This window comes from Pleurodeles waltl, chromosome 3_1 (assembly GCF_031143425.1).
Source record: "Pleurodeles waltl isolate 20211129_DDA chromosome 3_1, aPleWal1.hap1.20221129, whole genome shotgun sequence".
NCBI classification, from domain to species: domain Eukaryota; kingdom Metazoa; phylum Chordata; class Amphibia; order Caudata; family Salamandridae; genus Pleurodeles; species Pleurodeles waltl.
The window spans coordinates 1,662,267,561-1,662,339,649 of NC_090440.1; positions in this window are offsets into that span (position 1 = coordinate 1,662,267,561).

Below are 72,089 nucleotides of genomic sequence, written 5' to 3' on the forward strand. Positions count from 1 at the left end.
GAAGATATTGAAAATGGAGGTCACGTCCGCAGCGGTGCGTACTGTCACCAGCGGCGTACATTGCCATTGGCTCCTGGAACCCATAGGGCCCAATGACAACCAATGCGAAGTTGCGCGGTGGTCGTCGACCGCCTACCGCAAAGACGCACATCGCCAGCAGAATTACCTAATTTCCACTTGTCCCTCCGCAAAGGTCAGGCAGCCGCCATTTCAGGGGGGCACAGGTGATGGCACCTAAATGCGTCACAGCAGACATTGGCACATCAACTGACTCTCGGATTCACATACTGGTTCTGTAAATGAAGAGATGCATCATTATTGAAATTGATGTGTGAATATGACCCTCTTCTCACCGTTTTCCTCCCTAGGCTTCAACCGCTGAGGATGAATATGAGATGGAGACATCTTCCGGTGTACAGACCTCTGGTGGACCTTGCGACAATGGAGGACAGACACATTATCCTAACATACAGACTTGATCGGGCCACAATCCAAGAACTGTGTGCCCAATTGGAGCCAGACCTGATGTCAGCTATCTGCCAGCCCACAGGTATCCCCCCTCTAGCGCAGGTCCTGTCAGTGCTCCATTTCCTGTGAAGTGGTTCCTTCCAAACAACAGTGGCCATGGCATCAGGGATGTCTCAGCCAATGTTCTCCAACGTGTTGACCAGAGTGTTGTCTGCCCTGCTGAAACACATGTGCAGCTACATCGTATTCCCCCAGGTGGAGGATTTGGCCACAGTGAAAGCTGACTTTTATGCCCTGGGACATATCCCCAACATCATTGGTGCCATTGATGGTACACATGTACACATGTAGCACTTGCCTCCCCCCATCCCCCCGGGAAATGAACAGGTGTTCCGGAAAAGAAAAAGCTACCACTCTATGAATGTGCAGATGGTGTGTTTGGCTGACCAGTACATCTCCCATGTGAATGCCAAGTATTCTGGCTCTGTGCATGATGCCTTTATCTTGAGGAATAGCAGTATCCCATATCTGATTACTCAACTCCAGAGGCACCAGGTGTGGCTAATAGGTGAGCCCAAGGTCCCCACCCAGTATATGTTGGTGTCTGGGTATGGGGTTGTCCCTAAGGGTTAGTGTGTGTCTAACAGTTGTCCCTCGATATTTGCAGGTGACTGTGGTTACCCCAACCTCTCATGGCTACTGACCCCAGTGAGGAATTCCAGGACAAGGGCACAGGAACGTTACAATGAGGCACATGAGCGAACAAGGAGGATTATTGAGAGAACCTTCAGCCTCCTGAATGCCAGGTTCCGGTGCCTCCATCTGACAGGTGGATCCCTGTACTACTCACCCAAGAAGGTGTGCCAGATCATCGTTGCATGTTGCATGTTGCAGAACCTGACCTTGAGACGCCAGGTGCCTTTTCTGCAGGAGGATGAGCCTGGCGATCGTCTTGTGGCAGCGGTGGAGCCTGTGGACAGTGATGAAGAGGAGGCAGAGGAAGAAGATGTGGACAACAGAAGTAATATCATACAGCAGTGCTTCCAGTGACACACAGGTAAGACACTGTAACTTCACTTTACTTTTCAGTTTTCTGTACATGGCGGACTGATTTCCCTATGTCTATGGCCACTTACTGTACCCTTTGGCATCTCTATTTTCAGATCTCTGTGCCCCAATCTGGCTCCTGGTATGTTTACTGCTGCCCACTACAGGTCATGCCAATGTATAAATTACTGTACATGTGAATTGTAATGTTTTCAGAATGTTGTACTAAGACATATTTCAACCAATAGACAGACTCCAGAATTGTATTTGTTCCAAGGGTGTTTATTTAAGTGCTAATCAGTAGAGGGGGATGTGCAATGGGCTGCGGTGATGGTGGAGAAATGTCCAGTTAAAGTCCAGTCTCTTGGTATCACAGGTGCATTGTCCAATGGGGCATAAGAAGTGGAGCAATGGCAGTTCAAGGTGGACAGGGTGACAGAGTGGGAAGAAGGGTGACAATTAGGAGAGTCTTATTTCTTGGCGGGGGTCTTGGCAATGTTCTCTGGCTTCTGCCTGGATCGCAGGGACCATTTGTGGGGTGGTTCTCCTTCTGCAGGGGGTGGGGTGCTGGTGGCTTGTTGTTCCAGTGGCGGGGCCTCCTGTCCACTAGCGCCGGCAGAGGTGGAGGGCTGTTCATCGGTGTGGCTAGTGTCAGGGGCCCGGGGCCCATTGTTGTGCTACTGCCTCCCTCATGGTGTTGGCCATGTCAGCCAGCACCCCTGCAATGGTGACCAGGATGGTGTGGATGTGTTTGAGGTCCTCCCTGATTCCCAGGTACCCGCTGGGTCTCCTGCAACTTGGCCAGTATCTGTCCCAAGGTCTCCTGGGAATGTTGGTATGCTCCCAGGATCCCTGCAAGTGCCTTGTGGAGAGTGGGTTCCCTGGGCCTGTCCTCCCCCTGTCGCACAGCAGTCCTCCCAACTTCCCTGTTGTCCTGTGCCTCTGTCCCCTGAACCGTGTGCCCACTGCCACTGACCCCAGGTCCCTGATTTTTTTGGGTTTGTGGGATTGCCTGGGGTCCCTGTAGTGGTGGACACACTGCTGATTGACGTGTCCTGGGGACAGTGTTATGGGCCAGCTGGTTGGGTGCAGTGCTGGTGTTTCCTGAGGGGGGAGGCTCTGTGGTGGTATGGGACTGTGGCAGGGTAACCGGCTGTCTAGAGGTCCCTGATGGGCCAGGTTGGTCATTGTGATCCAGGCATGCAGAGCTGCTGTCATCACTATGGGCCTCTTCTGTGCGGGGACCGGATGTTGGTGGCACCTCCTCTCCGGTGACATTGAGTGGGGGTCCTGTGGGGATGAAAATGCAGTGTTATTGTATCTGTGTGTGCCATCTTGTGCATTGGTGTGTTTCGCTGTATGGTTGTGATTGCCCTGTCAGCTTTGCCTTGTGTGTGTGTTGATTTTGTGGGCTAGGTGATTCTCTCTAATGGGCATGCTTTAATGATGGGTGTCCATGCAGGTCTGTGATGGGTGTCCATGCATAGGTGTTGCATGCAGGGCTTGGTATTGGGATGGGTGGGTTGTGATAGTGGGGTATTTGTGAGGTGGTGGAGTGATGGGGGTAAGGGTAGGGGTAGGAGTTTGTGATGGCATGCAGGTAGGGTGGGGGATATAGTAGTAAAGATTTGACTTCCCAGAGTCCAGTCCTCCTGCTGCTCCTGCGAGGCCCTCAGTATGCATTATTGCCAAGACTTGCTCCTCCCATGTTGTTAGTTGTGGGAGAGGAGGTGGGGGTCCACCGCCAGTCCTCTGTACGGCTACCTGGTGTCTTGCAACCACAGAACGTACCTTCCCCTGTAGGTCGTTCCACCTCTTCCTGATGTCATCTCTTGTTCTGGGGTGCTGTCCCATGTCATTGACCCTGTCCATGACTCTCCGCCATAGCTCCATCTTCCTTGCAATGGATGTCTGCTGCACCTGTGATCCGAATAGCTGTGGCTCTACCCGGATGATCTCCTCCACCATGACCCTTCTGTCAGAGTCACCAGATCCTCGGGGTCGGTGCACGTTTCCAACACTTCCACCACAAGACAGCTCCAATACTCTGATTAGATTTATCACAGAGTCTAAGAGAGTCCAAGTGGGGAAAAGGGGATTAGGACGGGAACAGCTGGGAAGGAGACCTGTAGGAAGCAAAAGGTTAAAACACAACATCAAAATTACATCTCATGAATTCAGTACCATGCTACAACTCTAAGCTTCGTTTTTTCCGAAAAACATGAACAACCCTAGAATAGTCCTAAAACTGACTAGGCTTTAGATGACCGAATACCTGAGGAGGAAACAGGAAAAGTTAAATAGGACTTTCAGATTCGAGTACTTTCTTTAGCATGAGAATCAGGAAACACTCTGAGCAATTTCTAAACAACCATATGAATCTCCTTTTAAGAATACAGATCAGAAACACACAACATTACATCTAGAACTCTGGTATTGTTGTGTTCATCTCAGAAAAAACATTGGGAAGTGAATTGCGCACATTGCAGATTTGTATATGAGTATTAAATACCATAAAGGATTGTGCACCATGAAATCACACAACGTAGATTCAAGGAATAAATCACGCAATGTGTCAACTTGAAATGCTACCAAGAAAATGTCTTAGAATAGTAGCGCACAGTAATTTACATTATTTATACACGAGGAAAGAATTGCGCGTCTTGTCGATTCAAATGCCACCATGCAAATGCCAAGAAATGGTAGCGCACAATGAATAACATGAAAAAACACTCAAGGAAAGAATTGCGCGTGTTGCCGATTCGAATGCCACCATGTAAATGCCAGAAAATGGTAGCGCACAATGAACAGCATGAATTACACACGAGAAGTGAATCGCGCGTTTCGCCGATTCGAATGCCACCATGTAAATGTCAAGAAAAGGTAGCGCGCAATGAACAACAAAGTTAAATGCTCATGAAACGAGTTGCACGTCTTGCCAACTCGTAAAACATCATGTAAATGTCAAGAAATATCAGCGTGCAATGAACAACCATGTAATAACGAAGTCAAATCTTTATGGAATAAATTGCGCGTCCTCCCTATTTGCAAACCACCATACAAATGTCAAACAATGGCAGCGCACAAGTAATCTGTTATTCATTTAAGAATTAAAATCAAGAATATGAAAATTCGCAATTACGGTGTTGGGAAATGTCCAAACACTGTCTTACCGCCTGGAAACAGTGATCACCAATGAGAGATGAGTGCAGAAGACTGGAAAATCCAAATATGCCGCCGGGACAGGAGCTCAGGAAGAAGCTGCTGCTCTGCACCGGGACCTCTGAATAGTGAGCACTGGAAGTTGGGCTGACTCTCTTTTATAGAGTCTTGGCCCAGCCTAGAACCACGCCCAGGCATGTTGCAGGGAAAGTCTCTAGAAGGCCCTGGAAAGGGACCACACCCTAACACACTCTGAATGTCTGCAGCAATACATTGCAAATGTACAGTATTTATAAGCACCTTACATATGAATCTTTTGGATGGAATTCTGCAATGCAAAAGGTTAAACAATAACGTATCATTACAATACATAAATTACATTATCTTGCGAGTGTTGGGTTTTTGCATTCTAGATGCCCGTAGAGCGCGCACTGTCCTGGTGTTGACAGTACTCCCCTCTCCCAGGTGCGCTCTAGGGCCTGGTTTATCTTGATTGAGACGATGAAAGCGTCTCACAAGTACTGGAGCATGAACATCAGATGCGGAAACCCATGAATTACTTTCAGGCCATAACCTTTCCATGAGATTAAGTACCATAGGTTACGCCCTCTCAGTTTAGAGTCCAACACTTTCTTGACTTCATATTCTTCTTCCCCCTGTACTAGAACAGGAGTTGGATGAGGGTGGACCTTTTGGACTGCCTTTTTTAAGAGGTAAGTATGGAACACTGGATGAATCCGTAATGATTTTGGCAATTGTAGTTTATAGGTCACAGGATTGATTTGCTGAAAAACAGTGTAAGGACCTATACATTTGGGGTTGAACATGTGCTTCTTCTTGAAGTCTATATGTTTTGTGGAAAGCCACACTTTGTCACCAGGTTGATACTGCGGTCCCTCACAATGTTTCTTGTCATAATGTTTTTTGTATTTTTTTTTGCTTTTTCTAAATGTTGTTGAATCGATTTCTGAGTTTGATGCAAATGTTGAATGATTTCTGACACAGCTGGAGTGAGAGAACTTTCATGAGGAATTGTGATGGGCAAGGTGTCAGGATGATAGCCAAACAAACCAAAGAAGGGTGTAACACCAGTAGAAGTGTGGAAGGAGTTGTTGTAGGCTAACTCAGCTAACCAGAGCATTGATGTCCATGAATGAAGTGCTTTTTCAGCGAAAGCACGTAGGTATTGCTTCAAAGTCTGATTTAGTCTCTCCGTTTGACCATCTGATTGAGGATGGTGGCTAGTAGATAGGGTAGATGTCACTTGGATTGTTTTACACCATGTCTTCCAGAAGTTGGAGGCAAATTGCGATCCCCGATCGGAGAGGATCACTTTTGGCAGTCCATGATAACGAACCACTCTATTCAGTAAGATAGTTGCCAGTTCACTAGAGGTGGGTAATTTCTTACAGGCAATGAAATGTCCATATTTCGTGAGACTATCTACTACCACCAGAATTAATGAATGCTGTTGAACCACTGTCAGACCTGTAATAAAGTCTAAAGAGATGTGTTCCCACGGACGACTTGGGGTTGGGAGTGGGTGTAACAACCCTTTCGGTTTTGAATGACTTGTTTTAGTGCGAGCACAGACTTCGCAGTTGTTTACCATTGTTTTTACATCCTTTGTTAGGTAGGCCACCAAAAATAGCGTTGGATTAATTCAAGAGTTTTAGGAGTACCAGGGTGACCTGCTGTAGGTATAACATGCAACCAATGAAACACTATCTTGCGAAGTTTGGTAGTGGGCACGAACAAACGAGCATCGTGAAAGGGTAATCCTTGCTTGATTGATCTTTTCGGATCTGCTTGGGCCCACGCCTGCCATTTTTCAACAGTGAATGAATTATGGATGTCTTCAAAGAAATCTTCTGTTTTTATGATACATAGGACCTTGTCAGGAGCAATGATAGCTCTGGAGGTTTGAACTGCAGGCAATGTGGTAGACCCTTGGCGGGACAAGGCGTCAGCTTTGTGATTATCTTTACCAGGCCGGAAGGTTACCACAAAATCAAACTCGGCAAAAAACTGCATCCAGCGTAATTGCCGAGGAGTCAAAAGTCTCGCAGAACTCATGAATTGAAGATTGCGATGATCAGTATATACTGTGACAGTATATTTAGCTCCCAACAAATGATGTCTCCATTCTTTAAAGGCGTCACGAATCGGCAGAAGCTCTTTTTCAGCAATGACATAGCTCTGTTCGGCTTCGTTCAACTTCTGAGACATGTAAGCTACAGGATGAAGCTGACCAGTGTCTTTGTTTCGTTGTGACAAGACTGCTCCTATCGCCACATCTGAAGCATCAGCTTCCACTATGAAAGGTCGATCCGCAACTGGATAAGTCAAGACTGGGGCAGTGGAGAAAGCTTCTTTCAAAGTTGAAAAGGCTTGGTCTGCTTCTGGGGACCATACACATTTTTCTTTCTTTCTTAATAACTTAGTAATTGGAGCCACTGTCTGGGAGAAATGATTGATGAACCTCCGGTAAAAATTAGCAAAGCCCAGGAAACATTGTACATCACGAACAGTCTTTGGGATGGGCCATTCAGATACGGCTTTTACTTTCCTTTCTGCCATCACCATACCTTGAGGGGTAAGGATAACCCCTAAAAACTCAACTGTGGTAACATGAAACTCACACTTGGTTAGCTTGCAATATAAATAGTGTTTACGAAGGGCTGCCAAAATTTTCTTGACATGTTGAACATGTTCATTCTCATTGTCTGAGTAGATCAAAATGTCATCAATGTAAACTATGGCAAAGATATTGAGGTACTCTCTAAGAACGTCATTTAAGAAAAATTGAAATGCTGCTGGAGCATTGCACAGACCAAAAGGCATGACGGTGTATTAAAAAAGGCCATATCTTGTTTTGAATGCCGTTTTCCATTCGTCACCCTCTCCCATTCTGACCAAATGGTAAGCACCTCGAAGATCAAGCTTCGTGTAGATTTTTGCTTTCTTTACTTGTTCCAGTAAGACCGGAATTAGAGGCAAAGGATATTTGTTCTTGATGGTGATTTTATTCAAGCCCCTATAGTCGATACAAGGTTGAAGCTCTCCATTCGCTTTTGGAACAAAAAACAAAGGAGAAGCTGTGGGAGACTTAGAGGGCCGGATGAAACCATTCTCTAAGAATTGATCCAAGTATTTTCGTAAATGTTGATTTTCATGTTCTGACAGGGCATACACACGACAGTTGGGAAGTATCCCCCCTGGGACTAGATCAATTTGACAGTCATAAGATCTATGAGGAGGTAAGTACTGCTTCCTTCTCATCAAATACATCTTCATAAGACGAATACTGTTTGGGCAACTGAACTTCTTTCTCTGCGGCGGTAGCTATGTAAGAATGGCGAGCTTCCGATTCTTGAGTCCTTTGGAGACAATGTTCTTTCTTCTCAACCTTATTCTGTAACTGACTCACCCTCTCAGCTAGACTATTTGTCAAATCCTTTGATGATACCACTTCTGACTGGAGCTGGGTGATAGCCTTGACTAGCTCGTCCAGTGTGGCCATGCTGAGAACATACACAAACCAGGAGGATAATCATTTGTGGGCTCACTATTCTGTCAGAGTCACCAGATCCTCGGGGTCTGTGCACATTTCCAACACTTTCACCACAAGACAGCTCCAATACTCTGATTAGATTTATCACAGAGTCTAAGAGAGTCCAAGTGGGGACAAGGGGATTAGGACGGGAACAGCTGGGAAGGAGGCCTGTAGGAAGCAAAAGATTAAAACACAACATCAAAATTACATCTCATGAATTCATTACCAGGCTACAACTCTAAGCTTCGTCTTTTCCGAAAAACATGAACAACCCTAGAATAGTCCTAAAACTGACTAGGCTTTAGATGACCAGATACCTGAGGAGGAAACAGGAAAAGTTAAATAGGACTTTCAGATTCGAGTACTTTCTTTAGCATGAGAATCAGGAAACACTCTGAGCAATTTCTAAACAACCATATGAATCTCCTTTTAAGAATACATATCAGGAACACACAGCATTACATCTAGAACTCTGGTATTGTTGTGTTCATCTCAGAAAAAATATTGGGAAGTGAATTGCGCACATTGCAGATTTTTATATGAGTATTAAACACCATAAAGGATTGTGCACCATGAAATCACACAACGTAGATTCAAGGAATAAATCACGCAACGTGTCAACTTGAAATGCTACCAAGAAAATGTCTTAGAATAGTAGCGCACAGTAATTTACATTATTTATACACGAGGAAAGAATTGCGCGTCTTGTCGATTCAAATGCCACCATGCAAATGCCAAGAAATGGTAGCGCACAATGAATAACATGAAAAAACACTCAAGGAAAGAATCGCGCGTGTTGCCGTTTCGAATGCCACCATGTAAATGCCAGAAAATGGTAGCGCACAATGAACAGCATGAATTACACACGAGAAGTGAATCGCGTGTTTCGGCGATTCGAATGCCACCATGTAAATGTCAAGAAAAGGTAGCACGCAATGAACAGCAAATTTAAATGCTCATGAAACGAGTTGCACGTCTTACCAACCGGTTGAGGGTTGATTATATATGGAGTCACTATCTCCATGTAGTTTATATCTATAAACAATTTTTCAGATTTGTGTGTGGGAACTATTATCATTTATTTTGCCCAATATGTATAGCACACCTTTATTCACTTAGCCTCGAAACAGTTTTGCCATTTTTTGTCCTCCTTCTATTATTGATTTCACAAACAATTTCTCTATTTCTATTATATATTTTTGTGCGGGCACTATTAACATTTATATTGCCCGATATTTGCAACAAAACTTAATTGGCTTCTTTCTAGCCTTGAAGCTTTTTTGTCCTTTCTTTATTTCTATTGCTTACTCCTCTTGGAGCCGTATTTTGGTGTCCTTCCTTAATTTTGATCACTAGTATCTTGACGCGTACACCGGAAGACGTTTCACTTCCGTGTTCTTGTAACGTGTGTATACCGCGTCTCCGACAGCGTTTCCCTGTCATTTGACGGGAACGCACACCGGAGGGTAGGTCCAGCACTAAGGACCTCGGACTGAATTGTAAGTACACGCTGATGTTTTTACCGATTTTTCTAACCTTTTGTTCTCTTACCAATTTGTGAATGCACTTTCGGCATTCCTTTATCTGGGCATGTTTGGCCGTATGTATTACAATTAGCTTTTGATTTAATGACAACTTTCCTGCCATGATCTTTTTGTTGATGATACCTGTAGAAATCGTTCTCCGTTTTTTTTTTTGTGGTCATTATATCATTGTTGCAGTTTAACTGCATGCGTGTGGTGGAGCTCACTTTTCTGAGTTGATATTGGTTTATGACTACTATGTTTAGTGTCCGTTCTAGTCCTGGGTCTGCGCTTTCCATGGAGCTACATCTCTAACTTGGGGATGGTAAGCATATTTTTATATGGTTTCACTTGATTAATCACTTTATTAATTTGCACTATTGATTTTCACTTAAATTTGGTGCACTGTTTCTCTTATTAATGTCTTTTAGGGCGACCTTTTTTTTGTGACATTATCAGTTGACTAAATGTAAGTGACTGTTTTGATAATTATTAACTGGAGAAGCTTATTATTGGTCCTGATGAAGCGTTGATGGATCCTGATGGACCGCTAGACGCGAAACATGTCGACCTCGTATTAAGAGGTACCACAAAGTTTGTGGCCCTCTTGTTGTGCATTGAAAGTTGTTGAGCATTATACTCATTTCTCACTTTCATTTTTGTTTTTAACCTTGGTCTTCATTTCTTCTATACTTATTAAATGTATTATGTGATTGAGAGATGAATAACCAATTTTAACATTTTCTTGTGGCTCTCCCATTTGTACTGGCGGTCGGTATAGTCCTCATCTATTAGTCACCATAAGAACAATACGGCTTAGAGCCCCCATTTGGGGAGCCCGTCAGGTATTGCAGTGCCGGCCTGGCGTGGAGCATTTCCCAATGATGATGCCAGTCATCCATTGTGATGCATGAGGGCTTTTGCTCCTGAATTATCAGTTTCCCTAGACCTTTTTCTGCCTGTATTTGGAACAGTGTACCTTCGTTTTGTTCATCATGCGTAAATTAGTTCCACTTTTAAGAAAGGCTCTTGAGATTCTCCTATTAACTATTCAGCAAGGTGCTATTGGGAAGGCTGCAGGATTAGATGTACTCAGATAATGCTTTAACCACCGTACAGGCAGGGTTTAGGGAGTCCACAAGCACAATAGATCAGGTGTTCCATTTCCAAATGTTGTGTTGGAAATTTATCACACTGGGCTGAGGCCACTTATGTGTTGTTTTTGTAGATCTACGCTCCGCATTTTATCTAGTTCCTAGGCAGACCCTGTGGAAGGTCTTTACTTCTATGGGGGTTCTGAGGTATTGACTAGAAATATTAGTGAGGCTCCATACTGACAACTTCGCACAAGTGAGATGTGGCAGAGCAGGTGAACTGATGGATTCCTTCCCAGTAAACTGAGGGGTTAGGCAGGGGTGCGTCCTTGCTCCAACATTATTTTAACTTTACATTAATGGCCTTGTTGACCCCCTAGAACTGTGCGACAATGACGCATCGAAGTTGGCCAACCAGAGGGTTCCCGCACTAATCTTTGCAGATGATACTGTACTCACCAAATTACCAATGGATTTATAGAGACTTTTTACCTCCTTTGAGAGCTTCTGTAAACAAAGAGTTTAGAGATAAACGTAAGCAAAACAAAGCATATGTGTGGTATCTTCATGTACTGGGCATCTCATCTCTATCTGTAGAATGCTATTATGTAAAGGGTTGTTGGAGTCTTGTGGGGATTCTGGAAGGTGGGAGGAGAACTGGTTGAGAGGAGGAAGATAGTGGGAGGTGTTGTGAGCTGCTGGATCGTTTATTGTGGATGAGATAATTACTTTGGACTTAATAAAATCCCATTAAAACAACCTACTTTGGATTATAACTTCACATTGGCGACGAAGGTGGGATACGTTGGTGAAATTATCTCAACACAGATATTGGAACTTCTACTTTGAACACAGAACAGGAGCTCTTATATTGGATGACTTTATTTTGGATCCAACAATTGAAACAACAAGGTATGTGGCAAAAATAGGAGGACTTGTAAGGATTTATTTCCATAATTCGTTCTTTGGATTGTCTGACTTAAGCCCTGTCTCCTAAAAGAAATGACTTGGAATTAATAACTGTGATTTACAGTCTATGCAGAGGGCTTAATTGACTAAGGTCAGGTTTGCTGTACAATTTCATCAAGTTTAATAATACTCTATGGACTTGATGTGTTAGCCTTACCAACAGTTGCCGCACGACGCCGGTATATTTTTGAATATTTTGCTCACCGCGTGAAGCTGGCACGCGTCGTTTTCAATTGCCTGGTTCTGTGATTGATGCGAGCGCTCGCGCTTCCTCTGAAGCTGCGTTCCATCTCGTGCACTCACCGATTTCCTAAATAAACAAACAGGAACTGCCGCGTGTGTGTCTTGTAAAGTGGAGCACGAGCGCACGCGCTTCTTCTGAAGCTGCATTTTCATCGCCTGCGCTTGCCGATTTATAAACAAACAAAGACGAACTGCTACGATTCACTGCGCCTCCCGGATTTTCAGTGCAGATGTTTAAAATGTTCCTTGGGCATTTTCTCAGTGTATAAACACAAGAAATACATTTACGAGTATTTATTACAGCCTCATTTTCATAAAACAAGACGAACTCAACGTAGAAAATAGCCTCTTCGTTTTGTGTATCACATTGAGGGCTCAAAGGTACTAAATGTTTGCTTGTATTTTAGACTGAATTTGGGGAAGACTATAAAGTGAAGGAGCTGTACATTAGACTTTACATTTTACATTTTAGTTCAAACATGCAGAATATACCACCTCCTCCTTTTTTCTTAACTGTACCTGGAGATGCTCCTATAATTTGGTCGAAATGGAAAAAGTCATTTCTTCATTACACAAGAGTTTGTGGTTCATCTATATCTAATGAAAGGAAAGTCTCACTCCTCATGCATTGTTTGGGATGTGAAGGCTTGGAAGTCTTTGAAACGTTACCTGAGCCTGAGGATGAAGGGGCAGAATTAAATGAATTTGAACTTTGCATAAAGAAACTGGATCTTCATTATCTTCCAAAGATTAGTACAATTTTGGAACGCTACCATTTTGGTATGAGAGAACAAGGACAGAATGAGTCTATAGAGGAATATATAACAGCCTTGAGGAAATTGGCTGCAACTTGCAAATATGGGGTGACTTTTGAAGAACGCATAAGGGATCAGTTTATGTTGAAGTGCTCCAGTGACAAAATCAGACAAGAACTTTGGAGTAAGGATGATCCTACGCTTCATGAAGTGATAACTATTGCTAAAGGTGTTGAGCACACGTTGGCGTGTGTTGGTGAATTAGAGAAAAATAAGTATCCTTCTGTGAATAAAATTGGTCCGAAGAATGAATCACAAGAGAACAATGTTTTAGAGGTTGATGGAAAGAAGGATGAACTTAAGTTATCACAGATACAGAAATCTAAGTTTAAAGATACAAAATGTTTTCGATGTGGAAACCTGGGTCATTTTGCGTCTTATAAAAAATGTCCTGCAATTGCTGCTGTGTGCAAATTATGTGGAAAACGTGGACACTTTGCAAAATGCTGTAGATCGCCAAAGGAATTACCTTCTACTTCTATTAAGGTGGTGCAAGACCGTATCTTGATGGTGGAGGATCGTGTCACTGAGAAGAAATATCCTAAGGACATTGTAAACCTGGGGGGTGTTATGTGTGAAGTCCTTTTTGATTCAGGAGCTTGGTTAACTCTTATGTCTAATGAAACATTTGATAAATATTTGAGTCATTCAGTGAAACTAAAAAATCCCAATGTGGTTCCAGGGGGTTATGGTGGCCAAGCTATAGATCTGAGGGGATATTTCGAATCTAAAATAGAGTTTAAATCTAATTCTATTGTGGGTAAAATATATGTACCAGTAAAAGGTGACAGTGTTATTAGCTGGCCACATCAGAAGGATCTTGAAGTTATTTTGGATCCTAATAATCCTACGCCTGTGATGTTGAAAAAAGATTTTAAAAATGATGTTAACAGAATATGTAAGATATCTGATGTGGTTAGTGACAGTGTTTTTCCAGATTTTGTGAACGAATTCAAGAGCGTGTTCACTGATACATTGGGATGCCTTACTAAGTATGTACACCGTATAAAGCTTAAAGAAAATGCAGTACCAATCGTGTGCAAGGTGCGACCCATACCAATTTCTGTTAGGGAGGATGTTCAGAAAGAACTACACAGGTTGTGTCAGTGTGGTATCATAGAACCTGTTGAAGCCTCGGAATGGGTTTCACCGGTAGTGGTGGCACGTAAACCATCTGGTGAGATTCGTCTCTGTGTGGATTTGAGGAATCTCAATAAAGCTGTTGTTAGTGATGTATTTCCTCTTCCCAATATCTCTGAGATGGTAACTTTGTTGCATGGAGCTAAATATTTTAGTACATTAGATTTAGCTTCGGCATACCATCAGATTATGCTCCATGTGGATATTAGGGATCTCACGACCTTTATTACACCTTTTGGCACTTTCAGGTTTGTGAGGATGCCTTTTGGGTTGGTTTCAGCTTCCTCTGTATTTCAACGTGTGATGCATGATTTGTTTGGCTCAGTGGAAGGAGTGAAGTATTTTCAGGATGATATTTTGGTTTTTGGTCGGACAAAAGAGGAACATGATGTGAGGGTTAAGGGAGTTCTTAGAGTGTTGGGTGATCATGGTCTTACGTTGAAACTGAACAAATGCCATTTTGCGAAGGAAGAGATAGAATATTTGGGACATAGAATTACTTCTTTGGGGTTGTATCCCAAAAGAGAGCTGGTAGAGAGTATTTTGAATCTGCGACCGCCTGAGAGCAAAGAAGAGCTTCAGGCTTTCTTTGGTATGGTGGAATTTCATGGGAAATTTCTTCCAGATCTTGCTGCCATTTCTCAGGGTCAGGGATTGTCCTGACTGTTGTAACAGTGACAAGATCTATAGAATGAGAGTACCATCGATGTGTATCAGAAGTCCGGCTAAAAGACCGTGGGATATTGTTGGCATGGATATCGTGGGTCCTATTTATGGTAGAGGTGGGATTAGCTATATTTTGGTTTTGGTCGATCATTTCTCCAGGTGGGTGGAGATCGGTATTGTGCATAGTGTTGAAACCAAGAGGATTATAGTTCTTCTGGAGGAAATCTTTGCTCGGGAGGGTTTTCCCAATGCTATTCTCACGGACAACGGACCACAATTTGTTTCCAAAGAAATGGAAGAGTATCTCATGAAGTTGGGAATTAAACACAAGTTGTGTTCCCTCTATCATCCTGAGGGAAATGGAATTGTTGAAAGATTTAACAAATGTGTCAAAGAGTGTGTTCAATTAGAAATGGCAGCAAGAAGATGTTGGAAGGAAGGATTGAAGAGATTTTTGATGGCTTATCGTTTTACTCCACATACTTCCACAGGGGTTGTTCCGTTTGAGTTGTTTAGGGGAAGGAAGGCTAATACAATGCTGGTCCCTGGTTGGGTTGGTGGAGGCAAGAATGATGCCGTGTCTTGGTCTGGTAGAATACATGAGGAGAAGGCGGCGGATAGGAGGAAGGATTATTTTGATATGACGAAACGTACTTGTGATGTGAATGTGGAAGTTGGGGACAAGGTTCTGATTAAGAGACCAACCTTTGGTAAAAGTGGGAGCAGGTTTTGGGGACCATTTACTGTTATAAAGTTGTTTCGAAATGCTGTAAAAGTGTGTGATGGAAGAATTTGGAATTTCAATCGCATTGTTGTGTCTAAAAAAAAAAACGTGTGTGTAAAGATTCCATGTTGAATCTTTTCCTTGTTTATTATTCTACTTCTCTATATGCGTTTTTTTTGATCTTAGTATTATGATATTGTACAAAGTTTCTGCTGTTACATGTTTTTGTTTATTCTGTTTGTTTTGGGGGGAAAGATGTGTGGTATCTTCATGTACTGGGCATCTCATCTCTATCTGTAGAATGCTATTATGTAAAGGGTTGTTGGAGTCTTGTGGGGATTCTGGAAGGTGGGAGGAGAACTGGTTGAGAGGAGGAAGATAGTGGGAGGTGTTGTGAGCTGCTGGATCGTTTATTGTGGATGAGATAATTACTTTGGACTTAATAAAATCCCATTAAAACAACCTACTTTGGATTATAACTTCACAATATGACCTTGAAGCCTGGGTGTTCATCTAGGAAAAATTAAAGGTTAGCTGTAACCCTACTAGAACGCTTACGGACATTTAATTATTTGGGTATAACGTTAACAGTCTTTGGGATGGCAAACTCTTATTTTGCAGCACAGGTAAAAGCTGGAACAGGAAGTGGGTGGCATTATTAAAATGCTATTAAGTTCACTGTATCACCCTATTCAGCCAGCCCTACAAATGTATAACATACAGGCTCTGGGGAGTGCTTGCTATGATGCTGAATGGTGGGGTCATCTTAGAGTCAACACCCTTACTGCAGTGGAAAATCGCTTTATGTGACAGTTGTCTGGGCTCCCCATAAGTACTCCCTTGCGCCCCTAAACTATTGGAGAAGAATCTGGCATACTCCTGAGGTCTCTTCATATCGCAAGGGCATAGAGGAATTTCGTTACTAGTTGGCTCCAGTAATATCATGTGTATAAGGTACATTAAGACCACTTTGTCAGGAATCGGGCTGGAGAGTCTGTGGAGCTCTCTAGGTCGACCCAGGACCATAACTAAGTCAGTGATCAAGTATGCATATTAGCAATTTAAAGCTTCTGCCCCTTTCTCAAAGACAGGACATGGGTCCTAGACAGGAGCCTTTTTTATTATTAAGGATTCATTTAGGTGGGATGATTTTCTGGATGAACTAGAACCGCCTCTCGCCAGATAGCTGTATTTGAAGTTACAATTTGGAAGGCTTCAATTGGCTCATTTACTGAAAATTGGGCATATTCCAAGGAGGCCTCAGAGCAGCAGTGTTCAATGTGCGCCTACCGCAAAAAAACAGTCAAGCTTGTTTTTTTTTGCCCAGCGTTCAAACACTATTGGAGAAAAAGGAAAATTCTGTTGTGTCGGAATCTGGGGGTTAGTGATCACAAATAGGCTGCTAGGATTTTAAAATTTGATATTAGCCACAATATTAGCTTCTCTGTAAGTAGATTGTTACTAGGAATGTGGAGATGACAACAAAGGATGCAGGTCAGCCCTGAAGGTAGGGCCAGGTCCATAGGATTCTAAATATGATCCCCCCCCTTATGCTAACATTGATTTTGTATTCTGACTCCTCTAGTGCCCTTGTCTCCTTATTAATTTGATGGGATGTTTTATTGTGACACCCCTTTATGAAGTATCACAGGGTAACTAATGTTTATTTATGTGTCACTTTGTTATACTATGGCTGATTTATTTATGACTATGATTTTGATGTTTTATGTTATGATTTCTTACACCGATTGACTGGGAGCTTGTATTATATCCCTGATATTGAGGACTTGGGCTCTATCACCTTGTTACATTTTTATAATTTGTTCAAATGTTGGAACTGCTGATTTCAATATTTTTTTCGTGATTTATCTTGTAGTCATGTGCTTTTATGGCTTTGTGCCGAAATATAAATAAAGCTGATATCGACCTGACTTCAATCTAACCTCCATTCAAAGTATTAATGAAACCCAGACTGACCAGGGAAGCAGTCATAACATCTTCCTTGACTCTTGTATCACAAACGAATGTCATCCACATCGCAGTGAATTAAATCTAATCATGCATTGGCCATTCATTTAATCTTAAAGTGCCTACCAGACCAAGTTCAGATCGCAAAAAGCCGCTTAATTATTGAACTTTACCTTAAATCCTCCTGAATATATGAATGGGCACGTCTCAGAAAAACAAAACAGAGGAAATGTATCTTTTGGGAAGTAATTATATCATAAAGGGACTTAGATCTTCAAAAAAACTTTGGATTTGATTATAACATCGCTAGGTATATATTGAGCAAGCTCTTCCCAGTAAAAAGAAAAGGGAATAACATCTCCAAGTTACTCTTAAAGAACACCAAATCAGTGACATTGTCACTTCCTTTGAACCTGGAGCCAGAAACTACACCTAGATGCTCCCTCCCCGCTAAAACATCAATACTTGCAGAATCAAACCCAAATAGGAGTACTCCAAAGGAAGTAGAGATGACAAATCCCCTAGAACCTAAAACAACTGGAAATTGAGAAATTATGCTCTGTCATATGAAAACACCTTAAATATCTTAAATAAAGTAGCGTTCCTGTCTCTAATTGCACTTATCCCAATGCTCAAGCGCACCTTCTTCTCTGACATAGATCCGGTAATCTTTACACAATCATAGGATGACACACACCAAGAGAGTTGACAGTTATCCAGTTCTTCTGGATTGCAGTTCTAAAAGTAAACAAGATGATGAGTTCATTGAAAGATGATTTGATCTTGAATATGCAATTGAGCCCGCGATTAGGAAAGTATTCACATATAGCAACATTGAGCCTAGCAACTCTCTTTAATTATCCAAACCCGCAGTGGAATGATCCCTCAACAATATTTAACTATGCCAAATATGATACACAATAACGAACCCATTCTTGTGATTTTATGTACACCTTCATATGAACAATTATATAGACCCACCACTTTAGGAAAAATGTTTCACTTTGACCACATTTCCTTCTCTTTCACCAGCTCATTTAAATATTCTTATGGCTTCAGTAACTTCACAAAAACCACAGGAGCTTATAAAAACTGCCTCAAAGGGCAAGGCTTTTTGATTAATGACTTTTTTGATTCATTTGATTTATTACATTTTTGAGTGATAAATTGTCCCTTTCTTTTTGCAGGTAATCAGTACATTCTTCGAAGGTGCTATGGTGGCTGCCTCCTTGAATATTGCTTGAATAAGGGTATTCCACAAAAAGTCATACAATTACATGTATATTGTCTTATTGTACTGGTATGCACAGATTTTAAAATGTATACATATCTTTTGTCCTTGAGCATTAGTAAAGTCACCACTCTGTTCGTAACCACTTTGCAACATAGACTATCCCAGGCAGATATGCAACCAGATATACCATCCAGCCCTTTGACCTGTCAGCCTTTTGGTGCTCTTCCCCCAAACGTTTTGCCTGTTTACCTCCTCCTTTTGTTGAATCTTTACATTGGCCTTAGGACTCTGGGAACTTTACCACTGTTGACTAGTGCTAAAGTGCATGTGGTTCTCCCCTGAAACATGGTAACATTGGTTGATGCATGCTTGGGATATTTAATTTATCTGTACATTCCTAGTAGAGAGCACTACCTGTGTCCAGTGCCTCTAAATTAAAAGCAACTAGTGGGCCCATTGATTGTGCCACTCAGACAAGTAGCCCTTTAAACATGTCTCAGGTCTGCCACTGCAGTGCCTGGTTGTGCAGTTTTTCTCCTAAGTCGACTTGTCATTTAAATTCTCTTTCCATATCTTAAACTCCCCTTTTATTTCATACAAAACATCACCCCTAAGGTAGGCCCTAGGTGGCCCATAGTGCTCGGAGCTGTGTAAGTGAAAGGTAGGACATGTACTTTTAAGTTTTGCATGTCCTGATAGTGAAAAACTCCCAAATTATTTTTCACTACTGTAAGGCCTACTCCTTTCATAGATTAACATTGGGAATTCCTTATTACACTTTAAAGCTGATCGAGAAACAGTAGCTTTGTCAGGTTTCATACAATCGGTACGGTAATGATAAATTCTCTTTGCTGGCAAAGTTGAAAATAGCATTACTATTTTACAAAGATGGTATTTCTCTGCTCTTAAAGCTCTGTGTGCCTGTAGCCTGTGTCCAATACACAGCTTGACTTTGTACATTCCCACTAGACAGCCACACACAAAGGAATGGTAGGTGTGTCTGAATGGCCATCTGCATCCTGATGGCTCATCCTGGGCAGGATGGGAGGGAGGAGCTGACACACCTGAAATTGCAGTGTCCTGTCCCAACACAAAGGGCTAATTACCCCCTGTAGTGAGCCAGGAGGAAGGGCTAGGAAGAAAGGACCTATCTGCTCTTCAAATACCCTTCTTAGAAGTCACATCCACTTCAAAGACACAACTGGGTATAAGTACTTGGTCTCTGACCCCACTAAATCAGACAGTTCCAGACCTGTAAAGAACCTCTGTCAGAAGAACTGCAGTGGTGCTACACGGACTTTCCCACTGCTGGGCTGCTCCTCTGGAAGAACTGTTTTTCTGCTGTTCTGGCCTGCTGCTCTCTGACCCTGCTGAGGGAGAGCTGGACTCTGCCTGGAACCCAAAGTGACCTCCACGGGCTTGTCAGCTTGCCTCCTGTTTCCTGAGACTCAAGAATATCAAAGTCTCATCACCTGCTTCTGTGCCTGGTCCACTGGAAGTTGACCCAGGGTCTTGCTTTAGTCAAAGCAACACACCTTCTGTCTGCTGGAAGCAGAACTGATGTGCTGTTGCTGAAGCCGAATCAGCGCCTGGCACATGGAACCAGCACTTCACCTAAAGAACAGACACATCAGAACCACTGCACTGCTGCCACAGTGTGGGAAAATCAATGCATCCCCTCGACTGAGTGTAGAAACACGACGCATCGTCTATGGAACCAATGCTTCTTGGCTCAGTGCTTTGTCTTCAAAACATCTGCATCGCTGCCACTACATAAAGAAAATTGAAGCATCACCTCAATTGCAAGATAGACACCGACACATCACTTGGCTGCACTCCACATCTCGTTGTAGCAACCAGGAACAGGGTACTGTGTTCAGGGGTCCCACACTCCATAGTGGTTGACCTGAACTCTTTACTTGGCCCTGTCCAGCATAATCAGATAGCCCCCATTGGGGCTTATTGCTGCTAAGTGCTACCTACACTTTTAGGGCCAGAAGTACGAAAGGATTTTACCCATTCTGTGTCTATGGGAAAAAGCTTTCGTACATATGGCCCTTAGTCTTTAAAAAATAGCATCTGGAATTCTACTTATTGGATTTTTGTTGTTTTGGTCTTGATTGATTTATAACATTATACTGTATTTGTCTAACCTGATGTGGAGTCTTTTTGTGGTGTTTTCACTGTGTTACCATTGTGTGTTGTGTTGCAAAGATACTTTGCACATTGTCTCTTAAGTGAAGCATGACTGCTATGTGCTAAGCTACCAGAGTGTGAGCTCAGGTTAATTTATGGTGTGCATCTGACTTACCCTAACTGGGATAGTGGTTCCTGCTTGGACCTCTGCCAACCAGAAACACAGTGTCTATCACTCTTATTGACCTGGCAAAGGCAAAACATTGCATCTCTTTCATATATTTTGTTGGTGAAAAAACATTAGACCAAGTTGAATGGCTATTTCTATGGGATGCCCTGATGAGCTATACATTTCAATTTGCCATGATTGAATATATACACACTTCCTATTCCACTCTACATTAAATATTTATCAATGAGGATCTGTAACCATCTTTTGAAATCTCTTGAGTACTTGACAAGGTTGTCCTGTGCTCTTTACACAATATATGAAGCCCTTCTTACAATTACTGGTGAGCAATGAAGATATTCCCCTGTGCTTTGCTCTACAATCAAAATTAAAGTGAAGGCCTATGCTGATGATATTTTCAGTGTTATAACCAATCCTACTAGCACTCCCCTCTGCCCCAAATGAAAGAGGCCTAAGCTGTCTCTTTGTGTGGGGATTTAGGATGTTAGCTAAATAATGACAAAAACAGATTCTTTATATTAGTCCTTCATTATCACAAGACAAATACTTTGTCACAAAATTAACATATTTGGCGATATAGCTGACTGCTCATTATGATAAATCAATATGTACAAATTACTCATTCATTCTGAAGGAGACTATAACTCCCTTATAAATGGTAATCACTTCCTCTCCCAATAATCTGCTGAGGCAATTTTATTTTTATGATTTTGTTATCCAAGGTATGATATTTAATGTGTGCACTTCCAATACATTTCCCAGCATCTTTCATCGGTGAGCAAGCGATTGGTACTACTGTTTTTTTTTGGTGTCACAAGAGACCTAGTTGAGTCCTACATCTTCTCTAATTCCTTTTCTGCGAGGAGGTGTGGATCTGCACAACTTGCTATTTTGGTACTGTGCCATCTGGGTGCTTGCTGTTCGAACACCTAAATTAGTGCAAGATGTTTGTGCTAGCGACACGTGATTTGATATCTATTTCTCTGCCCAACCACAATTATTTTTCCACTTTTCAAATCCTAAATGACTTTTCAAACATGTCAGGTTCAATTTAATTAAGGCACTGACATTAAAGATTCGGAGGCTACATGGAATTCAATCATTATGGCATAATCCTGCACTGCACAGAGGTATTCAAGACACATCACTTCCATTCTGGCTAACCCCCAGTCTACAATTACTGCACCAATTACATGACCATGACATAATTAAATCATTGTATGGTATCATGTTTGAATTTTAGATTCTGCATAAAGAGTTTCTATACATAATTGCAGATACAAACCACCCTTAGATCTGCTCCGATCAAGCCTGAACCCAAATCACTGCCGAAAATATGCTCAATGTTAATTACCTACAACAGTATTTCCATCAGATCCTTTTTTTATGAACTTGTAACAGCACTTGATGACTGACTGCCACATAGGGCTTCCAAATGGTGCCAGGTGCCTAGGAACAGATATATCTTCAGGAATATTAAGAAAAACTCTGAATATTGGGTGCACCTTCAATTTAACTGTCAAATGTAAGCTGCAGTACTATCATAATTTGTCTGAATTTTACATTACTTCATCCACAATTAGTAAATGGAGGCCTGACCAACCAATCCAGTGACCCAGATGCCATTGAGTATCCATAGATCATATACATATATTTGCTAGCTACCCGGAACTTAGTTCATATTGGAATTCTGTCATGGAAAGAGTCACAATTGCAGACAGTCAGTCAGTGTAGTTTGATGTCCAGGTAATTAGGATGGAATTTATGCTGAAAGTTAAAACTAACTTTGGATTTTTATCAGCATTAACTGCATTCCCACAGATTTCCCAACTTTGGAATGGTTCTGCATACCAGATGTAGGGCAATGGATACATAGAGTTCTAGATACTAATACTTTTCAAATATGGATGAATGAGATTAAAAACACTAAGAAATTCAGACGGACTTCACCAAGATTCAACCCAACTGATTTTTTGGGGAGGCATAGACTTAGAAAAACATTATGTATAATGCTTAATATTATATTAATGGTAGCTCCAGCGGACTGATCTTCATTAAAAGTTCAAACTTTACTATTCCCTACTCAGCTTCTTTTTTCTTATTCATGGCTTCAATATTAGTTGTACATGTTGCTCCTGCCATAGTGAAACAAGTAGTCTAACTTTAAGGGTTTCCCCCGTCTAAAAAAGATTTTAAATCCTCTATCTACAGTAAACTTAGTTAACTTCCCCTGGCCAAAGCAGATCACAATGATTGCATAGTGTAGAAAATCAAAAATACCACCACTACCTATGGACCATATGATTTGTTTTCTAATCAATATGTATTTCTCTCAAGCTGTGGACAACACATGTATTCTAGAAAGACTAAATAGTATAATGAATCTACACAAGAATGAAACAAACAACCACTTGAACAAGAGTAGGGACTTCAATGCTAAAATGATGGTCTGCCCTCTGTTGATCGCAGTGTGATTACCATCAATGCCCTGTTTCAAGGTTGGCCTTCAAAACACCTATTCCTGGATTTAGTTGGAAAACCTAAACAACGAAAGAAGATAAGAAACCTACTAAACTGCTTGCACCATTTCAACCTAAAGATACAGAATGATGGAGTTCAAACTAGAGCTACCAGTCCACTCAGTAAGGGCAAAATTACTTTAGATTGCAAATTTTTTAAGGCTGATGACTTTTGGTTTTGCTGTGGTTCACATAGGATTAAGATGCAACTTAATGTGACCAGATCAACTGTGATCTGTGGACGGGCCTTATTATCATGCTAGAGCTGCAAAGTCTCTGCAATGATTTGTGCAACACCCACTGTGGGTGTCCATGGCAGGTGATACCCATTCAAAAACATAGGCTTTGTAAGAACTTTGACAACTAGGGGCTGATATGACATCTCATATTGGTTCTAGTGGCAATGAAGAGGAGATTCAAGGCCTGTGTCAGAGTTTGTCCAAAGGGTACTCTGTGACAAGTCTGACAGAGTACCCTGTCTGCAAAGTCATCAGTCTTCCCCCTCAATTATGTCAGGTGGATCGTCGTTTTTCTAGAGTGGAGCTCCTGCTGTCTCAGCTGTCAAGGTAGGAGCAATCAGAGTAAGAGCATCAGACCTATTGAGAGCAGGTGGTTTAATGTCTTTAAATCTGGCTTTCATCTCCAATCACGAACCGAAAACAAAATAAAATAACAAAAATAAATAATGGGTTATCATCTAGGGTGTCTACCCCACTGTTTTTGTTACTTTTCAAAGACGAATTCCCGCACTGAATGTTTATTTCTATAAACAACAAAAAATAGTACTTGGCTGTCAGAAACATTTTGTGCCTTCACTGGAGCTTCCCTGGCAGAGGCTTCTGTGAAGGCACAGAAATGACCGCAGGGCCTGTGGTGATCTTCTAACTTGGCAGGTGGCGGTTTTTCCAGGATGGAGGAGGAGATAACCTAAATCAGGCCTTTAATTACTAAGAGGAATCTGTTATTAAGGGTTGCAGTGTTCTTCCGATTCACAGACAAATACGGAAATCAGAAGCATTATAGAAAGAAAGTAGACATGGCTGGTGCTCAGATTAGCAGCCTTGAAAATCAACACACACTTGGTAGCTGGCTGGAATTCTGCACCGTACTGTGCTAAATGGGTGTTTAAAATGAGCCATGAAGAGGAGCATTATGGTATGATGGGCAAAGAGAGGCTACCAAAGCACAGGGCCAAATGCTGGTAGTTAATGAAGTGCTTGACAAAGACAAAAGACCTGATTTTTCAATTGTAAATTCAGAACTAGCACTGCAAGTGATAAAAACTATGAGAGGTTAATGATATGGTGTAGTTATGTTCAGCTGACAGCCTTTTCGGAAAGCTAAAGGGGAATGTAACCTATTTCTGAGATTTTAAACATTAGCCATTTCAGGCACTTTGAGACTTAAGTGGCTGGCAATGAAAAGGTGGGATTCACCCAGACTACTTCCTGTCTGTTGCAAATAGATTACTTGTTAATTGTAGCACTGACAAAACAATGTGTACTAAATGCACGTATGAGATAAAAAAAAAATTAAATGTGACAAAAGTGTGATGATTCAGCATACGCCCCAGGTGTAAAATAGTCCATCAATGAAAACAAAAGGTTATAGCAATTTGCTATTAGAAAGACAACAATACTAAACTACTCCTGTGAGCTGATCCAAGAAGTGATTGCAAATATCTCAAGCCAATTGCTGAGGTGTCTTTAGCAAAAAGGCAAAAACTGAATGAGGCTCATTCAAAGCCCTTTTTCATATGTATGGAGTACATAGAGAATGCAATACACTCACTATAAATGGTGTATATAAATCTGCATTGTGTCTAGTGAGAGATTATTGGCCTGATTTAGATCGTAATATAACAACAAACAATGGTCCCTATGGGGAAAGAGTACTCACCAACTTCCACGGCCGTGGTTGTACCACAAAAAACCTCCTAAATCAATGAGGTTCATTTAGTATTATATCACATTTATTTGAAAAACTTAAATTCAACAACTTAAAGCAGAGTAATATAGGTGCTCGCTCCTGTATGGTAACAGTGCAGTGTAAGTGAATTATGTGTTAGTTATGTAAAATGCTATTTACATTAAAAAATAAAAATAAAAACAAAATGTGGTTTTAAAAATCCTGAGGTCTCCTATGAGCACCCCAGATATAGGTGTTCCGAGCCTACTGACACTTTTCAAAGTCCAGTCCACATTCAAATTTAATGTTGACGTTTTCACCCCAAAACAACAAAATTAATTCAAACGGGTCCTCATCAGCATAGAGTATGAATGTAGGAAGCATCTAAAATACAAAAATCATGTGTTAGTTCTCCACTCATCATATAAATATTCATCATCACAACATATTGCATCATGTATTAGACACATAGGAAAAGTATTTAGCTTGTGATCAAATCATCCTTCATACACCTAGTGTTTGGTTGGATGAATCCTCATTAAAATATGACCAAAATCCACCTGGTCAATTTTGAAATGGAAACTATGCCATATTAAAGAGGTACTCATCCCTCATTGATATCAATATCATACAGCCTGTGTCAAAAAATAATGTAGTGCCAATCAACAATCCGTTTTCACGTGGCATTGGTGTGCTACCTATTGTGTAACTCTGTAGCACAGATATCTAAAGAAAAAATATGAAAAATTGATAACAAATAATAAAAAAAACATATTGTTTCTGTTTCTATAAACAGGGCCCCGTATTTGATATCAAAGAGAGCTAATATGAAGAAATAAATTATTCCTTATTTACCTAAAGGCTTCCAAAGAGCCATCAACCATTTAATGCAAAGAAGACACTTGCTTTGGGTCCTTATAAGTTGTAACAGCAAAATCCTCTCCTTTGTGTCGAGACGGGGCCACTCACCTGAAAAGCAGGTTGTCTGCTGGGGTGATGGTATGCCCCGACCTCCTGGAGCACCTCTCGGCACTTCCTGGTGGACACAGAAACCCCAGCAGGTGTCCCAAAAGGAGTGGAAGAGAAAGAGACAAAACACTGCCACGTCTTGCCGGTCCAGCCAGGCACCCTGTATCTTCGGGGGGCAGGTCGTTGTTGACAGAGTGATAGTAGAGTTAGTGCACTAAACTTCCTTGAAACTTAATCTCTGTTTCTGATATGGGCACAGGAGCAGTAGAAGAACACCGGGATGCTCCAGCACTTTTCTTGGATAATAATAACTGTTGGCATAATTACTAACACTGAATTACCAAAAACCCAAACTGAGTACCATAACAATAAGTACTGCGACACTAGGACTGGCTTCACAGAGTTTCACTGTTACACACTACAATTAGAACTGTGGTTGCACTTATCATGCACAAGAAAGACAAATAAGGGCATTAATTATATCACATATAACTTTCCTGCATGCATAGAGTTAAACTAAAAGGAACAAAAACTATCTAAGAAATACTAGTGTCCACTCTGGGTTTAAACAGGGTGGCACAGTTTGGTTTGATTTCACTGTGTGTGTGAACAACTCTTCAAAAGCAAATTCCTCAAACCTGAAACACAGGCATGAATGACACAATATAAATTCAAGAGTTATGCTATTAGAGAAAGAAAAGTTGGGTAAATGCTCTTTTAAACTTGTACTGTCACTCTTTGTAGTACTTGAGCTCAAGCAGATTTCCTGAAACACATTTAGGCAAGTAACAACAATAGTAATAATGTAGAATGTTCAGAAATGCATTTGTCTCTTTAAGATAAGCACTCTGCCAAAATACGACATCTGAAATACATCAGCTGTTCTAGGAAAGCACAGCGTTCAAAGAACAAACTCCCTGGAGAATAATAGTCACTTAGTTGCAGTCTTTTCAGGAGTGCTGGAGGAATGCCTGGTGTCAGCTGGTACAGGAGTGAAGAAAAGAATTGCCTCACTAGTCCTGAATATGAGGATGACAGCAGGGGCAGGACTGACAAATCAGATGCTGAGATCAGGAAGCAAAACAAAGCCAAGAAGGGAGGCATGCTTCACTCTGCTATTTATAGCCAATCAGGAAAGCAGTTGAGTTTCCACATGTGGATGAGTCACCACACCCAAATAGAAGCACATGTCTACACCTGCTCACATTAGCAAACAAGCATTGATAAAACCAATTGTGTAACACAGCACATTATGTTTACTTAGAAACATGAAGGTTTAACCAAGAACAGAGATATGATATAACCCTAATCCCTGGGGATGCTGACAGATAATGCAAGAGGCACCTTGGGGATTCCTGACACTTTGAAACACTCATCTATTCAGGAGCATAAATTATTAGGAACAAACTGACTGTTGAGTTCTAAGGATGTAGTGAATCCTAGTTTGTTTTAATGGGATAACAGGAGTTAGCTTAGCCTTTGGCTTGCTGACTCGTGCCCCGTCACCTAGTGACTTTTAACCTACTTAGCTTGCTCTGTCTTAGCCCATTTAATTATTTAATTCATCTAAGATGGCTGCCTCGTTTATAGTTAGGCTACTTGTTATGCTTTGCATCATCAGTGCCACCGCACTAAGGCGTCAAGATCAAGCGACAAAGACCAACAAACAGTAGGTGTTCACACTTAGGGACTTTCCCTCTCTATACTTTCGAGGGATTTGTTTATAATAATTGCCGCCCCAAGCATGTCTGTTATCTATTGTTTGGGAACAGACCTACGTCAGGAGTCCTGGTAGATCTGTATAAATACATCACACTTTAGACAGATAATCAGAGGGAATCCGACTAGAGGGCATCGCCACCATCGCTGATATCGATGCTGCACGTCGTCTTGACGCTGACCCAGTCTTCGTGTCCCTGCGGAGTCTGAGATAGAGACCTCATTGCAAGGTAACAAGGGTTGGGGGCTCCTCTCATGGACATGGCATTGGCAGATTAGGTTTAGCAAACCCAGCTCTCCTATAGGCAGGAGATTAGGCCTATAACATTAGGGTATTAGGACATATTGCACATCTTATGTCTTTTATATGTTATTGCAAGATGGTGGGGGTCTTTGTAATAATGACTCTTGTCTTCACAATTCTGTTTCTTGCACTGTTCATTACCCTAATGATTGCAGCCCATGCAACATATTGTAGATTGCAGTTGTGTTAAATAAAAACTATTGAAACTTGACTGCATCTTCGTTATTGCCTGTGTTTGGTTGAGACATGATGTATCTGTGAGAAAGGGGTAATCTCCTTTTAACCACGACACTCCCTGAGATGTCTTACTCTTGAGTCCATGCGTAAAGGCTGCCACAAATGACCTTTTACTGTTTGTGTTTTAGGTGAGGTGCTGCTAGTGAGCTGGAAGGGTTGGGACGACAGCTGCGCCTTGTTGTAGGATAGGCATAGTCGCCTACAAACATAAGTACTGTCATCCTTAAACCAGCAGTCTTGCCTAGAGCAAGAGTTCAAACTACGACAAGGAGGAGATAAAAATAAAAATGCAGAATAAATAGTCACTTCAGGCAATAATCTACTGCATCCCCGTTGTGTACATATACTTACTCTCTGAGTCTGTGGTGGGGCAGTGTGTCCAGGAGGCGCCCGCCACCTAACTCATTGACTTATAACAGAGGACGCCAATTGCATGTAACGTGCACGAGGATAAACATTTCCACCATCTAGGGGCCAAAAAGTATATCGCTTTTTTGTTAAATCTGAAGGAAGCGATACGCTTACGTAATGACATGAGGTAGACCACAATGAAAAAATCCTTATTGCAGTTCCATAATAACTGACCAAGGAAATATGTGTATTCTTATTAGATATAATTTAGTAAAAATGAAAATAACACCCTTGACTCCATAATCGATGCCCAAGGGAATAAGCCTCCACAAAAAACAATGGTTTAAAATTAAAGTTTGTGGATAATAACTCTGTAAGGATATATAGCAAGATTACATGTTTGAATTCTTAACGTTATGTTCCTCCCTTGTAAGGCCTCATTTTGTAGTGCTTTGTCTTACAACCATTAATGTTACCTCAGGGATAAAAGTTAAAAACTGGTGTTCCTATATCTTGATCTCTATTGGGTTGTTTTAAACAGACAATCGCTTTTGGTGACAATATCGGCCATGGGTAAGGATATATGGCAAGGTTACTTGTTAGAATTCTAAGCATGGTTTTTCTCTCTCGCAATGCCCCATTATGTTATGCAGTGTTTCACACCAGCTAAGGTTATCTTTGGTATTCCCATATCTTAATCCCTATTAAGTTGTTTTAGACAGACAACCGCTTATTGCTGACAATACTGGCCCTGAGTAAAGATATTTTTATGTTCATATTGTATAAATCCATATTAAATCTTCCTTCTGCTCAAGTCAAAAACATTGATAACAGTGACCATATTTCAATAACCCCCCTTCATGTAGAGAAAGGCAATGTAGTCCATGTTGCTATTACATAGCAGAATCTTGTCTCCAATCCTCTAATGTATTCAGGCCTTGTGAAATTGTGTTACATTTATCCATCCAAAAGAGTTCCCTCTTGGATAAAAGAGTGTCTATGTCATCTCCTCATGGTCCCGTTTTGACATGATCAATCACTTGCCATTTTATTTCATTGTTGTTGTGCTGTAATATCTGATAGTGCTCAAAGAAGGGTGCCCCAAAGATACCACATTTAATCCTGCTTCTGTGTTGAAGAATTCTGCATTTCACTTTTTGTGTAGTTTTTCCTACATACATTAGTTGGCAAGGACACCATATCACATAAACAACATCCTTTGTATTACAATTGGTGAACTTGGTCAAATTACTCACAACATTATCATGAATAAAGTCATTTGTGTTATAGCTAAACTTGCAAGCTAAACAAAACCCACACTTGTAATGTCCAACCAATGCAGGGAGTCCCCACAAAATTTGGTGGGTAGTTCTACGTGGTTCTAATATTTTAGCTCTCACTAAAGCATCCCTCAAATTCCTTCCTCTCTTAAAAGACAATAGTGGTAGCCCTTTATTGGTTAGATGATCTTCCAGTAATCCCCAATGTTGTTCACTGATCTTTCTTAACTCATTACTGGCAGGGCTAAATGTAGTCACATAAACCAATCTGCTCATAACGTCTTTTCTTTGATTCGGTTCCAATAAGAATTCCCTATGATTATACCATGCTCTTCTTCCAGCTATTTTCACCAGTTTCTTGGGATACTCTCTCTCTACAAGCCTCTTGATGAGTATTTATCCTTATTTAAAGATTTAGATTGTGGCGTTAACGATCCTGCAGTCAGTTTTGTGACTGAAAACCCACCCGCCCACTTGGCGGTCTACTCGCCAGATTTAGAGGTTGGCAGTCCCATAGGATAAAGCCTGCCTGAGTCCCGCTGACTCCGCCAATGGCTGCCCGATAAGAAATAGTGGCTGATGGCGGGACTAATTTCGATCTGCCTTTCAGCCAATGAAAAAGTGGTGGTCTGGCCTCCAAATCTGTGTTGGTCGAAGGGGGGAGAAGGGGTGAAAACCCCCCTTTTTTCACATTCCACTCCCATTTTTGACTGGACATGAGTGTACTACACCCTGCCATGGGACCACAAAGAAAACTTGACCCCCCTCTGGCTGGACACAAAGGTAGGGAAACCACATTGGCTGTTTACATTGGGGGGGGGGGGTCACTGCACATGAGCATGGGACCAGTGAAGACGTATACATTTCACAGTAATCTTTTTAAGCTTCTATGATGTGCATATGTCGGGAACACAAGAGGGTCAGACACAGCTGGGACACACTGGTACACAACACATATCGCACACATACACAACTATCATTATGGTGCCAGTATTCATTAGCAATTAAATGCTGGCACCACAATGTTGGTATAGTCACACCTGTCAATTGTGTCCATGTGTGCACATTGCCAAGGAACCTGTACCTGTTGTGTTGTGCTGTGAGTTGTGTGTGTTAGTCAGTACATGTATGTGTGTGCACAATGCAATTGGCTGAGTGAGGTGGATGGAAGTGGAGTGGGTGATGTATGTGTGCCACTTGCATATAAGATTGATGTTGTTGTGTGTTGTGTTCCTGCGTCCAACATTTAGGTGAGTGGTGTTGTATGGCGGTTACTGTCACGATGTGTGTAGTTGTGTTTGTGTGTGCATGAGTTTGTGTAGTTGAGTGTGTAATTGTTTGGTTGTTATGTTTCTGTTGTGTGTGGGTGCAGTGTCATGGATGTTTGTCAATGTATGTTTGAGGCATGTCCATATTGTGTTGTGATGGAATGGCAATGGATACAGGTGTGTATGTGGAGTGTTGTGTTGTGTGTGATACAGGGGGACACAGTGGGACACATGTGGCAAAGGTAGTGTGTGTGTGTGTCCTGCCTCTCTTCCATAGCCACTGCCATTGTCCGCTGTCCATTGGGTCCCGAAATGTCCTTCATCTGTCAGCGAACCACCGCCAGTACACCACATGTAGGTCTGTGACATCTAAATATGGCGGGAGGAAGACCGTTGACTTGGCAGTCTTCTCGGGGCTGCCGCCAGCACGGCTTGACAGTGTAACCAGCAAGATCTAAATCAGACTCTATATCTGTTTAAACATGCTCACTTGCAATATCCCTTGAAAGTGGCCATTACAAGGCCAATCAGCTGAGGAAGCTGTTGTGGTTTTCAGTGGGCTAAAGCTCAAAGAAAAATGAAGAGCTACTCTAGAATTACATGTTATACATAGATACACTCCAAAGGATCATAATATAACAATATTTATCTTATAATGTATGTCAACAATTGTTTAGTGATATATGTCCAATCCAGGGCTACATCAGTATCATAGCCTTCACTTCAGCAAATATCATTTCATGGAAAAATAAAATAATTTAGCAATGTTTTATTACATATTATCAAGTATATTGTAAAACAGACAATACCTAAAATCAATCATACCACATTCACTCAACACTAGTATATACAACAATATACAAAAATGAATTCAAAGATTATATATATATATATATATATATATATATATATATATATATATATATATATATATATATATAGTAATAGTGTGATATATTATCAATATAAATACACATATACAGGGAGCTGTAAGCTCCAATATCACAATATTCTTGTATAATACTCCAAGAGCATAGTTGGAACCAAAGGCCAATATCACAATATTCTTGTATAATACTCCAAGAGCATAGTAGGAACCAAAGGCCTACCCGCGTTTCAGAGATCCTCTCATAGGGAGGCCACCATCAACAGGGCCATTCCCAAACTTGTGTTCAAAAAGTGGATACAAGCGCCATAAGGAGGACATATACGTTGAACGAAGTGCTGATATTTTGATATATGCCACATTAGATGAAGATATCTAATACATAAAACACATATAGAAACAGACAACCTTGAAATTGCGGAGTCCAATGTCCTAAATGTTAGATATATACAGAACATAAGCTACCCATAAACAAAAATAGCGACCACGAAACGATATAGACTAAAGTTAGAAGAGTACAAGGTGCAAATACACTTATTAGGAAGACCCATTGGTGTAGTGTACACTAAGGAAGCGAAAAGAATAGATAAAACCTTCTAACCATTTAAACATGTCACATCATGCACTAGGGCCTTAATAGTCACCCGTGATATCTATTAATCAATACATGCCGTGTGTTACCACAGATTTATTTCACCCAAAAGATGTTACAGAACCTGAGTTCAACTACTCCCAACAAGAGATTTTAGTCATGCGTTTACCTGTAGAGGTCTCTAAATAGACATTATAATGGAGAATGTACGTTTTCCAAGAGCAGAAAAAGAAACCGCTTGATGAACGCCATATCGTCCACGCTAATATTTCAAATTTTGGGTTACCTATAAGGTAAAACCAAATGGTGTCTACAAAGATAGATACCAAAATAATAGTAATTATAGTGCCTTATGGGGCCAGAATCCCCTTGTATCCAATTTACCTCCATTGCTAGATGGCTCATTGTGGACAGAACAACTTCCATGACCCACTGTTGTTATGGTTTAAAGCCGTCGCTCCGGCATATGCGTCGGCTGTATTGTTCTAAGAGGGGAAGGATAAAAATAGCATTTTCTAACTTACTTAAAACAAACTTTCGTTTGCTACAACTATGGACTTGGTGGTATATTGTGCCAACAAATTAAATGCTCTCGCCAAACAACTTACCGTAAAAGAGGATAAACAAACACACATCTTCCTGGTAGGAGCATCTCCCTCATAAACACGGCAGTTGCAGTCACTTCCTTTTGGCCTCCTAGTCACGTGACTTTACACGATCTAAGGATTACAAAGGCCGTGCTCCGATCCGATGTTCGTATGTAACGTCCATTCTACAAGCAGTCGCCATAGTGACACAGAGTAGCTCATTTTTTAACGCATAAAGCCTTCAGATGTATGATACCTGAATAAAGAACATGATATAAGGCCTAAGCCACAAAAACTAAACCCAAACCAAAGTAAAAGAATACAAAAATATGTAATAAGATATGGAACACCCAGACTCCTTCAAAAGTATATAAATATATTAACAAAAAATCTATAGTCTATACAGATTTTTGCTGATTCTCACAAAACAATATCATTGAGAAACTTAAAACAACAAGATTACAGACAGATATAATGTCTCATATACAAAGGTTGAACCGAACTTAGGGGTCCTCACATTTGGTTCACCAATGAAGCGATACCATTAATTGTAAAAGACCTAGAATGGAAATAAATGTCTATGGGACCAAAAATTGACAGAACTGGGGAATATAGACCCACGGGCTAATGACAGATCGTACAGGGAGAGTTTAGAAGCTCACTAGAGTCTTATATGTATTCCTAACATATATTGTTACCATTTCAAGTATGTTTAATAGAAGGAGCTCTCTAGCTTGTAGGGAAATTTAGCCAATTAGATTTTCCCACAGAATATATTCGTTAACCCCATTTTCACAGGTATCCAGGGTAAAGATCCAATATATTTCTTGTTTTTTCCTAACTTTATTGTCTTCAACTCCTCCTGGTTTTCTTATCTTTTCTAGGATTGTCCATGTCAGATCCTCTATTTTATGTCCCAAATTTTTCCAATGTTGGACCAAGGGAGCTCCCTCCCTACTGTTGCGTATATTGGACATATGCTCCAAAATCCTCACTCTTACCTCTCGTCCCGTCTCGCCAACATATCCTAAGGCACAGGGACAACGGATCAAGTATACACAGTTAGCTGTTCTGCAATTTGTCATATCAATAAGTCTAATTTTTGTGTGATTCCACTGCAGTATAGCACCGTGGTGTTCAGTGGGCATCAAGTTGCCAGAAAGCGTGAGTAAGGTATCAAGACAAAATACATTGGCATCATCCTGCACAATGGAATGTGTTCAAGTAGCGCTCAAACACCATCAGGCTGTGGTACACACATGGTATAGGAGGTGTGCTCCATTACTTTTTCATGGGAAGATGATCAAATCAAATCAAATCAAATCAAATCATAAATATTTATAAAGCGCGCTACTCACCCGTGCGGGTCTCAAGGCGCTAGGGGGAAGGGGTTACTGCTGCTCGAAGAGCCAGGTCTTGAGTAATCTCCGGAAAGCGGAGTGGTCCTGGGTGGTCCTGAGGATGGTGGGGAGGGAGTTCCATGTCTTGGCCGCCAGGTAGGAGAAGGACCTCCCACCCGCCGTGGTGCGGCGGATGCGAGGGATGGCGGCGAGAGCGAGGTTGGCGGAGCGAAGAGGACGGGTGGGAGTGTGGAAGCTGAGGCGGCGGTTGAGGAGTTCGGGTCCCTTGTTGTGGAGGGCTTTGTGTGCGTGGGTGAGGAGTCGGAAGGTGATCCTTTTGTTGACGGGAAGCCAGTGCAGGTGTCTCAGGTGGGCGGAGATGTGGCTGTTGCAGGGTATGTTGAGGATGAGGCGGGCGGAGGCGTTTTGAATTCGTTGCAGACGTTTCTGGAGTTTAGCAGTGGTTCCTGCATATAGTGTGCTGCCGTAGTCCAGGCGGCTCGTGACGAGGGCGTGGGTCACGGTCTTTCTGGTGTCGGCGGGGATCCACCAGAAGATCTTTAGGAGCATGCGGAGGGTGAGGAAGCAGGAGGATGATACGGCGTTGACTTGTTTGGTCATGGTGAGAAGTGGGTCCAAGATGAAACCGAGGTTGCGTGCGTGGTCTGAGGGGGTCGGTGCGGTGCCAAGGGCCGTGGGCCACCATGAGTCGTCCCAGGCGGTCGGGGTGTTTCCGAGGATGAGGACTTCTGTTTTGTCTGAGTTCAGTTTCAGACGGCTGAGTTTCATCCAATCTGCGACGTCTTTCATTCCATCTTGCAGGTTGGTCTTGGCGCTGGTGGAGTTCTTGGTGAGGGAAAGTATCAGTTGAGTGTCGTCGGCGTAGGAGGTGATGATGATGCTGTGTTTGCGTACGATGTCGGCGAGGGGGCTCATGTAGACATTGAAGAGTGTTGGGCTGAGCGAGGAGCCTTGTGGGACGCCGCAGATGATCTCGGTGGGGTCTGAGCGAAAAGGTGGGAGGTAGACTCTTTGGGAGCGGTTGGAGAGGAAGGAGGTGATCCAGTCCAGGGCCTGTCCTTGGATCCCGGTGGAGCGGAGGCAGGATATTAGGGTTCGGTGGCAGACGGTGTTGAAGGCAGCCGAGAGGTCGAGGAGGATGAGGGCGACTGTTTCTCCGTTGTCCATCAGGGTTCTGATGTCGTCTGTGACTGAGATGAGGGCGGTTTCTGTGCTGTGATTGGCTCGGAATCCGGACTGAGAGGGGTCGAGTAGGCTGTTGTCTTCAAGGAAGTTGGTAAGTTGCTTGTTGACGGTCTTCTCTATGACTTTGGCGGGGAATCGGAGGAGCGAGATGGGGCGGAAGTTCTTCAGGTCTCTTGGGTCCGCCGTAGGTTTTTTAAGTAGGGCGATGACTTCAGCGTGTTTCCAGTTCTCGGGGAAGGTAGCAGACGAAAACGAACTGTTGATGATGGTCTGGAGGTGCGGGGCGATGATGTCGTCGGCTTTGTTGAAGATGAAGTGTGGGCAGGGGTCCGAGGGGGCACCGGAGTGGATGGAGTTCATGGTGGCTTTGGTCTCTTCCGTGTTGATGTGAGTCCAGGCGTTGAGGGTGATGGCTGGGATGTGGGTGGGGGTGTTCACCAGTTGCTTGAGGCCGAGGTTGGCGAGGTTGTCGAGAAGGGCAGTGGTGTTGGGGTCGTTGTTCTGTTCCAGGTGGAAGTTGAGGTCACCGAGGAGGATATAGTCCGGCGAGGCAAGGGCGTGCGGGGAGATGAAGTCAGTGATGGAGTCGCTGAAGAGGGCGCGTGGTCCAGGGGGTCAGTAGATGAGAGTTCCTCTGAGTGTGGTCCTGGGGTCGGTGTGGATCTGGAAGTGCAGGTGTTCGGCGGCGAGGGGGGTGTCTTCGGTGGAGGTGGTGACGTTGATGGAGTCCTTGAAGACGATGGCGATTCCTCCACCTACTTGGTTGGTGCGGTCTCTCCTGGAGATCTTGTAGCCGTCGGGGATGGCTATGGCGATGTCGGGGGCCGAGGAGGCGTTCATACAGGTCTCAGTGATGAAGGCGACGTCAGGTGCGGTGTGCCATTGATTCCCGTAGTCGCAAAACTCAAAATAGATATCTCCACTGGTAAATGCACTCACTTCTGACTCTTGTAACTCTCCTTTCAATTTTGAATGCCCAAAGGCCACACCATTTTTTCTGCTCTCTTTTGTCTCTTTAATCCCTCCAGGGGCATTCCTAGTAATGAAAGGTGCAGCCCAAAGTTTTTGAGCAAGTTAATTTGGCTATTAGAGAAACAAGGAAAAGGATATCACATGAGGGCTGCAGACATTGTCTAAGGGTCACAGTGCTCAAAAAGAAGAAAATGTGCTGCCGGGGGTAGAATGTGAGTCTACCGCTATTTAATTAGCATTGAAAGACCCTTACACTTCTAAATTGCATTCATCTGCCAGTCAAGATGGAGACATATTGGGCACAGGAGCCAACTGCCTACTGCTGACTGCTGAAGCTGCCTTTAAGCCAATTGGATCGGAATCAGAAAAAACACTCTCTTTTGCAGGAACAAGTAAGCAACTGCCCTTCTTCATTCAGCAGGTTTAGCAATTAATGTAATGCAGACCATTTTGACACACGGCTGAACACAAAAGATCTCAAGGAGAGAAGCCCTCCTCTTTTACCCGGAAGCATGAGTGTCGGTGCCTCATTATTAGATGAATAGATGAGATTGGGCACACCTCCTTGGCAACAAACAGCAGAATTGTGAGAGTAACTGTGCGCTAAACTTGCTCAAACAAATTGTGCTGAATAAGACAACCACTCAATTCTTCTTAGAGCATCATATTTGTGATGGCTCAGTCAGTTTTTGCCATTATGAGCTTTATTGTTTTGAAATTCTTGCAAATGAAATCTCTCCTCATATGATCGTTACTTATGTTGTATTCTCAATTTGACAATTTGTCTTTTCATCTGATTAGTCTCCTTTATATGTGCAATTGCTTATCTATGGGCTATCTTTGATTATTTGGCTTGCTATTATTTTAAACTTTCTCTTTCCTCTCATCCCATCCTCTTTAGATTTTGTTTTCTCTGTATTGATAAAAACGGTATTCAAGTTCTTGACCCTATCCATTTTTCTGCTTTGGTTCATATTAGAAGACCAGATGTACAGATGCCTTTAATAGCCACAAACCCTGTGATTTGCTAAACCACAGGTTTGCGACTGCTAGACAACTTGTTGGAATGTACTAAACCCATTTTGTAATTTAGTAACAGGTTACATAATTTCAAAACAGGTTTGGAAATGCATGACATATTTCTACTTGGAAGAGGTGTGTTTATGTCATCTCTTCTACATAGTAATTTTTTGAATTTTTTGTGGTATGTGTCAACCTATTCCAAACAAAATCTATTTGCAAAACATTGAAAAATTACTGACTCCGGAGTTGAGATGGTAGTACATTTGAAAAAGAGAAGGTGTTATTTTGGAACCCTTCTGCTTTCTAAATGTATAAAAAAATATTTCCTTTTATGAAAATGGGTAGCATTTTAAAATCAAAATATTTAAAAAGGCAATAACAGATATAATCGTCTGCTGACCTAAGCAAGCATCAATCCTTCTGACGGCCACCAGTCAGTCGCAATTTGAGACCTAAATCATGAATGACGTAGGTCGCACTGCAACCTACGATTCAGAATCTAAGAACTGACCTTTCAGTACTTAGGTAAGTGTCCTACATTCCACCTTGGTCACAAAAATACTGGTAGGAAATTGCAACCAGTGTTTTGCGACTAGTGTTTCATACATCTAGCCCTATTACCCCATTCGCCTTCTGTGACACAAGCTCACAAAACGTCCTTTGGTACCCTCCATCTTTCTGCCGCAAAATGCTTTCACTTTAACTGAAAGTCCATCTTTTTTACTTAGAATCTTTGTTCATTTCCTTCCTCAAGTTAGCTACTTAAATATAAGGAGTTTAACACTATACTCAGCCTTGCAAACAATGGCACTGCACATTCCAATCATGTGCAAATCTTTGACAAAATGTGCCCTGTAAATAAAAATAAATAACAAAATCTGAAAACAAATACACTTGAACAGAAGCAATTGATTAACAATTATGGGAAATATATATTGAACATATTGAACATGCACACTAAAACAAGAGGCAGATAGAACAAGCACTGGCATAGGAAGTATGTCTGTAGTTATTGGCCAGACTATGATATTTGCCAATGCTTGTTTTTTAAGATTTTTGTTACAAAAATTAAAAGATAGCCGCTCACAACATTTTATAGAAACATTCAAAGATGGACACCCTTACCTGGCTGGAGGCTCTTGCACAGTTAGCCATATTTTAATGGATTGAAAGATGGCTTTCCGGTAAGCTTTCTTTAAACGACCTGCTGATGAAGAAGACCATGAACTCTCAACTCTAAACCCACCTCAAGCTTCACTACTTCCTGGATAACACCCAATAAGGTTTCATAAAGAAAAACATCCCCAAAACAGCACTCATTGCAGGCACCGATAACATCAGGACCATCCTGGACCACGGAGAAACAGCAATCCTCATCATACTCAATCTGTCCGCAGCCTTCAACACCATCTTCCACTACACACTGATCAGAAGGCTTCATGACATAGGCATCCAAGGACCTGCACTCCTCTGGATCTTCTCCTTCCTCATTGGAAGAATCCAAAGGGTTAGATTGCCACCAGCCACATCAGTGAGCAAGAAATTGATCTGTAGAGTCCACCAGGGATCATCCCTCAGCCTTACCCTCTTCAATGTCATCGAATCCCAAGCCATCTCCATCATCTCATATGCCGCTGACACCCAACTTATCCTCTCCCTGACGGGCAAGACAACCACCTCCAGAACCAGCTTCACAAACTGCATTACCATTGTAGCAGACTGGATGAGAATAAACTGCTTAAAGCTCAATTCCAACAAGACAGAAGTTCTTCAGAAACAAGACATCTGCATGGAGTCCACCTGGTGGCCATCAGACCTAGGAGCAGCACCAACCTCCACCTACCACGCAAGAAACCCAAGGATCATCCTAGGTGGCAAACTCACCAAGACTGCACTAGTCAACACAGCGAGTGCCTCCTGCTTCCACATCCTACCCATGTTATGAAAGATCTTCAAGTGGCTGCCACAGAGCATTATACAGACCATCACCTAAGCACTCATCAAAAGTAGGCTTAACTATGGCAATGCGCTCCATGCCAAAATCTTTAAGCAACACCTACAGAGGCTCCAGATCATCCAGAACCCTACCACAAGACTCATACTGGACCTCTGGCACTGCACCCACACCAAACCGCACCTCAAGGAGCTCCACTGGCTCCCCATTTACAAACCAGCTAATTCAAACTACTAACGCACAAATACAAATCACTACACAGCATGGTGCCAGCACACATTAACAATCTCAAACACTTCCATGAGCCGACCGGACACCTATGCTCTACCTCAATATCGCTTGCACACAACCCACGGATTAACAAAAACAGGACAGGTGGATGTTCATTCTCTTACATTGCACCCAAAAAATTGAATAACCTTCCTCAGCACATCAGGGTTGAGTTCTGCAAGAAGCTGAAGACCTGGCTCTTCAAATAACTGAGCGGGGACCACACGCATACTCACCTGCTCAACTGCCTGGATATTCTCATGCGTGATCAGTGCCCTATACAAATCTACATCAATAACATACCATAACATAACGTAACATAACATAACAACATAACATAACATTGGTAATCAGTAAAAAAAAAAATTATGCCTATGGTAGTTGCACTCCAAAAGGCATTGGGGGCCAGTAGCCATGTAGAGAGCCGCAGAGCTCTCACAGAAAAAAATATGTAGTTAAATCATTTTTAGTAAAATCAGAAGGTCTTGACTAATGCCAGATCTATGAAGCACCACTAAGTTACACTGAATGACTTGACTTCACTAAGTCTCTATGGAATCTTTTGCCCATTGTCCATCTGTGTAGAGAAAACAGTATAGCCTCACAAAATCATAAACATAAAATTAACACCTACAAGGCTGAACTACATGGCACTTGATGATGTCCACATGCAAACAGAAAACTGCAATAAAAAAATCCACACACAAACGCGTTGAAAAGTATAATTAAGTGATGAGAAGCACCATTCCTATTTGAAAAGGGATGAGAGGCCTCTGCTAGGAGTAGTGGACAGGCTTCCCCTCCCCAAGTCCGGTATTTGTTAAAAAAGACTGCACTTACACAGTCAAAAGCAGTAACACATCAACATGGGTTTGTCTACAGAGGTTTGAACAAATGACATAGCAAGAGTCAACCCATCAATACTGACAGATCAATGTAAAGTAGTTGCCTCAGTTCTGAAAATATGACCCACTAAAAAATCAGGAAGCAAGTAGGCAATGAATATGATGAAAAATATTGGAATAAATGCACTGCGAAGCATCACTCGTAAAGCGTCAATGCCTCTTTATATATGGTTTAAACAACAACTGATATCACCTGAAAAGACTTAACTCCATCTTGAGTTGAGAACTTCAAGTGGTAATCTGTGGACACACCACCATCGTAGAAAGTGTCATTCATAAGACTTACATGCGTATTTTGTTTCAACACATGGCATCAACTAGCCATAGAAAGAAGAACCTTAATATTGACATTCCTCTTCTGATGAAAATCTCTGCCATTCAACCTACTCTCCTCCCTACAGACCACTCCTTTACATGACTACAACTGTTGGAACATTGTTGTTGCCTAGAAAACAAGGACACCCAGCTGACAGCTGAACACCGAGTCCAGGGACACGCTACCTGATTGTGTTCTAAGGGAGCCATCTTCTTCCTAACACCTGTCATCTAAGGCAAATTTCCTATGTGGATGTAACAGTGTTTAGGTGTGGCAACATGCCCTTTTCTGTTCTGACCAAGGACATATTAAAATCAGCATAGCTACTTAAAATCATGTCTGTATTTCTTCAACATATGTACAGCAATCACAGATTTTATGGTAGATTACCGATTTGTCTGTGAATTGTGTGCCTCCTATGTTGGACATCGTCACGTTCCCACTTGTCAGGATTAGATTTGGAGAAAGTCTGTAAAGAAAGACATTTGAGGAATTGGGAGCCAGGAATAATGTTATTTTGAAAAAATACCATCACATAGGAAGAGAAAGTGGCTTACGTTCTTGGAAGTGGCTTGTGGAAACGGGGTTTAAAAACTAGATCGCTAACCTTAGTGCTTGTTTGGCAGTGAGAATTTAAGGTCGGAGTTAGGGATCAAATATGCCTGGCTATTTCATGTATAATTTTATGGCATCTCATTTCAATAGGTCATCACTATATTAACTCTCTGCACTTTTGTTGTTTTGTCACCCTTTGCTTCCATTGTTTAGTGGGATTATGCAGGATTGTTTGCTTGCTCTCTACCTCTTTAGTATTCCAAGGTCCAAGGCATCCAGGGGTTCGACACCTGTATTCTGGTTGGTGTTGTGTTCATCACAGCATCTTCTGCCATGGACTTCTGTAAGCTACATTCCCTTCTGATTTCCTTAACCTTTGTATCACTTTGTCCTAGTTCCTTGTTACTCCCATGTTTGTGTGTGTGCTCAGTCCCAAGTATCATCACCCTGGTTGTAGCTGCCGCTTCTTTACTGAAGTTGCATCTGTGTCTCTCTATCTGCTTGATTTTTGAATGACCTACTTATTTGTATGGATGAGAATGTGTTTGGCGGGGTAGGCTGATACAGTAAATTACCCTTATTATGAGGATGTCCCTTACTAGATGAAAGGCTCTCCCTAATCCTCTTCATACTTCTTTACCTAGCGCTAATATTATTAACCATAACAAATGCTCCATGTTGAAGAAATCAAAAGCCTCTGAATTTATTACACTGACTCCGTTTTTCAGGCTAGGAATAAAATAAAATCTCTCATTTGATCCGGTAGCTTAACATGAAATGTAATAATAACATCAGACCCTATCTAATTATTCATGATATAAGAATCAGTAATTAGGCACTGCTGTCCCCTAAAAGGGGCTACTGTACCATTCTACTGGACCCCTCAAATGTAACATTTATCAATACATTCCAGGTCCTCCGAACCTCAAAAGCTGGCCATCAAGTCCAGGAGAAATACATTTGCATATCCTAGCATTAGCTCTCTTTAAAAGGGTGAGGCCAATTTAAGGCTTTAAGTTTCATCTGCAAAGTCCTCCTCAATCGAGATCCTCTGTAGCTATTAGGTGACCTATGTACTCTGCCCATTCAACTATGAGGTTACTCAATCAACTACCTTTCAGAAATCAGTTAACATGGTTCTCCAGGAAAATATTTGTCTATTTTGTTTGTTTCTTTGCTGTTTCCTCCACTTTACAACCTCTCCCAAATAAAATAATAAACATAAACCTGTAAGTACATGCAAATTTGCCAGCCTACAAAGGGGTACCCATTCACAGCAATTAATCATGTCAGATTTCATAAACCACTGTCTTTTTCCTCATGTTTCTATTTCAGAAGTTATAATATTTTTAATATTAGCGATTATCATGTAAAACACCATACTATATGGTATTCTCCACTCATTAAGAGGATTAACATTTCACAGTGGTCTTATGCTAACATCATTAACGCATTGAGGATTGAAACAGGCATTGAGCACCACTCCACCTTTGGGAACAATTTACTCTCTCAAGTTGCCTTTAACAGCTCCTCTCTGGAGTAGTGCTGGCTGAGGAGCTTGTAGTCCATTGAAAGAGATGACGGCTGCAGCTAACATAGTGCAAACCAAACAGTTGAAATGAAAAACATGGTAAATTGGAAGTGAAAAAGGCTGACTGTTAAAGGGAAATTACATTTAAAAAAAGTTTGAGAATATAGCAGATTTTCTTTTTATTTGTGTGTAAATGTACTAGTAATTCAGACCTTTTCTCTCCACTGTAAATAGTAAGAAGAAAATAGGAATGTAGAACAAGTTAAACAAAATTAATAAACAAGGAAGATCTATTCAAAAATACAGTTCATAAGCCATATATTGTAAACCAATCTTTGCATTTTGTTTGCTGATCATGTGTGTCTGCTGTTCTAAACAATTTGGATATCTGTCGTAAGGAAGCAAGGTTGGAGTTGAACTGAGGGAAAAGTGATTTTACTTTGAGGAGTAACATTAGCTCATGTTGTTTTAAAATGTTCTCCTTGGAAATTCTGGTTGGCTTAAACCGGGCCCGACCTTGGTTTCTACTGTTTCTGCAAATCTTTGATGATGCTGTTAGTGTTGCAGAATATTAAATGTTTCTTTAGTTTTGCTTCATAAATCCTCACACAAGGACCACACAAGGTAGAGCATACTCTCCTTGACTGGTCCAGCTCCTAAAAAACTCAGATACAAAGGACTAAGGGCCATATGTACCAACACATTTTCCCATAGACATAGAATGGGTAAAACCCTTTGATACATCTGGCCCTAAATCCCTAATCATTAATTATATTTAGCATACAGAATCAGTTCTGCCTGTTGTGAATCCATAGGATTATTGGAGGCAGCAGATCCCTACTCCCCACTGCAAAGCCACTGCACTTCAAGTGTCTACTCAGATTTCAAAGGACCCTGCTACTGCTTTCTAGTATTCCAGTATTGTATCACTGTTATGAAACAATATTTAAGGCATTTAGCACACCAATGAATCAGATCAAGGTTTCTCCAACACACCTTTTCGACCCCCTGCCCCACCCTAGATACAGCCTCCGGTCCAATGCAGGCTTACATATTAAAGTGCCACACTTCAGCAAAACATAACCTGAAGATCATTCCTTCTCAGTTCAAGCCAGCGAACTTTAGAAGTTCCTCTCCTTGCCCCAGAGAAAAAAATTCTAACAATGAAATTGCTTTCTGGAAGACCACAACAACATGACACTTCATCCTTAGGATTCCTGAGTGATTTTTAAATGCTGTTTAAGACAACAGGTATCAAGATTTCACCGAACATCTGTACAATAAGCCAGTCCAAAACAGCTACAGCCAGATACATCCAGAAAGCCTTAGCAAAGTCTAATGGACAACCAAGCTATCTTAACCGCCAAAAGATACAACAGCCTAGCACACCTAATAAAATTATTCAGCAATCATGTAAGTTGAATAAAATGCCACATGATACGTGCTTGATTTAATGATGTACACCAAAGAAACATGGGCATGCGAACCAGAAGCAACCATTTGGCTGCCCCGGGGGGAAACCAAATGTCTGGGAGCAGCATCACACCCACCTCTTCCCGAATAGGACATCCCTCTCTCTGCAGTCTAATATAAGCTTTTAATTGGACTGGACAGTTTGAGTGTTACAATGACTCATTACTGACAGTTGCTTGCTACACAGATGGTAGATAGCATTACGCATTATGGCCCATATTTATACTTTTTTAGCACCGCATTTGCGTCATTTTTTGACGCAAAAGCAGTGCAAACTTACAAAATACAAATGTGGCTCTAAAAAAGTATAAATATGGGCCTATATCTTTCTGCTCCCTAAATGTAAAGCAAATCATCTGTGTAGGCCATCCTGTGCATTGCCTAGAGATCTTCTAAAAATTACATGGTGCTGGGATTCTTGAACATTATGTTGCAGCCCCCAAAATTGCATTTGTACGTATAGTAATTGTGGATTCCCCCTCAGGTACAAGAAAACTGTCAGCCTCCCTAATTGGATTTGTACCTTGCTATCTTGACAATGAGATTGTACTGCAATGTGTCTAGAAATAGATACAACATTTTACGGAATCAGCAACTAAAGGATACAGCAGCTATGCTGGTGGATTGCTAATAATGATTTAGTTGTCAAAGGACAGACAAATGTTAAATCTGTAGTTATTACACTTCCTCTAATTTAGGACTAGATGCACGAAGAACTGGTTCCAAACTACTGTTCACAATTTTTGACCAGCATTTTTTCAACCAGTGTGAAATTTTCCAAACTGGCTTATGAACAAAAAGGGTGTATCAAACTTTTTTGAATCATAATGGACACAATTTGACCTACCTCATCAACATTCATGAAGTAGGTCGCAAATTGTGACTCACAATGATTGGTGTCCATCAAGGGCAATTAAATAATGAACATTTTTTTTAATTCAGCATTTTCTTTATAGGAAACACATTTTAATTTAACAAAAAATACTTATTAAAAATGTTCAAGTGTTGACACTGAAATTGTGGAAACAAGCAATTGATCCTCAGGACTGTGAATCAGAGTTTTGAAGGGATCCCCTAAACATTCCTTTTCCAAATTGCGATTCGTAACGCATTTATAAATTTTGAGATTTAGTAAGCAGTTAACAAACCAAACATTTGGTATTAGCGCATTTGTAAAAGCCATTCAGCAGTCGCAACACCTGAGTTTTAGCAAATCGAAATGTTTGTAACAGCTAAATGGCTTTGTACATCTGGCTCTTAGGTATGTGTCAGAAAAAAACTATGTACAGGAGATAGGAGGAACAAGCCATGCCAACAAAGACAAAAAGCTTCCTTACACAAGTTGGATTTTTCCAGAAGGAGAAAGGAGAAGAAAGGATTGTGCCAATTTTACACCGATAACCATTATTAACAATAGTTGGCATCATACCACATTGAGAAAGGCTGCACCTCCGCATTCAATGCCACAAAATACACATTAAAAAATAAAAAACCGAAGCAGATAAATATTGGAGGTGAAGATGTGTTATCTCCGAGACTACTACACAGGTCTACGTTTATTTTTCATAATTCCTTACATATAACCAATTTTTGCGTTCACCTGAATATTTTATATTTTTTAGTTCACATTCGCAAGGTGAACCATCCAACTTTCATAAATGATGTTGTGACCGATAATTTTAATTCAATGCGTTTTGGAGCATGTCAGTCCTTTGTCAGGATAGACAGATATATATTTTGATATCATTTTGTATCACTACGTAAAACAAAATAACGTAGCATTATAATTTGCCGAGTCCTAAACTTGATGGTAAAGACCATCTACATGAGTTTAATGGGCGAGCCCCAGGCAAGGGCATGTAAAAAGGAAAGGTAATTTAGTGATTACAGTACCCCATCACAAAAGGGCTGCTAAGTTGTTAGAACATGCCATCCACTAAGGAAAGGGGCTTCTAAAACAAGGAGAAATCGAGAGAAAAACACTGGAATTCAGGAGAAGAAATTCCAAACCAGCCATTATAGTCATTTTTCACACCTCTGTCTTCAGTGTGGTTCTCAACATTCCAGCGTCCTCAAAAATATGTGTTACTTCTCTCCAGGATATTGTCGTATTCAATGTTACTTTTACCATCCCAACTTTCTTTTCCCTCCAAGGGTGCCATTAGATTGAACAAGTTCTGGAATATAATGAAAAGGCTGTGAATTGAAAACATAAAGCCAACTAAATCACATGACCGATCATGTTTTTCTAATTAGTTTTGTTTCATTGTCTATTGTACGTCCATACAATTTCCTTCTATTAACTCTTAAGCATACCCTCACTTTCCATACTGACCGATTTCAAATAACCTTGGTGGGTCTACATAAAAAAATATAGACGTCACATTCTTTCTCATTAATCAGTTCACCTGTGTGGTCAACTCTATAATGGTACTTCTTCCATTACCACTCCCTGGGCCTGGAGCAGTATGTGCACGCACTTAAATAGAAAGTTTCAGGCGTCATGATAGAGTGTGAAACACATACAATTCTCACATTCATTGAACTCAAAAGGGAATACTCCTAATTTCTCTATCCAAAAAGTATCTCTCTGTAGGAGTCAGGTCGTTCTCTTTACTCCTTTGCGTGAAAGGATAGGTTTTACACTTTTGAAATATTTTGAAATTGTGTGGAAAATATTGCGGACATAGCTATGGAAAAATAATCGCTGTTAAAAGCTGTAAAGAATGGCAGTTTCCTTCATACATAATCAATTACTTCTTAAAAAGTGCACGGCGATACATTTTACAAACCGAAGTATATTTTGAGGAGTACGAAAGTCCCATGCAAATGCTACAATGCAATGCAAGCCAATACTGAATGTAATTCAGGTGTCATTTTTATTTTCCTAGTTTGAAAGCACAATACAGACTCATACATAACTCTGCTTCCATGTCAATAATGCATGCTGAAAAACTCTTGTTTTCTGTTTTCCAAGGACTTAATAATTAAGCGATTTCATGAAGAATAAAGAAGTTAATTCTAGGACTGCACAGTAGCTGACTTTCCAAAGGGCTCAGATGATGCCCAGTACAATTTATAGCCCTGGGCTACAGCAACCCTTCATGATTATGGGTGACCTCGGACTAGCTGCAGAGTACAGCAGGCCTGCCAACGCTGTGCTGGATTTTACAGTGAGGGAATGGATGGATCAATTGTTTGTGATTATTAGCTAGAGTGAGATAAGCCTTCTCCTTATTATGCAGATTAGTGGAGCTCTCACTCCCAGCATATTGTGCAGATGCAGGAGAGCAGCTGCTCTTGCAGATGGTAGGTGCGCAGCGCCATTAGTATGGATCTATTGTCTGCTCTTGTCTTGTTTAAGGGATGAAGGGACTTTGTGAAGAGGAATTGTTATGCAGCAACATATAAAAGAGCGCACATACACTTAAAGTCTAAGCCCAGGAGACTATTTACACAGCAGGGCAGACAGTGCTCAAATTACACATGTACCCTAAATAAGGACTTTCATATGTCACGATTAAGCTTGTGTATTTTTTAAACAGATTAACCATTAAAATGAAGTAGTATAAATCACACTCTGTAGTGGAGTGCAATTGCATATTCAGATTGAAAACAAATCCTTAGAGGCTAATTCCGAACTGTGCACAGATTTTGCTAGTTTGGGATTTACTCAAAAAGAACGGAACGAGCAGTAGTAAATAAATAAGACGAAAATATGCATTTTATTAGACAGTTATAAAAAAAAACAATCAACTGAGTTAAATTACAGGGGATAGCTTCGTTTCTCACTTCAATTAATGCACTACTATTTGGCTCCTCCATTTTTGTTTTACAAAAAAAATAGAGGTAAGTAATTCCGTCAATTCAACATCAGCCCTGGCCTTCCTTAGCCACTCACTTATGGTTTAGGGGAATTACCAAACAGTTAAGCACGTTTATAATCTTTGAATATGCTGTCTAGACTTTATTTATAACAGGTGAAGAAACTTAAAAAGTGCAGAGTTTGTCACTAGTGTTCAGTCATGGTGGTAACACATCATAGTCCGTACGAGCCCTGCAGTAAACAGAAATGAGTTCACACAAACCTCATGCTGTAAAAAAAGCAAATTTATCAACCATCAGCCAAGCAGCCAATAATAGCTAGAATCAGTTCACCTGCACACATGAAGGATAGCAGGTAAGTGGCGGGCTTGGCCACCATGGCAGTAGCCAAAGATAGCACTTTGAGTTATTGAATCTCGTACAGAACAGCGCATACTGAAAAAGACATGCAGCCACATAGAAGCAAGAAATGGCGAAGCCAATACGCCTGGTCCTGGTCAGCTAATTTAAAGGCTACTTTTTAATACAAGCCTGTGCCACAAAAATAAAAAGAACAGGGCAACACCTAAACGTAGTCGCCGTATGCTTGCAATGAACATTTAAAATACATTTACTGATGTGGCTGTTTTACTAGTTAAGGCTTTTTTCTTGTTTTTATTTAAAAGCCTTTCGGGTGTGACATGCATTTTATTATCATCATCTTGTGTTAAAGAGACAATATTAAATCTGGGCCTAACCGAGCACTCATATTGCAAAGTTACAATGCCATTTAAACTCTTTAAAACGGCATCTATAAAAAGCAGATTGGAAAATTAATCATGGTCTAACTGGGCACCCAAAGTGCAGGCAAAATAAAACACCGACATTTAAAGTTAATAAAAAACCAAATAATATAAAAAAGAAAAGTTTAAACCACCTTTGTTAATGAAGAGAATGGACACATTTTTAGGCGGATGTGAACACTGCACAGGCTTTGTGCGGTCACTCAAAGTGAAGGGAGGAAAAGTGTAAAGTGGGTTGACATACTGACCCATGTTGTATGCTGTTTTGGGCAGATACAAAATGTAAATGAAAATTTCGCAGACTAATGGATAGAACACGCTGACCAAAAGGCCCTCGATGTATGTATAATATGCATACATTTTTTTGAAAACCAGTGCTCTAGCAAAACAGCTAAAACTCCCTCAAAGGCTAGGGTTAAAAAACAATAATGGCGAGAACTTATTTTTCAGAAAGTACATTTTGATAGAGACTTTTGGTACTCCATGTAATAAACGTTATAAATGGGTGCAGTTACTCATCTGTAGCAATGTCTCTTGCTATGGAACTTGCACAAAGATGGAAAATAAGTATATATGCACAAATTATAGGCAATTCAAAAGGAGATAGGACTCGTCACATAGAATGAGGCTGTCATCTTCCAGATATACACAACTATAATAACAAAGAAAAAGTCCTAGGGATGTTTAGTTGTAGGTACAATGGAACAGATGGCAAAGGTAGATACTAGGGATGGATGGAACCAGTAAAGTTTTAACTCCTTGGCATTCCACAGAGTTACATAAAAACTCTGTGAGATTATGCGGGTTCCCCAATGAGTGGAAAATATACATATCATGCTACAATTTAGCGCCAGTAGCACATGCAGCACTGAAAATCAGTGTGAATGGCATCATGCGGTACGCAAGAGCGCTTGGTTACTCAAGTTGATTTTTCTGCAGCTCGAGTAGAAAATCAAGCAACAGAAAATCTACTGGAGAAGCAGCCCTCTGACCATTTGCGATTCCCCACATTAGAAAATGGTGCTATGGGACACCAAATCTCACTAATGCTCGCCAGCTCCCATTTTTGGAGCCACACCTGAAACAATTTCCACCGCTCAGCAACTGGCAGAATTTGGCCGGAACTTCGCAGCACAAGAGTAATGCCAAGTTGCCAAATTCCGTGGGCAGAATGAAACATTCCGCCCACCCCTGGTAGATACCTGCACTAATCTAATCTTCATCATTAATGCCCTCTCTAGTACCTAATGTTTGCATTGCTGGGGGACTTTGTTTCGCACCATACTGGCCATACACTGTAAAAAAGTCCATTTCCCACCCAATTACTTCCCATTCAGTCACTGGGGCAGGGCCATGTATCTATTATCCCAGCTGGTGACCTCAGAAGATTTTTTGCTGTTGGGTCCTAAAGATCTTATCACAATACAACTAGAGATATCACAAATACACAGGTAATAATATGAGATGTTTAAATGAGTGTCTATGTGCCGAGAGTGAGTGTGTGTATATGTGTGTGTGTGCACATGTGCATATGCACGTGTGCTTGTCTGTTGTGTAAATAATTTGCTGATTAAACAGTAATACCTTGAAGTGTCTGGGCCAAGATCATCTTGAAGGCAATATACAAAGCACATGATTACATACTAGGTCTTAAATGCCAAACATATAAAACGTGCATACTTACTATGACTAGGCCTGGGCAGAGTTTGCGTAGCAGCTCAACTCGGATCTACACGAAGTCAGGAAAAAACTCTGTTGCACTACACGGAGTTCCACTAGCGGGCGGAGTTTCTTGCCACGTTTATTCATGTGACGTTTAACGTCACTGGCAACGTGAAGTTGTACTTCACGTTGGAATTCTCACACAAACAGCACCACGTGGTTCGCATGGGAGCGGCTATCTTGTTTTTTGTGTGTGTTATGGTGCTGGGGCCTACTTTATGTCCTCTGTACATCTTTCCCATCCCCCACTGTTAAAACGTATTTTCCCCTAGTTTCTTTTTATTATATTACCTTTTCTCTTTCTCTTTCCATATTTTAACTTTTCTTCCAATTCTTTTGTTTTTTTGTGACATTTTAACTTTTTCTTTTTTTTTCTTTACTTTTTTTCCCTTACATTTTCCTAATCCTTCCTTCCTTATCTCCCGCCCAAGGCCCCAGCGCAATGGCACAGCAGGGGAGCGGCAGCGCCAGGCCCCCATCTGTTAGCCGCCTTCCTTGGGGATTGCGGCAACATCATGGGGTGCAGCCCTGCACCATATTTTCTGAGGTGGAGGTGACCTTCATCTTGGCAGCAGACCCGCTTCGGGGTACGGCTTCTGGGAACACCGGCAGCCCTGGGAGAGGGTGAGCTGGGCTGAACACTGCAGCTCTGGGGTCTGGCGTCCCCAGCAACAGCTGATGCACTGGTGGGTCAACATCCTTGATCAGGAGACAGACCTGCTAGGCAACAAGGTCGCAGGGCTCGGTGAGTAAAAATTAATTATAAGTTGTGCTCTATGTTAATAGTTTCTTCCCAAAGAGCATGCATGCTACTCAGTAACATGCAGGTAAGTTAACTTTGTGTTACAAATATTATATTGTGTCATCATCATCTAGACAGGTGCTCAGAGCTCCCTAATTGCATTTTTTTGGTGCTTGGTTGGGCTGATTAAGAAGTAATGCAGAGACTCCTCCTGTGTCCTGTCAAAGATAGTCATCATTAGTATATATCAGTATTAGTGATTTTTCATGTTCAATCACTTATTTGTGCCTTTGTTTTTTTGTAGCTCATACAGTGTCAACTGGCAAGCCATTTTCCAGTGATGTGTAGTAGTTTTGCATGCATCCAACCTAATGCATTGAGAGATTGAGAATGAGATGAGACATGTAGAAATCGTTCATTGCAAGCTATTAGTAATTCCAAAATGCAGTTTAGGAAATTAGGAATAGGGTTAGGAAATTTGAAATAGGAGGATGGTCCTTGATACTGATATTATTATTATTATAATACAGACCTCTGAACCTATGATATATAAATGTTACTGCATTTGCCTTTTCCTTAAAAAAAAGTAATATTCTTGGAGAGATTATTTATTACCAGTACCACTAATCTTTTCTATTTTTTTTCTTACATCATCCAGCATCCAGGGGCAGGAGGAGGGCTGTTGTTGAGGTTGGTGAGGCAGCTGAAGGTGGATCCTCCACAAGTGCCCGAGCAGTTCAGTCTGCTGGCCCCAGTAAGTCCTCCTGTTGTTGTTAATATGAACATTTATTTCCCTAACTTTTACCGCTCCACACATAGAATTTTTTTCCTACATTTTTACTGTGCCTGTCTCCTATTTTTTTTCCAACTCCACTTCAATTTATCTGTTTTGTAAAATCTTCTTATCCCTGCATTATCCTATTTACTTATTTTCTATACTTCAATTTTCTTTACTTCGAACTGTCTGGCTATGAAAATCTGTCTGTAGCTTCCTTTCCTCTGCTTTGTCAGTGAGCTTTCACTCTTCCCTTATGTATTATCTTGTGGAGTGGTGGTAAGGCTCAGAGAACACGTGTACTGAAGATTGCATACCCATGTGAGGTATTCTACATATGTTTCATGAGAAAGCATTCTTTTTCTTGTTCCAGCTCAATCATTAAAAAACACCTAAAAAGGGTGTTTTTGAAAATGGCCACATAATTGTATGTACCCTCCAATGTTGTGTATGTATTATTAGTATACTAGCAATTGATGACCATGCACCATGGTTGGAGGTATGAGGAGGATGGCCCCATTGCATTAGCCAACCTAGACCATATGTCCTTCACTGACCAATTCTTGCACCTTTTTATTCTCTCAAAAAACTCAGGCCCATATTTATACTTTTTTAGCGCTGCATTTGCGTCATTTTTTGACGCAAAAGCGGCGCAAACGTGCAAAATACAATAGTATTTTGTAAGTTTGTGTCATTTTTGCGTCAAAAAGCGGCGCAAATGGGCGCTAAAAAAGTATAAATATGGGCCTCAATAGCTGGTTCAGTGCCTCCAATACCATTTTTTTTACTTGGGTACCTCGCTTTAAAAAAATCCCCAAACAACAAAATGCCCACCTGATATTTTCATAGAAGAGAATCCGTACCCAAAATATAGTGATGTATTTTCGGTTGTATTTTGCCATTACAAAAAATAATAGGGGAAGTGTATGGGGCGTCTAAACTGTGTTTTTCTTTTTTCTGGCCGCAACGACCACCAGTGTCGGGGCCAGCAGCACCAGGGTCGACGCGGTCTGCGGCTGCGGGAGCGGATGAGGGGGGTCTCTACAGCGGCAGTGGCGAGCGGTGGTAAGTCCTATTGCTTTTTTATTGACAATTAATAATATAGTCACTACAAGTGTGTACTAGTGTTGTTGACTCACTCATCAACACCATGCTTTTGCAGATGCAGCAGGGTTTAAATAAGTATTGGGCTCTTGTATCTGAAACTCAGCAGACTGACATTTATAAAATGAACTTGAACTCTGATGTGTTTTGAAAAATTGAAAAAAGGATGGAAGCAGAATGGATGGGTGAAATATAATGTGATTGAAAGTATGTGTGTGTGGATGAAAGGATGCATAATAATAATCGTATAGGTGGGTGATGAGGAGAATGAAAGGATGCATGTGTGGGTGAAGGATGGATGAAAGGGTATACGGGTGAAGGATGTCAGTCCACGTGGGTGAAAGGGTATAGGTGAAAGGATTTCATGCCTGGATGGATGACTGGACTCCTTGGGTGGATTAGAGCTCATGGATGGGTGAATTGGTGACAGGATGAATCGGTGCTTATTGGGTAAATGTATGTTGGCGAAAGGTTAGTAGAGAGCCATGTTTGGAATTTGGATGGTTTTAAATTGCAAAGGACTGGAGGAGAGAATGTAAAGCTTAGCATAAATGGTATATCAAAGCCAAGAGTGAAAAAGAGTACGAGTACTAGAAGAAGACATGTGCAATGATGAATACATAAAAGCTTGGAATGAAGAAACTAGGAAGCACTTCTAGATAGGTGCATTTTTTTCACCTACTTTACTTGATTGGAATGTTTTTTCATCAAAGGTTTGATGCAAAGGTGTGGATAGTATTTTAGGTTATTCCCTTGACTCACAGTATTTTTCAAGCAAGGCAGGCAATATGTACCCTAGCATTCATTAACCATTGCCTCTCCCTCCCTCGCTATGACCTATGACCAGTGCCATGGTGACCTAACAGCTGCATGGTCCAATTCGGCAGAATTGGCACTGCAATGTTGGCTGTGCAATGTGCGTCTGTCAGCTTAAGTTAAAGTGTCAAACACTTTTCAATGCATAACAGTGCTAATAAGGTTAGTTTTCCCTTTCCTCCCAGTGCCCACTGTGTCAGTCACTTCCTAGTACTTCACTCGGTTAATCTTTCTCAAGTTCTGTCCCAGACTTCTGAATAATTTGAAAAATTCAATCTTTGGTTGCACCACATTTTTCAAGCCAAGTGATGAATATAATTCATTATTGCTCCCATAATGGATTTACTTCTGTTCTAATTTTCCCCTTTCAACATTTACCAACCACAGTGAGTCACACTACCAGCCAAACCATAGACACATGATGCTGATGAGGAATTAATTGATCTGTAAAGTGTGTACTCTACCTGCCCATCATAATTAACTCTACCTTACTCTGCAGTTGAGTGTGTTAAGAAGATTCCTTTCCTTACTGCAAAGCAATTTTTTTTGGGGAAAAAGTAGTTATTACAATGTGTGGTGGAGTAGGTGCATGAGGACAGTGAGTAAAGTGGTCAATAAGTAAGTGTCTTGATTTTTCCTGAATTGATAGTCTTTGACAATGTGAATGCACTAAATACAATCTAAATCCCATTCCTTAATCCTTTCCCTGTACTGCAGTGTATCGCTTCTCCCACCGCCTACTTACAGCAGACAGGATGTCTGCATGTTAGATTATATTATGTGGCGTGTTTCATTCTTAGTATTCATCGGACTTGTAGTCCAAGTACATACAAGAACAGGGCCATCAGAATAAAATTATTTTCTAGTAGAGCTGCCTCGGCTGCAGACAGTAACGAGTACGACTATAGTGCCATCTGAGCTAGCAATGCTACAATTAATTTAGCACAACAGTAGAAAGAAGAATACTTGTACTCCATAGTGCATATTATGGCTGTGGCAGTTATTACCTTAAAATTAAATTGCCTGAGGTGACCACCAATTGTACTGCTACTGTGCCACTACACTACATGATTTTAAACAAGTGCTCTGCTCAGAGCATTAGTTACAATTTCTCTTTTTTTTTTCTTGATGTAGCTATTCCTGCTGCTCCACCATCATGGCAGGAAATAGCAGGCCGGCTGCGGCGGACGAAGCTGGAGACCAAAAGGGCCGAGTACCAGCAGCTGGTGGTCCTCATTGTAGAGGAGGAGGAGATACTCAGTGCCCCAGCCATGTCCCAGTGCCTCCAGCCCAGCAACACCTACACTACAGTGCCAGGGCAGCTGACCACTGTATTATCCCTGCTGCCCCCCCCTCGGAGACCATCTTCCGACGCTGCACCCTGTGGAGGCTTGCGCAGTTAGAGGCCCATCAGGCACGTGTGGGGGGGTTCTCAGGGGAATCCTGGCCCACTTTGAGTGCCCTCCTCTGCCCCTTTTTTAACCTTTTATTTTGGTGGGGGTGGAGAGGGTGGGAATGGGTTTGTGAAGGACTATTATTTGTAGGTTTTTTTAACATTAGACAATTAGACATTTTCTTTTTTGAACGTTGTGTATGGAAAGGGACATTTCTTTGGGGATGGGGTGGGCAAGTTGGTGGTGGAAGGATGGGGTGAAACAAATAGTTACTTACAGTTCTTTATGTCTAAAATATTTTTTTGGGGGTGTTTTACTTCGCACTGCTGCCTTTACGCAGCATGTTCTCAAAATCTACTGATAGTTTATTCCTTTTAGTGCAGCATGTTTTATAAATCTGCTGATAGTGTATACAATTATTTATGCAGTTAGGTAACCGTGTCCCAATACTCTTCTAGTCTCTGCAGTGCATTCTTCAAAATGTGATCTATAGCAATGGGCTGGATGTATTTGCCATTGCCAATTATATTGCCTAAGCTAAAGGTACAACAACGCTCCATAATTATCTTACCTTAACAGATGAAGCAAGGGCGGCATGGTTTCTCAAGATACCATGGTAGTGTAGTAGTAGCATGCTAGCGCACTAACAGTGAATGCATCAGAAGCGAGGACCCATTCCACCTAGGTGAACTGAAATTAAAATCCTGCACACTGATTTGAGGTGGCTTCTACCACACCCACCACACCAAATGTGATATTAGTCAATGGTGTAAGTTATGAAGTAACACCTCAATCAATCACATAGCCCGGGGGAAGAGGGTTAGGGATTTGATGAATGGATGGGAAAGAGATTTCTGGAAAAATGTGACAAATAGACAAACACAATACAAACACAATATTCACCTGGGGAGTGATGAGCAGCCTGTTGTGGGAGGAATAGAAAAACATGAATATGTATGCCACAGATAACTTAACATTCTGCCAGCCCCAATGAGACCCAAGTTGTATATATCTAAAAATGTTCAGTCAGCTATGTTTGCAAAATAGTACATATAGGGGGTGATTCTGACTTCGGCGGGCGGCGGATGCCGCCCGCCGAAGTTCCCCCGTCAAAATACCGCTCCGCGGTCCAAAGACCGCTGACGGTATTTTGAGGTTTGCCCTGGGCTGGCGGGCGGCCGCCAAAAGGCCGCCCGCCAGCCCAGGGCAAACCAACCTTCCCACGAGGACGCCGGCTCCGAATGGAGCCGGCGTAGTGGGAAGGTGCGACGGGTGCAGTGGCACCCGTCGCGTATTTCAGTGTCTGCACAGCAGACACTGAAATACTTTGCGGGGCCCTCTTAGGGGGGCCCCGCGGCACCCCCTACCGCCATCCTGTTCATGGCGGGTTTCCCGCCATGAACAGGATGGCGGTAGGGGGTGTCTGAATCCCCATGGCGGCGGAGCGCGCTCCGCCGCCATGGAGGATTCAACAGGGCAGCGGAAAACCGGCGGGAGACCGCCGGTTTTCCTTGTCTGACCGCGGCCGAACCGCCGCGGTCAGAATGCCCTGCGGGGCACCGCCGGTCTGTCGGCGGTGCTACCGCCGACCCTGGCACCGCCGGGGTCAGAATGACCCCCATAATAATGAATCTCCGGGTGAAGGTAACACACACAGTTCTAAAAAAAAAAATATTGAAAGAAAAATGATTTTAGTCTGTATTGCCAATTTGGGTGGTGCATCTGCAATCTTCTTGGATTGCCCCATCAATCTTTTTTGGTGCCTGCCTGAAGCTCTTCGATAAAATAAGCAAGCATGAGTGTTGTTGTGCAGGAGAAGAGAAGACCTGTGGATTGTAAAACAGAAATGATTATCATTATGATATTGTAGAATAAAGAACTATGAAATGGAAGGTAAGCTTTATGAGGAGTAGTGTACAAAGAAGCCGCAGAGGTGGCAGAACAAGAGCAAAGACCTTTGTGATTATCCACCAACAATCACAGACAAGTGTCAGCATGCATTTGGATAATCTAACTAGCAACTGTCATGCTCATCATAACACTTAGCCTAGAGCACTGCATAATGTGACATTATCATCCATCACATGTCTGTCTCCTCCAGTTTCCTACAACAGCCCCCCAACCACATAATTTCAAGTTTGATCCAGCCAGCAGGGACATACAGCAGCATTGTATTTCCCAAATCAAGTAATTGACGCTCCTCTCACTACAAGTCCACAGATTGGAGTAGGCCTCATAGACTCATCCTCACATCACCCCTGTTGATTTCCATGAAGTTGATAATTTCCTTCTTCTGGCAGTTGTTTAACTTGTCAAATCACGGTCTGATTCCTTCCATCATACTCCAATCCAGACTCTGATTACAGATTATTATGTCAACTCCATACCAACTGCTCCCGAGAGTCACAGTCTCACGACCCAATTGAGATAGAGCGACCGGTGACTGTTTGATAGCAAGAGAAACATTGAGTTTGTTTTTTATTTTCTGGACTAGATTTATGCTTCTTAGCTAAATGGACTGGTGGGATCTTCTTTGACAAATTGGAACCAGAAAGCAGAGCACCAGAAACTAAAGCAGTTTAAAAACGCCGGCAAACAAATTTCGGTAAGTGTGAAAGGGGAAAGGGGAAAAGAAATCACAGTCAGGAAAAAAAAAGTATGCCACCAACATTGTAAATCGATCACGACACAAAAACAAGCCAGTGTAATATATTTATACAATATAAACACCCACTCTCACTATCTGTCACCACTAGATATGATGAGTCACACCAACCATTCCAATTCTCAACATTCAAACAAGTATCCCTCAAATAATTTGTAGAGGCATATATAGCATTACTTACCTGTTCTAATCAAGGATAGTGGTGCCTTGGTCATCCTCTTCGATTCATGAAACGAAACACACATTGGCCAGTAAGTTGTAAATCAAAAACCTGGGGCAGTCCTGCTAGAAGATATAAGGAAGGATAAGCACAGAATGGAGGCAAGCATTGTCTCTCAAATCTTCTTGAAGTGATTTTGGTGTGTTTTGGGTCTTCTTCAATGTACACTGGTACAACTACAATTCCGCCATATATGTGCCTAAAACAATTGCGGTTCATTAGTCATTTAGACAGAAAAAAGCAATATACAATAATAAGGTTCCCACAGATAGCTATTTTTTTCTCAAAGCTGCTCATAGTAGAAAGTAGAAAGCTCTATGGTGTCCCAGGTCTAGTCAGGAGAGTAGAGTTTGTCCTAAGGTTGTACTAAGGTGGTTCACCCAAAAGTTGGTCAGCTAGCACACTACCATGACCTCCGTCTGACCAATCGTCACCCTCATCCACCTCCTGTTGTACTTCAGATATGCTGTAATCTGGTGGTATAAAATGCTGAATCATTTTGATCATGATCAATCTCTCGACATTTTGGGGCAAGAGACTGGTCCTTCTGACTGTCACAACTGCACCAGCTGCGCTGAAAACACACTCAGCAGACACACTGGCTACAGGGCAAGCCAGAGACTTTATTGCCAGCCTGCTGAGCACTGTCCATTGGCATCTCTTCCTATACCAATACACCAATGGGTTTTGATCCAGATAGACCTGCGTTGGGTCCTCCAGGTAGGCATGGACCATCCGCTCAATAGTCATTTGTGCACCAGCTTGCTCAAGCTCTGTTGCCTTCGCATCTGCAGTGGACTTAAGCCCTGACTTTAGAAACCAGTCAAATACAGATTTTGGGGCTGCTGCTCTTGTTCCTGTTGTTGTTGCTGGTGTTGATTTTGGCTGCTGTGAACCAACATCACTGTCTGTGTGCCCTATGGAAGTTGGAGGCTGCACCCAAGAACTTCTGCCCATGAGTGTGCCTCTAATTTCCAGCTGTTCTTTTTATAGGTCTCTGTCTTGCTCTGCAGTCCATGTTTTGTAGGTTGAAACATCCCCATCTGAAAAATGAATGAAAGTGGCCAGTAATTGTTTCTACCGGGGGTCAAGAATTGTGGCACAGATGTAATATTTAGATGACACAATTTCTCTTTGAAGCCTTGCACTAACTGATAAGCAAAGGATTAAGCTCTCCACCAACTCCTGTGCATCTGTTTTTTAATCCACAGCTGTGTATGTTTCAGACACCTTCTTTAGCTGTTTCTGCAGAATATGCATAAATGGGATAGCTTGACCCATGGTACAGTCCTCCTTGCTGACTTCCTGTGTAAACGTTTATTTCAAAGGGAAGCAGCATCTCTGTTAGGTATTTGACCAGGCCCCATTGGTCCATCTCAATGATCATGGCTTTCACAGCTCCATCCTCTCTTTGCATGACATATTCATTGATCGTCTGTACTACTCAAAAGGACGTTGTGAAGCAATAAGTAGAATTCCAATGTGTTGGCACCTCCTGTATGAGGGCTTTAACTGGCATTCTGTCATCACGCTGGATAATCCTCAACAGCTTGCAGGCTTTAAAAGAATGGTTAAAGGAGTACAGATTATTTTGCATGTGGACAGTAAGTTACTGACTTGAGGTTCTGTTTTTGAGGAAGTCTTGTACAATGATGTTTATGCAGTGCGCCAAACACAGGACCCTGAAATAGCAACCATCTGACATGGGCTTAACTACACTACTGCCTTTGTCTGTGACAACATATCCAAGTTAAGCCCTCTGGGGTGCAGCCATTCAAAGACCTTGTTGTTAAAGTCATCTAAGATGTTTGCAGCTGTATGGGATTTCTCCATGGCGAAGTAAGCTATTGTTGCATGCTTCTGACCAACATTAAAAATTTCAGCTGTGTCAACACCTGCAGATATCATTTCTCTAACCACCACAATAGAGATCCAGTGTGTGGTGATGAACATGCAATCAGTGGCTTGACAATGGGTCCACATGTCTGTCATCAAGTGGATTGTCTTTACAGCACTCTGCTGCAAAGCTTGTTCAACCAATTCCAGCACATTGTGATGTAGCGCTGGAACAGCAGCTCTGGCAAAATAGGTCCAGCTAGGAACCTTCCATTTTACGCAGATAGCTGCCATAAATTCTAGAAAACCCACTACTTACACAAAAGAAAAAGAGAGGAGGTCCAACGCTAACATTTCAGCCAGCTTCCCATTGTACAAACATGCCGTTGGGTGGCTATGTTCGTACTGCCTCTCCTGTCTAAACATCGCAGTAATAGCCTGGATTGCCACTGATGCAGGTGACTTAGAAAGTGGTAGTAGGCTCAATGTGCGTCTCAGGGGGCATACACTTAAGTTTCTTGCTGCAGTGTTTCCAACTGACTCTGAGTCTTCCTGTGCCATTGCGATGTTGTGAAGATGGGGTAATGTTTGACTCCACTGGGGCTGGGATAACATCCATGATAACTGGCTCATCATCAGACTTGTCATCCTCCTCTTCTTCATCCATAACTCTAAGGCTTTCAGGAACCTTTCTTTTCACTCCTTTCCTCTCCTGGTGTGTCTCAGCCTGAGGTGGCATCCATGTGGAGTCTTGATCATCAGCAGGGGGCTTGAGGAAGAAGATAGTGGAGGTCTGGAAGAAATTGGATTTGTGAAAGAGGGGCTTCTTTGGTTTCCTCTGCATGAAGCTCAACATCCCGATGTGGTCCTACTTCAGGATGAAGTGCTATTGCTGACTGCGGCTGTTGTTGTTCACTGGTCTGGGTTTCCGGCAATGATTTGGTACTACTTTGAGAAAGAGATAAGTCCAATTCAATGTCACCACTCATTTGCGTTCCTGTGATTAGAGAGGCTTCCTCTGTGCCAGACATGGGCTTGGGCCTACTTTGGAATGGGGCCGCTGATGGAGGAGTGGTGCTCCTAGCTTGCTCCCCAGAGGCTGGTGCGGCAGGCACACGTCTTTGCCCAAAAAAAGTCTGGGGCAACATACCAGTGGTGGGAAGCTCCTTCTCATCGCCGGCTGCTTTCTTGGTAGCAGCTTTCATGGGGGCCATCTTGAATCTGTCAGTTGGCAGTAGCACTTAGCTTCAGCAGCTGAAGACATGTCTGTGTGGTCATGAGTGTGGTCACAAGTCACGTTGAGCACAGGCCTTCTGTCTGGCAGTACATGTGGGTGATTTATTTTCTCTTGGTGCACCTAAAAGCAAACATGCAAGAAGGATCAGTGAAACATGGCATTGTTGTGACAGTTGCATTGGTAGTAGAAACAAACAATATCATAGAATGGTTACTTAAATAAACGTATAAATAATTATGAAATACAGTGTATCCATCCGTAAAAACAACACACCAACATTAACTTTAATTAGCATGTACAGTCATGAAGGATATGAAAGAGCAGCAACTACAACATACAGAATGTAACTGTTAGCTTTATCTGTCTGCATTAAGTTGGCATGTGGCGCTCATAGAGGTGCTGGTGACAAATGGAATAATAATAATCCTTGAATAATGTAATGTTATGAAATGTAGTGCAACTGTACGCCTATGGCAGACATGGAGCTAGTGGGGAAAATTGGAAAATAAATAAAAAACGTTTTTAAAAAACATTTTTTAATTTATGTAAATGAAAAACCAATCGAAAAGCAAGAAAAAAAAAATATTATTATTATTAGATTGATATTATACAATTAAATAAAATAAAGGTTGTGGAAAAAATTACAAGAAAAGGATAAAAAAAAAAGATTGCAATTGTTGATCTACTAGGGGAAGAGGAATAGCATGAAAAACCACAGGGATTTGGGAGGCAAGGAGTGCTGGAGGTGAAAACTGCAAAAAAGTATACTATAAAATATAAAAAATTGCTCATGCAGTACATTTAGTAATAAGCACCATTGACCTACTAGACCTGAATAAACACACAAAATGAGCGCCAGCCACATGGTAAAAAAAACAACCAGCAATCAGTATTAAGTCAGTATTAGTAATTCCAAAAACTAAAATTAAAGGGGCTAAAACGTTTTACAACAACATACATCATACAAAGGCATCAAGTACTATATAACGCCCCCATACACTGTTTGCAGAAAAAAAGTGAAATATTTCCAAACAACATTTTGTTATCTTGTTAATTCAATGCTATCCATGGTGTTTCATTTCCACAGACACCACATACAGTTGTTTTTCATAATGCACCCATGACTAGTACTGGGTCTACAACTGGAAGGCCTATTACATTAGCAGATGTGAGAGCTGAGATTTAATGTGAATAATTGTCTTTTATGTAATCATATTTATGTACTAATGTGTGAAATAATTTAACCATAATATTTATGTTAACACGAAAATTGTGCTTTACTTGGTGGCCGCCATCAAGTGAAAGGCCTGCACATTGAACTAATGTTGTAATGGAAAAATATTCTGTTGTTTTAAGAACATGTTCTCTGCTAAAATAAATGCTGAAATAATATGAGTATTTCTTTTTTTGGGCTGTGCATCAAGCAGACAAGGCCACAGTGCGCAGTTATCAAACACTCGGTGTTCCTACTGTCGATAAAGTTGTACGCTTAACAGACTCCATTCATTGAATTCACATATCTGTCTGTAGTTATGATTCTAACCCATGTGTTTTTCTCTAGGAACTGGTGCAGAGAAAATGTTTCCATATCTTTGTCACCACTGTCAAGCAACAGCACATTCGGAAGATGCCAAAACAATGGATCCACATATCACAACCGGAGAAGGAAGTATGCAAGATACATTTAGTATAAGTCTGAATTATGCCACTAGAGTAGAAGTCAATCAGTGGTTTACAAATAATTATTGTATCACCTTTAGTGTAATTTTTATATCTGATGTCTTTGTAATTGGATGTTATTTCTTCACGTGATATTTACAACCAATGGAAAATGTTTAGTCAGTTTAATTTAATGGTCAGTCATCATCTGCCATTAGCTCAATAATTTCCTGGTTTCTAGAGACTTCACTTTGTGTACTTAGTGTGATCTGTCACTTTGACACTTCCTGCTTTGCCAGTCAATCTACTGACATTCTGGTATTTTATTATTTTCAGAGTTCATTATGTCTGCTCAATACTGAACTAATGCTCTGATGGTTTAGTAATCTTATAGTACAAGTTCTAAACCATCCCCCTTTCCCTGTTCCTATCTTGATGCTGACGCTGCTGTCCTATTGATGAAGCCGAGCCGTTTGCTGATCTATTAGGATAGGTAGTCAAAAAATATAGGAGGGATGGGGAGGTATTGTGGTCCAGTGTATATCCTCCCAAGGAATACGTCAAAAACATGTGATACACTGTTCCAAAATATGTGAAAGGAGACTGAGGGCTACCGTAGAGGGAACACGGACCCGGGTAGATCTAATGGCGTTGACGGCAGCATCAACAAATTGTTTTTGCGCTTGATCAAAGGTCGGTGTGGCCCTATGAAGCGCATTTCCCTACTTGGGTTGGGCGACTGCTAAGAAAAATTTTCTTTTTTTATGTAAGTGACTGGATACCTTTTTGATAATTTCCAATTATTTTCCCAGACCTTTTTCTTTGTATATTGAGGAGACACTCATAGGTGTTTACTGGTCCTGATGAAGCATCATTGGATCCGTATGGACCACCAGGATGCGAAACATGTTGACCCACTATAGGGATGGTCCCTCCACCCTTTCTTTGATCACTTTGATATAGGGTGACTGAACATTATTGCAGTCTGACTCTTGTGACCTTTTTAACCTTGGCCCCTTTTTCTTTGCATTTGGGCTAATAAACTAAGTTACCCTGTGCTGATTTAGAGAGCCAATTGTAACCATCTCGTTCTTGATCTCCTTCTATATTTTTTTCCCACATTCGGGGTTACGGCTTCATCACCACAAAAGATCTCCGGCAAAGAGCCCCCCCTTTTCGGGGTGGAGCCCGTCAGACATTGCAGTGCCACTCTGACGAGGAGCTGCTCCGATGATGAAGCATGACATCCCTCGGGATGTGTGAGGTGTCTTGCTCCTAAAATTTAGGACCCCCTCTACGGTAGCCCTCAGTCTCCTTTCACATATTTTGGAACAGTGTATCACATGTTTTTGACGTATTAGGATAGGTAATCATATAAATTAATGTCTTGTTCCTTGCCTTTTGTTTTACAGGTACCACATTTGATAGTGGCATAGCTAGATGTTTTCTAAATTCATGTTAATGAATCTTGTGCATTAAGCCCAACATGCTAATGCTAATTAGTGGTTAGTGAGGCGTTACTCTCATACTCATTACTGTTCATTGACTTTCCGTTTGTTGATTCAGTGTATTCAATTTCTCTTGCTCAGATTCTATTGTTATTGATTTGTGTATTCTCTATTGAAATAATAATTCTCATTGCATTGATCAAGCTTAGATTAATTTGCCGTTTCAATCAGCCTTTATTGTTTCTTTAAATGTATCAAGTGAACTTGGGATTAATATTTGTGACCTTAGCATACTTAATATAGGGAAATAAACATTTTAATTTCCTAATAAACTGGGGTGGTTATTCATGGTCACATTAATCAGGGTGTGTTTCTTTATTGATTTTATCATGAAGTGTATTACATTGTTTAGAATTTGACTTGATGTCTTCGACATTTGTTTTGAAGCAGCACAAAAGGTTCATCAACCTAAAGCGTGAAATCCGCTATCTAGTTTGTTATAATAAAATTATAGCCGAGATTTTGGCTTTGGTTTGTGTCTCTTTAAATGACGTCAGAGATTGTGTAAGTCAATTTGATTGTTTTGATTATTGTTTTAGAATTGTTGCATAATATGGAGAAGATGTGTCCCTAAAGGCCTAAAGTGCCTTTCCCCGGTCCTTGGAGTTTGCCTATGTTGATGGGGAGTATTCTCAGCATTTGATGATTAGAAAGAATGAAGTAGATTATGCACTTGCACAGCTTTAGCTAATTTTCAGATGACTGATTTGTTTTCAAGATTTTAGAGGAGTTGGCACACTCCAAATGTTGTTAAAGAAGGAGTCGGAGTACTCTGAAGTGAGAGAGTAGGGAGGTTGGCGAACTTCACATGTGTGTGGCGCTTGGTGCTCAAAATTGTCCACGTGGTTATTGGTTCACGGACCTCGCAGGGTAGGTCTAAGACTCCGGAGTATATTAAAAGTGTTTTGAGGCACTTGCTTGTTGTTGTAATTTGTCTGTTTAGTAGGTGATCGGGCGTGGTTGGCAAGTCGAGTTTGTGAGTTAAAATTGAGTGTTAGGTCTCTCAACTGAGATTTGCGAGTCTTATGTGCACCAGGACAGTATCCATTGATCGTTAAGAGTCAAATTTGCTGGTCGAATTTTGCTTGCAAAGCTGGGGAACTGAGAAAGAAAAAATGGCTGCAAGAGAGAAAGTCGTCAGTGAAAATATGTAAGGTTCCTGAAGCGATTGTGATTTCCTCTACCAACTAACTGTAGGTTGGTTGGTGAAAAGGGTTGTGCACGGATTGTTGGACAACAGTGAAGCGCAATTGGTCGAGAAGGGAGATGAAGAAGATTGTGGGATTAAAAGTCGCTTCCAGATTATTGAATCTTGAAATAAAATTTGTGAAAATTAAGTTCTTCAAAGCTTGAAAAAGTGCTCTTAGAGGAAATGAGTATATTCCGGCTAGGAGAGGAGAAATATGTCCGCCTGAAGGTACTCCAGCATATATTATAATTGAGGAGAAAGGCACCAGAGCATGTCTTTGGCTAAAACATTGGATTAAAATCACAGAGCAGGAAGGGTGTTTGGTATTTCCTGAAAATGGGACATTCAATTTGAGAATTTTGGAAAATTTAAGACAGATGATGTATGATCTAAGAGCACCACCAAGACTAGCTCAGTTTGAAGCATTAGTGATCTGGGAGCTAGTAGCTAGACAGCAACAGGCATTGAAATTTGAGCAACAAATGAGAAAAGCAGAGAGTCACTGGCAGAAGCTAGGTGGGATAGTGACCAAAGACTGTGGAGATTAGATACCTTACAAGGTATTAGGTTATTTCCTGTTATTTCTAAAGACAGTGAGAAAGACACAAAGAAGGCTTACAAGAAGTCTAAAAAGAGTTTTTCTTCATCAGATGAAGAGCAGAAATCAAAAGAGCCTGAAAGGTCTTTGACTAAGAATGAAGAATCAGACGATGAAGAATTTATTTTACAGATATTGAAAAAGTCATCTGCCACCTTTTGTGGCTCAAGAGGGTCCGAGTATAAGTCGTACAAACGCAACTCCACCAATACCAGTTGGAGTGACACAGAGTCCAAGACAGAAATGAGTGCAGAGTCCTATATGGAATAATATGACTGAGAGTTCCAAACAGGTTAATCCTGACCCGAACCAGAGCTCAGTACAGACTAGTCCTTTTGCACAAATACCGATGCAGAGCAGCTTCAATCTGCTGAATGCAGGAAATACAGTTGCAGGTTCACTAAACCTTCACAACAATAGGCAGCTGCTACAACCTGGTGTTCCTAAAATTTAGCCAGATGAACACAGCTTCTAATCTGGTAGTATCTACAGGACAAACTTTCCAGGAGCCGATGCTGATTCAGAAAGAACAAACTCCATTATTGGTACCACAAAAGCAACCACAGAAAATTCAGAAGTTTATTCCTTTAGCAAGTACACAAACAGGCATGCCTGGATTAGTGGGTCAGAACACGGATGTTGCACAAACAGAAAACGTAGGGACAAGTTTAAATCCAGATGCAGTGTCAATACCTCTCACAATTGAACCACCTGTTCTTTTATTTGCTCAAGACAATAATAGTGCAGATGACCAAAGAGTTCAAATCCAGAATGAAAACACTAGACTAGTTACTTCTAGAAGACAGATTTTAAATAAATCGAGATCACTAATAGACTTAAGTCCTATTAGGAATCGGAACTTGGCAGGATTACAAATTGGTTCTGAGCTGAAAATGTTAACTCCTCAAATTGCTAGTTCAATCCAACAGTAGACACCGAACATACAACCTGTTAATATTACATTGCAGGGTTTGACAGCACAGCAATTAACAGTGTGGTTAGAAAAATTAAGTAATCAGATAATCGATCCAAAAAAAGGGAATGTATGAATCGGACAATATTGTCGATGGAAGCATGTGAGCTTCTTGAAGGGATGATGGAAGTAAATAGACTTGAATCTTACACTTAAGATGATTTGAGATACTTGTGTCCATTAATTACAGAGGGAGCAGCTAAAGTACATCAGCAACTACAAGATTTAACAGATAAAAATGGAATAGATCTTACGAAAACAAAACTCCTGAAAATAAGTTATAGATTAAAATTTTAAGCTGAAGATTTTGAACATATGAGGTCTGCAAGGATTAAAACACTTCTTAAAGATCTACTTGAGAAAGTATAAATTTGGAGAGCATTATTGTTCTGCTTTCCTACTTATCTCGTATCAGAGTTTACAGAACATATCTGGAATGCACTTCTGAGTTCAAAGAAGACCTTTATTGTTGTTAATTCTTCCCCACCCACAAGTTCTTGAGGGACGAATTATTAGATTTCAAGCACACGTTCAAATGAGTAAAAGTATTGCAGCAATGAAATCAAAATATATCACAATACTTCTCAGTTGCAATTTACACAGCAGGTTATATATATAATGCAAAGCAAAACAAATACTTCACCGTGTGAGAAACTATTTACAGCTTCATCTTTCTGGGGTCTGCAAGTTGATGACTCCGGTCAACTGCGAGAAAGAGATTATCTACCCACACGGGAGACTGGCAACTGGCACCAAGTTCCAGCCCGAAGTCCAGCAGATTCGAATCTAAATCTCAGTAGCCCGAGTCATCCTTACAAAAGCGTGCCCCCTCCTCTCAGACTCGGGAAAACTACGCAAGCCTTTGGAGACTGGCCAGATCTCCTAGACTTCTCCTCTTTCCAAGCCTGAGCAGAAAGGAAAACACCAAATGTACTCTCTCTTATCAGGTCTAGTCTGCTGTGCGAAGAAAACAGCTTGGTTCATCTTGTGGAAAAACATAGCTTGGATTCTCAACTGCAATGTCTAACTCCACGTTAAAGGCAATAGGCAGCTAACCTAAATATCAAATGTAATGTCTAATGTCATGTCAAAGCCAATAGGCAGCTGAGCTGAATACAAAATGCAATGTCTAATATCATGTCAAAGCCAATAGGCAGCTGAGCTGAATACAAAATGCAATGTCTAATATCATGTCAAAGCCAATATGCAGCTAAGCTGAATACAGCATGTCAAAGCCAATAAGCAGAATACAGAATGTAATGGCTAATGCAATGTCAAAGCCAATAGGCGGCTAAACTGAATACAGCATGTCAAAGCCAATAGGCAGAATACAGAATGTAATGGCTAATGCCATGTCAAAGCCAATAGGCGGCTAAACTGAACAAAACATGTAATGGCTAATGCCATGTCAAAGCCAATAGGTGGCTAGGCTGAACAAAACATATAATGTGCTACTGGTGAACATTGAGCAACTAATATGCGCAGTGGTGAAACACAAAGTCATTGGTCAAACACAATATTAATAGCATCACAATTATAAAAATGGGAAGGGAGATGGGTCAAGAAAAGAGAAAGTCTGAGGAGAGGTTCAGATACTCCATGTCACAAATTAAAGAGCCAGTAAAAGTCTTACCAATGAGAGAAGTCCCTGGAGGGAATTTTGTACTTGTCCTTTGGAGCAGAAGTGACATCTTGTCATTTACAAATGATTACCCTAGGTTGAGAGAGAAACCAGTAGAATGGTATCAACAGACAAACAGGTTTGTAAAACTTACAAAATGCCTGTCAGGGGATTTAAACACTCTTTTGGAGATAGTTGTTCCAGCAGATTTATGGATTGAGTGTAAGAGGAGTGAAGATTGGCCAACAAGTGAGCCACCAATAGATCCAGCAACAGGTGCACCATCTCCTGAAGTAATGAAATATTACTATAAAGGAATTGAGTTTCTGAAAATGAGAATTTCGTCCAAAAACATTGATTGGCAGCACCCAGATAGAACAGCTCAGGAAGTGAACAAATCAATTCATGCATACTATGGGAGATTGTTGAAAGCATTTAAACATCACAGTGGAACTGAAACAATTGAGCTGAAAGACATGATTCATTTTGTATTCAGGTTTGTTGAAGGACTCATACCAGAAATTAGTCAGATGATTAAGAGTCATTTGATTTGTTAGCAAGCAAAGCCGATTGATGAGGTGTTTCAGTATGCAAAATATTGTAGTGATGAGAATTAATTGAAACAGAAAACGTTGAAAGAAAAGACAATGGTGATTGTTGGAAAATGGGCAATTGGTAAGGGCAGGTAAGTACCTACACTTAGCAATAGGCCACTAACCTCCACTTAGGTCCAGTTAGGTCTCAGTAAATTAAATCTAGCTTAACCATTGGTAGCTTGGCAACGAGCGACAAGGCTTAACTTAGGAGACAGATTGTAAAGCATTCAAATATCACAAAACAGTAATTAAATAAAACATAGGAAACAGTTTAAAACCCAAAATCAATTTTTAAAAACGTACACAAATCCCTCCACAACACCGGCCCAACCTACCTCAATGAAAGAGTTAACTTGCACACTCCCACACGCAACCTCCGATCAGCCGACCTCGCCCTAGCCACAGTCCCCCGCATCCAACGCACCACCACAGGAGGCAGGTCTTTCTCCTACCTCGCCCCCAAAACCTGGAACTCCCTCCCCACCGACCTTCGCAAAACCAAAGACCTACTGGTCTTCAGAAAGAACCTCAAGACATGGCTGTTCGATCAGTGACCCTCCCTACCCCCCGTCTCCCCTCCACCAGCATCTTGAGACCTGCACGGGTGAGTAGCGCGCTCTACAATTTTTTTATTGATTGATTGATTGATACAAATAGGAAATATTTTTAGCTTTAAAATGACACAAAAACGAATAAAATTGGATAAGGGGAACCGGAGATATGAATTTAAAAAAAAATATTACTTTGTAGTGCATAGAAACAAAAAGTGCCAATCTGGTCGCACCTCGACCGGGGCAAAGTCAAAGTTTAAAGACGACCGCGATGGAGCCCGGCTCGGCTACAGCCCACGGGAGGCCGCGGTCAGAAGTTTACCTTAGGATTTAGTAGTTTTTCTGAAGATTTTCTTCAGCGGGACGTACCTGCCAGTCCAATCTGACCTCCTGGAACTCTTCCTCGGATACGCGTCACGGGAGCCCTCAGTGGAGATTTTTACCTTCGGACTTAGTTGTTTTTTCGAGGTGAAAATCCTTCGACCGGGGTAAACCTGGATCTTGATCTTGGAGCCCTCCTCGGATACGCTGACTGGGAGGTCCCGGTCAACTTCCTACGTTCGACAGTGGTCAGCTGGTTGGTTTCTTCAGGAGTTGGTGAAGGGGACTCTGGTTAGCACGTTTTCACCTGTAGCAAACAGGGAGTCCCTCCTTGAACCAGTTGAAGCCAGGCAAAGTCCTTCTTGTGGTGAAGCCCAAGTGTGCAGCTGGTGCTGTCCTTCAGAGTGCAGGGTCCATGTGCAGGCCAGGGGTCTAGCAGTGCAGTCCTTCTTCTCCTGTAGTTCTTCCTTGTTGGAATCTGATGGGGATGTGAGGTGTGGGTGCAGGTCTGCCAGCTTTATCCCTGCTCCTGGGTAAAAAACAGGGGAGTCCTGGTTCTCCAATCAGTTGCAGGTGTGTGGCAAAAAACAATCCCAGGGAGCAACATTCCTCAAAAATCCATCATGGCTGAAAGTGATTTTTGGAGGTTACAGCTGGCTGAGCCCACCCACTGGTGTGGCTAAAAATCCTAAACACACCCCTCTCCTGCCCTCGCCTAACCTAATCAAGGGGGCACCTAATTGTCTGGGTTTGCAGGATGTGAGGGTGTTGCTGGGTTGCTCCAAATGTCCTTCTCTGCCTTTGAAGACCAGTTTGGCAGCCCTCCCCCTTCCTGCTTCACCATCTGCTGAGGGG